This window comes from Cavia porcellus, unplaced genomic scaffold (genome assembly GCF_034190915.1).
Source record: "Cavia porcellus strain 051 isolate PalLab524CR breed Dunkin Hartley unplaced genomic scaffold, mCavPor4.1 scaffold_19, whole genome shotgun sequence".
NCBI lineage: Eukaryota > Metazoa > Chordata > Mammalia > Rodentia > Caviidae > Cavia > Cavia porcellus.
This window is the reverse complement of record NW_026947502.1, coordinates 9,887,097-9,959,185: the sequence shown is the minus strand read 5'-3', so window position 1 is coordinate 9,959,185 and position 72,089 is coordinate 9,887,097. Positions and strand designations below refer to the sequence as shown.

The following is a 72,089-nucleotide window of genomic DNA, read 5'->3' as shown; positions in this document are numbered from 1 at the left end:
CTGTAAACTGGCAGTTACTGGAACGTCATCTGTGGAAATGCCTGTTTCTTCACCACAGGGGCTGAGAGCCACAGATGCAGGGAAACTGACCAGGTCTGGGCTTCTGTTGAGAAAAGTGATTGCTACCCTCCCTAAACAGGAATCTGAGCAAGGCCTCCTAGTGATAGAATCTGTGTATGCACTCTTCGTGGACATAGAGAGACTCTGAGTCCAAAAGGAAAAGTGGTACAAAGCCCACAAATGGCTGGAGATGTCCAGCCCCCAGGGAGTTCAGCTTTATTGGGGAACACTTTGGTAAAAGTTAAAATGGATTATACATAATCTAGAAGGTGCCCTTTTAGGTTTCATGTGAAACTAACAAAGGGAAAGGCTCTGTAAGGCTTTTGTGACCTATTCATAAAGAATTCAGCCTTACCAGGTCATGATAGCTCCTCAAAGGCTCCGGAACTATCAGAAATGCCCTTGTCAGGGCCCCACTAATGGGACAGGAACTAACTCAGGAACAGGCCTCCTAGGATTCTACAAGCTTAAAAAAATTACTTTTGAGACAAGATCTTATTATGTAGTTCAGGGAACTCGACATCTAAGCCAGCCCCTGCTCTACCCCTTCAAGAACCGACAAGCACTGATCATACTGTCAGGGTGCAAGTCCCTTTTTCCTTTGTGGACAATCAGCAGGTCAAGGAAAAACTGAGTAGATTCACTGAGGCTGCTGAAAAGTCTGCCGATGGTTTCCATACCCTAACAATGGCTTTTGATCTGACCCAGCAAGGTGTTCAGTTCACCCAGGTCTCTTGTTCCCCAGCAGTACACAGGAAAAGGATAATAAGGGCTGCAAAGCAGCTAACAACGAAGCCGTCACATTTTCACCCTCTGATAAGCAGTCAACTGCTGTGTTATTTGGGTCCCAAGAGGGGCCTGAGTAGGATTATAACACAGCAGGTGGAGCAGTCAAATGTAAGTTGTATGTTATACACCAAGGCCACTTCTGCTGGTGTGTGGCAAGTGATGGGAATAAAACCCCAGATTCAATTTGTCAGTGAAGATAATAAAGCACTCAGACATCAACAAATCTCAGCAAGGCTTTTCCTTTTGCAAAAGAGTACAAGCATACCCAGCAATGAGATAGCAGTCATGCAGGACAAAGGAGGGTTGCCCCCTTTATCCCTCATGCAGGAAGCAGTTGACATTTTTCCCCATTACTTGCTTTGAAGGTTTACAATCTATCCCAACTGGCTAATTTAAGCAGCACGAAGGACTGCTGAGCAGAGTTATTAAAGGTAAGGAGTATGAGGCACTGAAAGTCCTTGGCTGTTGATAAGTTATCTTTAGCTGTTAGCCATGTTCCCAGGCAGCCATGAGTGGGCACTTTTCATAACTTGGTGGGGGTTGGAGGATGGGTAGGATGGGCTAGAATCCAAAATGGAGGCCCTCCTGCTTGATAGAAAAGGCAGAGCTATTGTTTCCCACACAACAGATGCCTAAACCTATACACTAAAATATGTTTTAGGTCTAACAGTCAAAGTCCTGATGAAAATCCAGTAGTTTAGCAGCTTCATCTTGAAGAGGCAATCTGAACGATCCTAAGGCAGTTTTTTTATTATCAGACAGCTCCAGATGATGGGGGAAAGTTTCAGAAACTCCAACTGGGCCCACAAACCAAAATAAGTCAACTGGTTGATGAAGTCTATTTGGTCTTTAATAACCATGATGAAGTTGAGAAGTAAATAAGGAAACAAGGCAGCCTACTTGCTAAGGTTCATGACAAAGCCCTTAGTCCTAGGGAAAAGTGAAGCAATCCAAAGAGTGACAGAGGCAAGTCAGAGGGCTTTAAGCACAAGCATTTGGGGCATTGGGCAAAGGAATGCCTTCAGAAACTGCCAAATCCTGGATGGACCTGTCAGGACATGGAAGAAGACCCTTGGCATTAGAAAAGGACTCCTCTCATTTCCAAAGAGAGATAAGATCATCCCTCACCATGCTGGCCAGGGAGGAAGGTCCTGGATAGTAACTAAGCTACAAGCTTCCCAGCCAAGAGTATCAGAATTAATTCACAAGCACTTCAAGTGACTCTAGATGTAGAGAGCAAACAAATTCTGATACTATCTTACTGAATTACAGCTTCTGATTGGGGTAAACTTTCATCCCACTCTATAAAGCTGCTGAGGTTCTTGAAGGACAGTATTCTTTTCCTTCCACTCTGGATTACTGCTTGGAAGCTTTATTTTTCCAACATGCCTTTATGGAGATACCAGATTCCCCCTACCAGGGATTGGATATACTCTTCCTACTCAGGAACACTCTGACATTCAAACCTCTGGCAACTTGTATCCTAGCTGCAAGGAATTCAGGCAGCCTGACCCCATCAGGCCTGTTTGCCAGAAGCTGATCCCCAAGAATGTTAGGATAGCACACTAGGGAAATCCAAGGCCATTACAGCAGTCATTTAACTAAAGGATCTTAACCTGTATCCTCACAGAAAATATTATTTCCTTAGAGAGAAAGCTAGACTAGGATTACAGGCTATTATTGATAAGTTTTTGGCCACAGAGTTACTGGTACCATGCCAGTCCTTGTGCAATACACCAATTTTCCCAATAATCAAACCATCTGGAGAAAATCAGAACCATCAGTGAGGCAGTGGTACCTATTCATGCATTAACAGCAGACTGATACACTCTTTTCAGCACAGACCTCAGAGACACTAAATGGTTCACTGTCTTGGATCTCAAGTACGCTTTCTTTTTTATCTCTGAATGTCCTAACTCCATGCATTATTGTTTGCTTTCAAATGGGAAGATTTGTTTACCACAAATAAGACAGTTTGGATTGTCTTGCCTTGGGTTTTAGAGAAAGCCTCTAATTATTGCACAGGCTTTAGCTAAAGACCTGAAAGATTTAAAGTTTGAAAAGGGAGACCTATTACAGTGTACAGATGACTTCCTCATATATAATGCCACTAAGGAGTTATCTGACAAAACACCATTAACATTCTCAATTTTCTAAAGAAAAGCAGTTACAAAGTATCCCAAATAAGGTGTCATTTTCTCAGTAAAAGGTGACATATCTTGTATATGTTTTAACTCCAGGACAAAGACAATTGTCCTCAAGGAATACAGAGGCAATTTGCTATCTGAGCATTCTACGACCAAAGAGTAACTCAGGGTTTTCTTGATTGCATGTGGAAACCCTATTTTGGAGTAATAGATAAAACTCTATATAAGGCAATCTAAGGGCCAGAAACTCAATCTTTAAAATGGACAGCAGTAAAGCTAGGCTTGGTGGTGCACACCTATAATACCAGCACTTAGGAGGCTAAGGCAGAAGAATTGCCGTGAGTTCAAGGCCAGCCTAGGCTACATAGCAAGGCCCTATCTCCAAAAAGAAAATAAAATAAAACAAAGTAAGACAGCACCTCGAATGAGCTGCCACTACTGTGAAGACACATGGACTCTTTGTAGGGTGGAGTCCATACCATTTCTACCCAGGTCTGAAGTCTCTCTTTTTCATCTTCTGGTGTCTCAGGGGGCTTGGGTTTAGACACGGTGTGTCTTACATAATCCAAACACTCATCCTTCCTAATTCCCCTCTGAGGCAGTGCAGAAGTATGGGGGCCTCCTTGGAAAAGGCTAGCAAACAGATTTTACCCATCTGCCTATGTACAAGGGATATACACACTCTTGGTATGTGCTAACACCTTTACTGAGTGGATAGAGCTTTTCCCACCAGATCAGAACAGGCCTTGGAGGTGGGAAAAGTCCTTCTTATCCATTTACCAGTCCAATTATTTAAATACAAGATGACGGAAAATTGCAATTTTTTCATTAATTTTTATAAGATAATATAACAGAATATTAAAAATTGTACCAAACTTAATATTTAACGTAAGAATAGAGTGATTGATATGACATTTCTCCAAGCAAGATGCAGGATAAATTTACCCAGTTTATTCTGGGTAAACTGGTAAGTGGTTAAGGTAGTCCCTAGGTTTGGTCTATCCAGAATGATAATTAACTCTGTTTCACATCCCAAATCACACAGGGAGTCACCAAAGCACTGGGAATTAACTACCATCTCCACACAGCATGGAAACCCCACTCATCAAGAAGGTCAAGAGGGCCAATCAAACTCCCAAGTGAACCTAAGCCAAGCTGTGGGGGGCAGGAGGGAACACCACCATAAGTAGCTAGATTTCCTTCTGAATGCCTTAGTGAGACTTTGGGTAGCCCCCAAGTTCAAACAATCTCAGCCCACTTGAGATGCTTTATAGGTGGCCCTTTATGACATCTGACTGACACTGAAACTTCCTAGCTCCTTCCACAGGTGATCTCTCTGGGAACTTCCCAACATGCCCTCCAGGAACATGGAAGTAAGCCCCTTCAACTTCAAGGGACTAACAATAAATGTCAGGTCAAAGTCCACGCTGGTGACCAGATCCTAATCAACAATCAGGAGGATGGGTCCCAGGACTAACACATACTCAAACAGAAAGGTCCTTACACCACCCTGTTAACTACTCATTCTTCCATCAAGATTCAGGAAATAGATAGCTATATTCACTTCTGAGGTAAAGACCAAATCCCCTGAGACATCAGAAGATGAAAAAGATACTCAAACCTCATGCATCTGTGAACCAGCAGACAATCTCAAACTTCTTTTCATTGAAAAAAAAATACACTCACCCCATTAAACCAGATAAGTAAAACGTTTTGCTCCCTCTAAGTAAATTGTGTGGCTAGTGTTGCTAGTCTCTTGTTTACTACTGTTAAGATCTCATCATCAGTTATAGCACAACTTCTTTTGCCTTTTTCTATTTCTTTCAGAAGCCTTGTGGATTATTCAAAAAATACCTCTAATAGAGATAATACACAGTGGTAGATTACGTGTGAATTTAAAGCTAATAACATCTTCCTATCAGCAACAACCACCTAAGAACTTGACAGGAACCCCAAAATGAACTCCCCCAGGTATTGCTGTCCTTCAAAGCCAACCAAATTCATGAGCAGCATCACAGGGGACTAGATCTCCTAACCACCGAAACAGGGTGGCCTGCCCGCGCCTGCAGCCAATGCAGCAGCGTAGTAGCCTCCATCCAGCCCCTAGATCGCCACATGCACAGCCTGAGCAACCCGAGAAGGCAAGATGGAGACCACCCTGCTGAGTGCTGAGAGCTGCTGAGCCACTGCCAGAAATATTATTGACTGATGCTGCTAAAGAAGTATATTGTTGGAGTTTAAGATCCTAGCTCCGGCCCCAACCAGGGAACTTCGAGGCTTCCTGCTGCACTAGACCAGCTTGGTGGGTCTTGAGCCTGCTTGCAACAACTGCCCCACTTCCTGCCACAATCATTGCTCCTACCAGCCAAGGAACTTCACAGCTTCCTGCCATACTCAGCCTGCCCCGCAGGGCTTGGGCCTGCCTGCCCCACCCCCAGTGACCCTCTCTCAATCCAGGCAACTGGGCTGCCAGAGTCCCAAGAGCTGAGGGGCACAGAAGAGGATTTCCAACAGGCCCTGAGGAAGCCTTAGAATAACACTTGAAACGTGGAAATATAGGAAAATGACAAAACAGAAGACCAAAATACAATCTCAAACCTCCAGCCCATCCCAAGAAACCTTAGGAGCTATATACACACAAGAAAATATATGCCATACACCTGAATTACCTGACATAATAGCAACTGAGATAAAGAAGCAACTCTGGGAAGGTTTAAAGGAATTCAAACTAGAAATAATCTCCCAAGTAAAAGAAGAAATGATAAAAGAAATGCAAGAGATGCTGAACATATCTAAAGAAGACACAGTTTAAAAATTGGAGGAACTAAACAAAAAGGTAGAATCCCTAGATGAACAATATAAGAAACAAACAATACATAAAGCAGATACAAAAGATATACAGGAAATCAAAAATTCCATTGAAAGCTGTAAAAACCGCTTCAATGAAAGTGAAGATAGAATTTCAGATCTCGAAGACAAGATTGCAGCTAGTGAACACGAAAGGAAAGATCTTTAAAAATAACAAGGAATCAGGAAATAACAATTCAAGAGCTGGATGATGATGCAAAGAAAAACAACCTAAGATTGATAGGGATAAATGAAAAAGAAGGAGACAACATAAAGGAGGTCAAGAGGATATTTAGAGAAGTAATAGCTGAAAATTTCCCAAACATGAGAATGGAAACTGACATCAGGTTCAGTGAAGCATACAGAACTCCAAATAGCCATAACCAAAATAAATCTATACCCAGATATATAATAATCACCATCCCAGAAATCCAACATTAGAATATTAAAAGCTGTCAGAGAGAAAAGACAGATCACCGATAAAGCAAAACTTATCAGAATCACAGCAGACTTCTCAGCACAAACAATAAAGTCAAGAAAAGCATGGAGTGAAGTATTTCAGATCCTAAAGGAAAATGATTTCCAACCTAGACTGATATATCCTGCAAAACTGTCCTTCAAAATCGATGGAGAAATAAGATACTTCCATGACAAAGAACAGCTGAAGAACTTCATGATCACCAAGCCAACCATGCAAAGAATACTGAAAGACAGATTAGATACACTTAGAAAAACAACTAAGCAAAGCAGATAATTAAACAAAACAGAAATATAAAGATGCAACAGCAGCAAGATAACATATCAACAATACACCAACATATAACAGTTATAACCATTAAAGTAAATGGTCTCAATGCACCAATTAAAAGAAACAGACTAGCAGAATGCATCAAGAAACAACATCCAACCATATGCTGTCTACAAGAAACTCATCTAATCCAAAAGTCACAAGTCTGTGACTTTTACTCACAGACTAAAAGTCAGAGGATAGAAAACAATACTTCATGCAACAGGAACCCAAAAAAGGAGTAGCTATTCTGTTTGCAGATAATGTGAACTTCAAACCAATAATGATCAGAAGAGACAAAGAAGGTCATTACACACCGGTTAGGGGAAAACTTCAAAAGGAAGAGATAACAATCTTAAATATATAGCACCAAATTCCAGAACACCCAGTTATATAAAGCAAGTATTAACAGAAATGAAAAACCAAATTAGCAGTAATACAATTATAACAGGAGATCTTAACACACCATTGACACCAAGGGACAGATCAACCAGACAGAAAATCAGCAAAGAAATAACAGAACTGAATTACAGCTGTGAACAAATGGACTTGATAGACATATACAGAGTGTTCCATCCAACATCATCAAAACACACATTCTTCTCAGCAGTACATGGGTCATTCTCTAAAATAGACCATATATTAGCACACAAAACATATTTAAATAAATGCAAAAGAGTTGAAATTATCCCTTGCATGTTATCGGATCATAAGCACCATGAAATTAGAAATTAGTGATAAAAGATACTACAAAAATCCCACAAACACATGGAAACTGAATAACACACTCTTGAGTAATCAGTGGGTCACAGTGGGTCTTAAAGAAGAAATTAAGCAATACCTACAAGTAAACAAAAATACAAATACAACTTACTGAAATCTGTGGGATGCAATGAAAGCTGTCCTCAGAGGAAAATTTATTGCACTGACTTCCCACATCAGGAAAACAGACGAATACAAATAAATAACTTGATGCTACACCTCAAACATCTAGAAAAAGAACAAGTCAGGCCCAAAGCCAAAAGAAGGCAGGAAATTATAAAAATCAGAGCAGAAATCAATGCGATAGAGACTAAGAAAACAATCCAATGAATCAAAGAGTTGGTTCTTTGAAAGAATAAATAAAACTGATTGTCGGTGTTGCTCCCGGCCGGCAGGAAGGACACACGACAAAGCCTGGCAGTGGACAACCTTTTCTTTTATTTTCCTTCTCCGTACAGCCTGCCCTGGGATCGCTCCCAGCCGAAGCCTCCTCTGGTCCGCTCCCCGCGGCTCCTTCCGTGCTTCTCCCTACAGTCTGTCCCGAAGCCTCTACCGGTCCGCTCTCCGCGGCTCCTTGCGTGCTTCTTCTGCTTCTTTTGCTTCTTCTGCTTCTTCTTTCGTGGCGGGAGAGGCACTCACTTTTATAGGGTTACAGTGGCCAATCAGTTCAAAGCGCGCGATGCGGGCTGATTGGCTAACATCAGTTGTTGCTAGGCAGACTATCTTACAGGGCGGGTTGTGAAGCAGGAGATCTTACAGGGCGGGTTGTTTACCAAGCAGGAGATAAGCGCCATCTTAGCACACTCGATGGGAGGGGTAATCTAGCTCAGGCTTTGCTCTTTACTACAGGCCTCACGTCCGCCAAGTGAGGCGACCGGGCTCGGGGCTGCGGCTCCCAACATCTCCCCCTTTTTTATTTTTTATGAATGTGCGCATCGTAGCCCTTTCTGGACTGGGTGCAGAGGCTTATGCCCTATGCGTAGGCCCACCGTAGGTCCTTGGCTTAGACCCTGGTCGGCCGTCCCATGGTCTGCCAAGGCCCTGAGGCCCTCGTCCTTTTTCTAGGGCCAGGCACAAACTGGACGGAACCTGGATGCACACAAGCTTGCACTCATTTCCTCTCCGTAAAGAAATCCCCTCGGAGAGAAATTTAGACCTGGGCAGCATCTAACAGTCCAGCGGCTTACGTGCAGGATGGGGTAGGGCCTGGCTTAGGTTGAGTCGCACCGGGGGAGTACGCTCTTACCCGTCATTGACTCTCCTACCCAGCTATGTCATAATTTTTTAGAGGAGGAGTGTGGGAAGCTCACCACCCCTAGACTCGGTCGTAGGCTAGGCGAGCGAGCCATGCATATGCCTGAGGATCTTCTTGTCCATTTTGGGCTACCGCTATTTCTATTCATCTTGTTGGTCGGTCTGTGATGGATCTCCGGTAGGGCAGGTCTGGTCTTCAGTCGAGGGCTTTGTCGCCCGTGTCAGTCTCTCCGGTACACACAGTGGTTCTCGTCCCGGTTCCTGTGGGAAAACACAAACCGCGCCTCGGCTCCAGCTGATTACCGGATCCGGGCCCATCCATTGTCCTGTTAGGATATCTTTCCATTTAACCCACCCTTTATGGTTGGGGGAAGGGTTGCAGTGCTCCATAGCTGGGGAGCAATTATCATTATTTAAATTTAAAAAATTGTGTGTGAATAGTGCCATGGATAATCGTGCCTTTGGGGCCAGGCCTTGGCCTACTCCCCCTTTTTGTTTTTGTAATGCCGCAGCCAGAAGAGCTGCAACTCCCGAATTAGAAAGCGGCCCCCCTATTTCTCTGCATATTCTGATCCAGGCGTTAAAATCCTTATTCTTATGTGGGGCTATTGCTGCCTTACATTCCTTTGTGCATTGTTCGAAAATCAACTGCCTAACCAGCGGTTGAGCCACTTCCCTATCGGAAAAGATCTTATCGGCGGCATCTTGCATCCGAGCCACAAGATCAACGAATGGCTCTGTTGTGCCCTGGACTATTTTAGAAAGGCACAAGGATGCCGTTCCGGCACCACTCACCTGCTTCCAGGCACGAAGCCCAATGGTATTGATCTGCTCATAAACTGCACCAGGGAACTGAGTCTGATTATCAGCATGTTGGCCTTCCCCCATAAGCATGTCTCTATTCCACCCCCGGTTCCCTCGGTTAGCGTTTCTTTCCGCCTGTTCGGCAGCGAACTCGGCGTACCAGGCTCGCCAATCCAGGTAACTACCCGAGGGCAGACACGCCTTTGCCAGCTGAGTCCAGTCCGCGGGGGTGAGGGGCCCAGAAGACAGGTTCTCCAGCATGGCAATGGTGTAAGGCGCAGTCGGCCCAAAGGTTGTAACTGCATTTTTAAGTTCTCTAATCTGCTTTATTTCAAAGGGTTCCCACACATTACGTCCCTGACCCATGGCCATCTGTATAGGATATATCCCATAGGGGCCGCTATCTATCCCTGGGAACGGGTGGTCTTTATTAGACACACGACCCCCATGCCACAGCTGTCTGTGGAAATAACGTCCCGCCGGCGGCGGAGCATCATAAGATGGCGGCCGCGGTTGGGTAGAAAATGGCGGCCTGTGCATTATTTCCTGTACTGACGGAAGAGGGGGGAGTTCCCATGCAGCGGCATCGCGGCGAGGGACCGCTTTCGGGAACGAGTTCCAGGGCGGAGCAGAAGGTTCTGTCTCCCTCCCCTGCCAGGGGGCGCTCAGAAGCTCTCTGCTTTTTCGTAAGCCTAGCTGAGCGGAGCGCAATTCGCGGCGCAACGCAGCGAAAGAGCCTTGCGTCTCCCCATCAAGCGACTTAGGCCCCTGACAGCTGGTCTCTTTGGCCTCCTCACCATTCAACCTTCCCTCGTCCTCGGAGTCAGACGACTCCGAGGCTTGAGCCCCGTCCTCCTCCTTAGCATCTTTGTTCCCCTTGACGGACCCCTCTCGGGAGCTCCCTGACTGGGCCTGCTCAAATACCCTGCGTACTTTTGTAAGCTCTTGAGAGCTTTCCCCGCAACCACCCTCACTCTTAGTGCCGCTACCTAGCATGTTTCCCATTTTTTAATATGTTACTCACCGCGTGAGGCCCAAGGAATCCGCCACTTACGCGTGAGCCTGAGAGGAGTCTAAAAGCCCTGTAGGTGCGCGCCACCCAGAGCCCAGGCTTATCCTCTACTCACCTGTCTTGCAGCTCTGCGTTGGAGCGTTGTCCACTACCACGTCTCGGGGGTGATCAGCTCCCCGTACGGGCCACCAGATGTCGGTGTCGCTCCCGGCCGGCAGGAAGGACACACGACAAAGCCTGGCAGTGGACAACCTTTTCTTTTATTTTCCTTCTCCGTACAGCCTGCCCTGGGATCGCTCCCAGCCGAAGCCTCCTCTGGTCCGCTCCCCGCGGCTCCTTCCGTGCTTCTCCCTACAGTCTGTCCCGAAGCCTCTACCGGTCCGCTCTCCGCGGCTCCTTGCGTGCTTCTTCTGCTTCTTTTGCTTCTTCTGCTTCTTCTTTCGTGGCGGGAGAGGCACTCACTTTTATAGGGTTACAGTGGCCAATCAGTTCAAAGCGCGCGATGCGGGCTGATTGGCTAACATCAGTTGTTGCTAGGCAGACTATCTTACAGGGCGGGTTGTGAAGCAGGAGATCTTACAGGGCGGGTTGTTTACCAAGCAGGAGATAAGCGCCATCTTAGCACACTCGATGGGAGGGGTAATCTAGCTCAGGCTTTGCTCTTTACTACAGGCCTCACGTCCGCCAAGTGAGGCGACCGGGCTCGGGGCTGCGGCTCCCAACAACTGATGAGCCCCTAGCCAATCTTATTTTAAAAAGGGAAGAAAAAGCTCAAATTCTTGCAATAAGGAATGAAAAAGGTGAAATCACTACAGACTCTACAGAAATACAGAAGATCATCAACATCTATTTCAAAAACCTCTACTCTCATAGTTTTGATAACACAGAAAAAATAGACAGATTCCTAGAAACATATGAAGTACCAAAGCTGAGTCAAGAAGATGTAAAACTGCTGAATAACCCAATTTCTATAAAAATACCATCAATTTCTATTAATGAAAATTGAAAATGTAAGTAAGTCTTTACCAAAAATAAGAGCCTAGGCCCAGATGGATTCACTGCAGAATTCTATAATAAGTACAAAGAAGATTTAATGCCAACACTCCTCAAACTTTTCAATGAAATTGAAAAGGAAACAATCCTTCCTAAGTCATTCCTGGAAGCAAATATTACTCTAGTACAAAAACCTGAGAAAGACCCAATTGAAAAAGAGAACTAAAGGCCAATCTCCCTAATAAACACAGATGCAAAAATTCTCAATAAAATATTGGCAAATAGGATGCAGCAAATCATCAAGAAGATTATACACCATGACCAAGTGCGATTCATCCCAGGTATGCAGGGATGGTTCAACATACGTAAATCAATAAATATAATCCACCATATCAATAAAGCCAAAAGTAAGAATCACATGAGCATTTCTGTAGATGCAGAAAAAGCTTTTGGTAAGGTCCAACATTCATTTATGATAAGAACCTTACAGAAAATTGGAATAGATGGTCTTTACCTCAATATGATAAAGGCCATCTATGACAAACCAACAGCCAGTATCATACTAAATGGCCAAAAACTAAAGGCCTTTACCTTAAAATCAAGCACAAGACAAGGATCTCCCTTATCACTGCTCCTATTTAATATAGTACTGGAAATACTAGCCAGGGCCATTAGACAAGAGAGAGAAATAAAAGGGGTAAAGATAGGAAAAGAAGTTAAATTATCATTATTTGTGGATGACACGATGCTCTATATAGAAGACCCCAAAATTCTATTGAAAGACTTCTATATATAATAAATAAATTCAGCAATGTAGCTGGACACAAAATCAATACTCAAAAATCAATAGCATTTCTATCACTAACAACAAAATCACAGAGAGAGAAGCCACACCCTTCACACTAGCAACCAAAAAAATTAAATACTTAGGAATTATTCTCACAAAACAAGTGAAAGATCTATATAGGAAAAATTATAATTTACTGAAAAAGAAATTGAAGAGGATCTCAGAAAATAGAAAGACATCCCTTGTTCATGGTTAGGAAAAATAAATATTGTGAAAATGGCCATTCTCCCAAAACTGTTATACAGATTCAATGCAATCCCAATAAAAATACCACCAACATACCTCATAGATCTACAGAAATCACTCCTAAAATTCATCTGGAACCAGAAGAGACCTAGAATAGCAAAGACAGTTCTAAGCAGCAAAGGCAAGGCAGGAGGCATCACAATCCCTGACTTGAAGTTATACTACAAAGCAACTGTAAAATCAACATGGTACTGGAATAAAAACAGAACCGAAGATCAAGGGAATAGATTAGAAGATACAACCACAACTACAAACACACTCAGCCCCTTATCTTTGATAAAGGAGCCAAGCAGGTTCACTGGAAGAATGACAGTCTCTTTAATAAATGGTGTTAGAAAAACTGGCTCTCCATATGCCAAAAACTAAAACTAGACCTATGTCTATCACCATGTACTAAATTAAAATCTAAATGGATCAAAGATCTGAATATTAAAACAGAAACACTGTATATATTGGAAGACAAATTGGGTAAAAACCTTGAAGACATAGGGGTAGGTAGAGAATTCATGAACAAGTCACAAACTGCACAGTAAATACTTCCCAGAATCAATATCTGGGACCACCTCTTATTAAAAAGTTTCTGCATGTCAAAAGAAATCTCCACCATAGTGAACAGAAAAACCCACAAACTGGGGAAAGATCTTAGTGAACTGTCCCTCAAACAAAGGACTTCTGTCTAAAACATATGAAGAATTTTAAAAAATCAGACCCCCAAAATTCAAACACCCAATCCAAAAATGGGCATCTGAGATGAATACACAATTCTCAGATGAAGAAATACAAATGGCAAATAAATACATGAAAAAATATTCATCATCATTACTCATTAGAGAAATGCAAATTAAAACCACACTGAGATTCCATCTCACTCCTGCAAGAATGGCCAGGAACAAGAAAACTACCAACAACAAATGCTGGAGAGGCTGTATTCCCTACAGGAACTCTCCTGCACTGTTGGTGGAAGTGTAGACTAGTGCAAGGAGGTTGGAGATTTCTCAAAAAGCTGGGATTGGAAGTCCCATTTGTTCCAGCTATTCTACTTCTAGGCATATTCCCAGAACTGAAAACATCATACCACAGTGATATATGTGCACCCATATTTATAGCAGGACAATTTGTAATAGCCAGATCTTGGAAACAGCGTTAAGTGTTCATCAACCGAGGAATGGATTTAAAAAGTTGTGGTATTTTTATACAATGGAGTACTACTACTCAGCTATTAAGAATGATCACATTGAGATATTTATAAATAAATGGACACAGCTTGAGACCATACTCATAAGCGAAATAAATCAAACTCACATGTACAAATACCGAATAGTTTCCCTAGTGTAAGAAATGGTAAGAATACATAAAAGTATGTGGTAATCATGATTCCCCATTATATTGCTTTGAACCCTTATAATGTTTTCATTCATTAATTGGAATGGTTTTATTCTGGGTTGTTTGATTTTATTGTCTGTGATGGTATGAAAAGTTATTTTGAAGAAAACAAGGCATTATAATAGCTAGTGATAATTTAATATCATCTTGTTGTGAAGTCCCATCAAGCTTTTGTTTTTCTGTCTGCATTGGTTTTATCATGTTGTATCTTACTGGATTTTATTATATGTGATAGTATAAACAAATTTTATAGACAAAGAGATAATATAGAAACCACTGTTCATTTTCTGTTAGTCGGTTCTAAATACCCTATAACACTTTTATTCTCTTGAATGGTTTTACACTGCCTTATTATGTTTGATGCTATAGTATACAAAGGTATACTCAAATATTTCAAGGAAAGAGACACTATGGTAACTACTGTTATGTCGGGTTATCTTCTGGTGAAACACTAAGTTGCTTAAATTGTTCTGTTCTGACCTGTTTTGTTATGTCCTCTTTTATCTTAATCTCCCTTTCTTTAAAATAAAAATAAAAAATAAACCACTGAAACAGAGGGTTAGGTCTGTCACTAAATGGAGAATATAGTTCCTATGTCAATAGATCTAAAATAGTGAAAGGTACAGCACAGAAACTGCCTGGTCATGCTTCTAAGATCTATGAAGAATGAGCTGAGTCATGGATATCCTGTGCAAATACCTAGAATTAAGGATTTTGGTAACCATCCTGGAGATGCCTTTATTAATCCTCAAAATCTTAGGACTTAGATTTTAGGCAAGCTTGTTTCTTCTTTGACAGCCATTAAACTACTGGTGATGGCCCTAACTCAAGATCAGAACCTGCCTCTACATTCATGGTTCAACAAAATATTCTCAGAAGAGACGAACTCAATCCTTTAGAACTCTAGGATCACCCAGAACAAGGGTTGCTGGTCTTAATGTAGGTAGGGCCAATGCCTGCATTCAGCCAGAAGTCACTACAGAAGATGAGACTTCCTCCTTCAACACCCCTTAAAGATTTTGGGGAACCAGCACTCTCAGAGGGAAATAGTATAATTACAAACAGTGGAGCTGAGGAAGGCACTTCCTTTCATCCATTTAAAATTAAAACAGCCAGGGGTATATCTCAGTGTCACAAGTGCCTGCCCGGGAAGCGCAATGTCCGGATTTGATTCCTGGTACAAAAATTAATTAATTAGTTAAATTAAATTAAAACAGACTCCATCTTCCATCGTCCGAAGAGGATAACAAATATTCAGGAGATGGTCGCTGATTTAAGAGAGAACACAGGTGCGTGGGCTTGGATCTTCTAGCATAAACTTTAGTCACCTTCACCCTACTTCAACCCCATTAAGGGTTTGTAAATATGCATTACACGCCACACATTAATTAAGGTCAGAGAATTCTGGAATAAGCATGCATGTTGAGAGCCTCTCACATAACACAGATCCTGTCAATCTTTCTTGTCAATCACACCTAAAGGTTCATGGGAAGACACCTAAGTGCAAGTCCCTGACCTTTAAGTTCGGAAAGCCTGACTTGATCCATATGCTGCTGCCACATGCTGCACCGTTTCTGTTGCCCTTTCACCTTTATCTGTCTATGCTATGTCTTTTGTTGGGACAGCCTTGTCTTGAATACAACTTCCTACTATCACCAATAAATATAACTTTTTCTACCTGCCATTTGGACTGTATGCCTGCGATATTTTGCTCATCATACAAAAGAGGCTGAATTATATGGGCCTGTTTCATTGGTACAGTACAATTCTTAACAGCTAAATCTTAGAAACAGCCTAGAGTAAGTCTCTGACTTACCATCATTCAAGTTGTGAATGTTCACAGATAAGAACTTGCACTGTGAACACTTGCACATGTGAACAAATCACACAGCAGCTCACATGTCTGTCACATAGGTGTATAGTATACTGTGTGCTCCATTAGAGTCCAAGATGTCCAGAAGCAAGACGAAAAGCAGTGGTGAAATGGAGGGGCCTGCTAGGAAGGACAAAACAATAACAGTTGAAGCAAAAGTTAAGTAACTGACAGATCTGACAAAGGCAAAAAGATCATGAATGCTGCTTCACTTATCTCCCATTTACCCTCTCTCCTTCAGTTATTAACTCCCTTGTCATTTCATCTGATGCAGTCCCCCTACATACCAGCTGGTATATTGTACTATACTATCTTTTAAGGTAACTATAAAAGTAAAAATAGAGCTTCCTGTGGGCAGCCAGCACGGGCCAGAAGAAATAGCAAAATACGCTTCCACATGCCTGTGGCCACGAGGGGTTCCTGGTGTAGCCCCACAGACTGAGAGAAGAAGCAGTTCTGCCACTGCATACCCATGGCCATCAGGGATGCTTCAGTATAGCTATGCAGGCCTGGAGAAGCTCACTGCATACCCCACTGCCTCCCCAGAAACCTGGGTCAGGAGAAACCCAGGCACCTGACCCATTCCCCTACACCACATATGGGCAGCCAGTGTGGGAAGCACCTGGACTCCACAACCAGCTCATTTGGAGGAACCCAGGAAAATGTCAAGGTGAAGGAGCAAAAGGTAATCTCGGGGCTCCACTCCACACAGAACAAGTCTGGAAGATATAGTCACGGAACAAAATGGAAGTCACACACCTGAAATTTCTGAAAAGATAGCAACTAAAGTAAAGAAACAGCTTTATGAGCCTGTCAAGGTAATCAGATCAGAAATAATATTCCAGGCAAGAGAAGAACTCACAAACTATGAAAGAATTGCTGAGCATATTTAAAGACACAGATTTTAAAAAAGAGCAGCATAGGAAAATAATGGAAACCTGGAATGAACAATATAGAAAAGAATCAGAATGCATGAAACAGATTCAAAGAAATACCCAGTAAATTAAAAACTCCACTGAAAGTCAGCAAAACAGCTTGAAAGAAACTGAAGACAGACTTTCAGACCTTGAAGACCAGACTGCAGCCAGTGATCATAAAAGGAAAAGTCTTTTTAAAGTAACAAGGAACCAGGAAATAATTCAATGGTTGCAAGACAACACATACACAAAAAAATAAGAGTGATAGGTGACAGAGAAAAAGCAGGGGTCAACACAAATGACATAAAAAGACTATTTACAGAATAAATAGCAGAAAACTTCCCACAAATGGGAAAAGGAGCTGACATACAGGTAAGTATAGAATATAAAACTCCAACCAGCCATAACCAAAATAAATCTACACCTAGACATATAATAACCAAGATCCCAGAAATTTAGCATAGAAATAGAATATTAAAAGGTGTTAGAACAAAGAAACAGATCACCTACAAAGGAAAATCCATCAGAATCACAGCAGATTTCTCAACATAAACCCTCAAAATCAGGAAAAGTTTAGCCAGGTGTGGTGGTGCATTCCTGTAATTCCAGCATTTGGGAAGCTGAGGCAGGAGGATCACTGCAAGTTGGGCTACAAAGTAAGCTCAGGGTCATCTGAACTGCATAGTGACACACTGTCTCAAAAAGACAAAAACAAAAAACAACAACAACAAAGAACTTAGAGCAGTGTTTCACTTCCTGAAAGTAAACAACTCTAACCCAGATTAATGTACCCCATGAAACTATATTTCAAAATTAATGGAGAAATAAGATATTTTCATGATAAAGAACAACTGAAGTGAAAGGGTTTTGGCCCAGACAGGACACTATAGCCAGGAAAACCTCAACCGGAAGCAGGAAGCCCTATCTCCCCTGCCCCTAGGAAGTTACCTGTGACGCCATCTTCCCGCCCCTGGAAATTTACATATGGCGCCAAACCTAGGACTAATGGGCTACCTGTGCATCCCTAATGCCCGCCTTAGGTTCCACCCCAAACCGAGGCTATTTAAAGGCCCCCATGCCACATGTCCACCGGAGAGATCGCTGGACGCCAGCGGTAGGGGTGCCGGTCATCTCTCTCCGTGTTCTCAGAATAAAGGCCATTTTTTTATTTTATACTTCTCATCTTTTAGAAATATTTTTCATCTTTTGGAAATAATCCTAGCATTTGGTGCCGTGACTCGATCGGCAGGCGATTGACTCTTGGGACACACCCAGTTGAGTCCCCTAGCCGATAACCAGATAACATCCTGGATTAATCCCGAGCTTTTTCCTCTCCCGACACGTCCCTGTTGCCAGCCACCTGCACTTAGCACCGGCCAGATTGATTTCAGGTGAGCACTCCCTGGGGAACTTTTGGCACTGGGCAGCCCCAGTCAACTGTTCTCCCCATCTGCGTGGGTCTGTGCATTTTCACGTCCTTAGGACCGCCCAGGGCAGAGTTCTTTCTGGGCAAACCTGTGTCCACAAAATCTCTCACATTCTTTGGGTTCGGATAGCCCAAAGCAGAGATTTTTGGGACCGCCCACACTGAAAGAATGCCTCACTTCCCTTAAAGCCTTGCGCTTTCACGGGCAAAACTGTTACTGACCCCACTCAGGCTCCACTCGTAAATCTCTGTGACAACTGGAATTTACGAGTTTTTGGAACAGTAGCCACCGTGTGGTGCCACAAACAAGTGACGGCTTGTTCTGGACCACCGGGTTTTTTTCTTGCCTGAATCAGTCATGGGGAACGTATTTTCTAACTCCCAAAAGACGCCTTTACAATGCCTAATTTTCAATTTATGTACTCTAAAAATTAAAGGTACCATAAAAACTAAACAACTAACTTTTTACTGCCAGGAGGTCTGGCCAACCTACCCGCTTATCGGCAAGCCTTGGCCCAAACAAGGAACATTTGACCCCTGCATTCTTAGGAACTTGTATGATTTTTGTCAAGCTGGCAACAAGTTATTAGAACTCCCTTATATTCAAGCCTTTCTTATTCTGAGAACACGCCCATCTCTCATTAAGTCTTGTGCTCCCGCCCAGATACTTTTAGCTAAGTCTACTGCGCCGCAAACTTTTCTGTCCTGCCCTCCGGTGTTTTCCCGGCCGCCGACTGCCTACCACCAAACTCATTCCCTGCTGTTACCTCCCGCTGGACCACTCTCCCCTCCCCCTATGCCTGATTCTCTCAGCAGCTCTAATCCCTCTCCGTCGCAGATACCTTCCACTGTGCAATCATCTCCCTCTCTGCCTTCCAGGACCCATAACCCTCCCAGCAGCTCTAATCCCTCTGTTAGTGCTTCCTCGCAGTCTCCGACTTCTCCTGAGAATTCTCTATCCCCTACAGCATTCTCACTGCCCACCCACCATACTAGGTCTCGGTAGCTATGTCCTTCCAGGAGGCCGCGTGATTGTTCCAGCTTGCGCCGGGAACAGTCACCATGTTGCAGCCCTCTGCCACGTGGCATGGCGCCGCCATGTTCAGGAGGGTCACATGGCGACAGGGCGCTGCCATGTTTTGGGTCACGTGACAAGGTGCCGCCAGGTTCCCAGGACCCTCACTGCCAACTGGCGCCCCCTTGTGGCTCCTCTTGTGAACTGCAACAGCTGCCCTGTTGCAGTGCACATGATGCTTCATTGTGCTGCCAACAGCAATCCTCTCACTGCAAGGCACACAGTGAGACGCCATCTGCCTATGTTTCCCAGGGTGACCAGCAGCAGCTCTGTAGGCCCTCTACAGATGATTGCTCACACATGGCTATTGGACAGATGGCTGCCCAATGGCCCTCTGCTCCAGAATCTTCTCCTCAGGCTCTGCTACTGCTTCGGGAGCATGCTGGCCCCAAGGAACTTGTTAACATCCATGTGCCTTTTTCCCTTTCTGATCTATCTCAGATTACCCTTAAATTAGGTAGCCTCTCTGTTGACCCACAGAATTATATCCGAGTCACAGCACCAAATGCTAGACCCAACCCCCAAAGAGTGCTGAAGGATATTCTAGACAGAGACAAAAATGACCACAGTTCCAAGAACAGCAGCAGAGGGGGATCACCAATGGTGCAGGCAACTGAATGGAAGGAAAAAATGGGGGGCCAATGGCAGAAGGATAGCAAAGCTGAGACAAGTCAATGCATGCCAGTAGTAACCATTAATGTTGATGACCTCAATTCACCAATAAAAAGAAACACAGGGAGACCAAGAAACAAGATCCATCAATATGCTGTACATGAGAGACACATTTAACTTGAAAGGAAACAGACAAAGTCAAAGGAGAGAAAACAATGCTTCATGCAATAGGAAACCAGAAAAAAAGCAGGAACAGGTTGCCCATCAACTGCAGAATGAATAAGAAAGATGTGTTATTTTTATACAATGGAAAGCTACTCAGCTACAAGGAAAGACAATCGCAAGGCTTTTGTAATGGATGAAACTTGAGATCCTGCTTGAAAGTTTTGGCCCAGACAGGACACTGTAGCCAGGTAAAGCCTCAGGGGGAACCAAGGAGCTCCATCTTCCCCACCCCTAGGAATTTACCTGTGACTGTATCTTCCCCACCCCTAGGAATTTACCTCTGGCACCAAATGAGTGCCAATGGGCTACCTGTGCATCACTATTGCCCCTTAGGTTCCACCCCAAACCTAGGCTACTTATATGCCTCCACTCCACGTGTTCCACGGAGAGATTGCCGACCCCTGGTGGAGATGCCGCACCCCAGGGGATCGGGGGTGTCTCTCCCCGCATTCTCAAAATAAAGGTCATTTATATTTCATACTTCTTTTCAGCCGCTGCCGGTCCCCCACAGTTCTATCACTGCTGATGGGTGAAATGGTTCAGACTCACATAGGTGAACATCGTGTTATCTCCCTAGCATAAAAAAAAACTGAAGGACTTAATGGGATCCAAAACGTACAAAAGATATTATAAAAAGTGATAGGGGAAGAAATGTCTAAGAAGGGAAGGTGGTAGCCACTGTTAATTTCCTATTATCTTGTTTTGAATTCGTGTCATTTTTATTGTTTTGGTTTTATTCTGTCGTATTTTGTTTGGTTTTATTGTGTCTTAGGGTATTGGCAGCTATTTTAAAGATAACAAGATATATTATAGTAGCCATTACTGATTTTTTGAAGTTCTGTAATGCTTTCATTGTCTTCTTTTTATTGGTTTTATTTTGTTTTGCTTTGATTTTATTATGTCTGATAGTATGGACAGCAATTTGGAGGAAACAAGAGGCATTATGGTAGCCACTGTTGATTTCCTATTATGTTGTGTTGAAGTCCTGTATTGCTTTAATTGTTCTTGTTATACACTAACAAAAAGAGCTTTGTTATGTTTGTGTTATGTTTGCCAATGCTCAAGTTATATGACCAAATTATGTGTAGCACCCTCATACTGTTCTGTATGCGTCATCTTCCTGGGTGACCTAATTGATATGTTAATCAATGCTCCCCTCTGCAAAGGACAGATGTTATCTAAAATTAAGTGCTAAAATTAGTTGACAAAGGATTGTAAATTCCTGCGAGACACTTTGTCCTCTGCAAAGGGAAACAAAGGTCTTCCTCATTTCTTAGCAGATAAAGGATTTTCTCATTACCTGATCCACACCCATAACCCCTTACTTTGTAAATTGTGCTTTCTACAAAAAAGTCTGGGAAAGTTTTGAGTGAGACACACAGCTTTGCGAACTCCAACTACACTGTGTTGCTGGGCCCAGGATACATAAATCAGCGCTGTTTTAAAACATGTCCTGCCCCATTTTTGGACACCAAGTTGGGGGGCTCATTTTTGGCCTAGAAGAGTTCTGATTGGCTGTATTCTGTTTTATTTTGTTCAGTTTTATCTTTAAAATAAAAAATATTAAAAAGTAAAAAGTTTATAGTTGTGCCATACCATGTTAAGATAACTATAAAAGTTTACTTACAGCATTTTTTGTGTATTTGATTTTGTGTGTGTGCTTTACATTGTATATTTCTGTCAAAGGTGTATATGATTCAATGGTTGAACTTACAAATAAATCCAACTTACAAACATTGTCCTGGAATGGAACTGGTTCATAAGTTGGGGACTTACTGTATGCCCATAAACAGATCAATAGATAAAATGTGGTATATATGCACAATGGAAGGCTACCTAGCCATAAGGAAGAATGAATGAGTCATTTGTAGGAAAATAGACACACCTTGAGACCATAAATCTAAGTTAAATAAACCAAACACAAAAGGTTAAATACGGCAAGGTTTCTCCTCTATGAGAGACCCAAAGTATAAATAATGAAAGATAACAACAGAAAACAGGGAGGTAGTAGTTTTTCAGACAGGAAGGGGATCTAGAGATGCAGGTAGAAGGGGAAAGGGAAGTAAAAAGGATTAGGATGAATCATGTACATATACCAGCTCCCCACAATCATCATTATGTATCACAAATATGTGGGCACTAACTAAAAACGAGATATAGAAAATAGTCAAAGGTTGGAAACAGCCTAAAGAACATCTACTCAGAGAAGTGATTGGATACCAATAAGAAAAATAAGCTTCATGGTACTTTAACTTACTCTCTTCCACAGCTGAGGAGTTCCTGAAAACCTACAGCCTGAAGTCATGGTGAAAAAGCAGCACCCTAGCAACCACTGAAGGGAACAGAGTTAGAGCTCCTCCAAAGCTCCTCTCGGGCATTATCATTATTTAACCTGCTGTTTGTTCCCTGGAACACTGCACTTCAAAGGCCTCCTTTCTCTGTGCTAGCTGGGGCATGCTCAGTTTGAACAGACGTTTCCCCAGGGCGTTTGTTGAAAGTGATTGTTTAACATGCTGGCTGCCTGTGTTAGAGGATAACAGCTGAGACAAATAATAGGTCCGTCTAAAAGCTCAAAAGGAAAAAACAGGAAATAAGATGTCTGTAGACGGTTTTGAAAAGCTCCCACATGCTGCTGTTAAAAAGACCCAGAAGCTCCTAAGTTTGAGCAGCCAGGGACCACTACAGACAAAAAGGACAAACAAACTCCTGGCCCCTTAACCTGTAACTCATTAAAAACACAATTTGTATTTTGTTCTGAGACAGTCAGGGACTTAAGAAGCAGTTTTTGCTAAAACCGTAACTCTTTGTTTGGGCTTACAGATGCCCAATAGGTAACTAAAAACAGAACAAAGCTGGCCTTTATTTTGTAAAACTCTGGGTCAAATCCTTCCTAGCTCTGCAGATAGGCCTCTTAGTCATTTAGAGAGTGTTTAAAAGTTGGAAGTTTATTAGCCCCAAATGTATCCAAGCTATAACATCTCCCTTCAAAACAGAGGACACCAAGATTAAGAGCAACTAAGCAATTTTCAGGTTTACAGGAGGATCTGATGACCAGATTTTGTAACATTCAGTTCCTGACGCTTTCTTTTCCTTTGGAGAGACGCCTAGGACTGACAGTCCTGAAGGGCTCCAAAAAAACCCCCCAAAAACTTCACAAGTAGAGGCAATGATTCCCTGGGGATGGAACTATTTCCCCAAGCTATGAGGATTCCTCCAGAGCTACAAAACTAAGACAGAGATAATGACTGCCCGGACCTCACCTGCTGCAATAGGCTAGAAAATTTTTCTCTGTTCTTTTGTGGGTGGGCTAATTTGATCCTCTTCATCAGAGTGTGCCCCTGCAGCTACGACTCAAGCTAGAATCCTTTCCTTTTGTCTCTTACTTTCCAATTAAATCTTTGCCTGTAAATTCATACTGTCGCTTTAGTTTTAATTTCCATTATCGCTAAAGGAAGGACCCACGCTAACCAGGAACAAGTTGTTATCTCTGGCTAACACTGCAGTCTATTCAAGATGGAAATTAAGACTAACACCAAGCTAATAAACTGTCTGATGGGGCACTGCAGGTGTGTCCCCAAACACAAACAGAGCTTCAGCAAACACTGGGAGACTGGCTTGCTCCAGATGCTAAATGCTTTTGGATTTTATATTTGTTCTAGAATTAAAATGATTTACCCACAGTAATCCAGTATCCTGTGTTTTTTCTATGTGTCTGTCTACATATTTATATTTGCCAATGAGTTTTATATTCTATTATGCCATCAGGTTGCTGTTTAGCATCTTTTGATTTCAACTTGAAAAACACACTGTTTCTTCTACAGCATATTTTAGTGACAATGAGTCCTCTCTAAGTCTTTATTGTCCCCCTTCCCTCCCTAACTTTTTCATGGTCCTACGGATTCAAGTCAGTCTTTATGGGTTTTTTCTACTACTGAGCCACAAACCCAGCTCTCCCCTTCATTTTCGAAGGAGTTTTTCCAGGCACAGCATTCTCAGATGGCAGTCATTTCTTACTCTTTTAGCACTGAATACATCCCCTGGCTCTCTTCTGGCCTCACAGTTGCTGTTGAGAAATCTGCTGATAATTTTATGGAAATTCACCTGTGTATGTCAAGTTACTTTTTTCTTGATGCTTTCAAAATTCTGTTTTCATGGCTGGAAATATAGCTCAGCGGCACAAGCACCTGCCTGGCAGATGCAAGGTTCTGAGTCTGATTCCTGATACCCCCCCCCCCCAAAATCTGTTTTCAGTGTTTAACTACTTGATTATAATGCGTCCAAGAGTTCCAGTAATGCAAATGGTTAGCATACACATATTTACATAAGATCCCTTAGTGTAGATTTCTTTGGGTGTATCTTTCTTGGGGCTTTTTGGAATTTCTGGATCTGAATGTTCATTTCTATCCCAAGACTTGGGGACTTTTAGTCAGTAATTCTTTGCATACTTTTTCTGTTCCTTTCTCTGTTTATCTCATTGTCTATCTCCCTGTCTCTGTCTTCTTTGTCTTTGTCTTCTCCCCAGCCCCCAGTATCACATAGGCACAGATCTGTCTATTTGATGATGTCCATATTCTGTCTCTCTCTTCTTTTCGAGACAAGGCCTCGTTATGTAGCCCAGGCTGGCCTCAAACTCCCAGCAATCCTCCTGCCTTAGCCTCCCAAGTGCTGGGATTACAGGCTTGTGTCACCAAGCCCATCAGAGGCCCATAGTCTCTTAAATTTTCTTCACTCTTTTTTGTTGTTGTTGTTCCTCTGACAGAATTATTTCCCATCTTCAAGTTTTCTGATTCTTAATTTGAGTTTATTAGTGCATGTGTACAGTATATAATGTTCCTTGTGGGATGCTGGCACATGCACATAACACACTTTAATTTCTTTCTTTTAGTTGTCTAGTCTTTTGTTCAATTTCTTTAATGAAATTTTCAGTGCAGTTCTTGAGTTCTCCAACAGCCAGCTACTGGCTATATATATGTATCTAACTTCTTGTTAAAATTCTCATTTGTTCATACATTATTCCCCTAAACTGGGTGAACAACATTATGCCTATTATGTTTAAATTTCTTTCAGGTAAATTATGAATGTACATTTCACTAGTCTGTTTCTGCAGATCTATATTGTTCTCTTTTAGGGGGGAAGATACTTTTTCTTTCATTTTCCTTTATTTTCTTCATTAGTGGCTGGTCATTTGGCAAAACAGTTACCCTGCCCAGTCTTCCCCAAATAGTCTCATACATAAGAAACCTTCACCAATTAGCACAACGATAAGTTCTGTGGGTCTCTCCAACCCTTATACTCATTCAATCCATTTTCTTTGTTATTAATAGCCCTGAGCATCTAAATGCTGGATCTTATCAATGCTTAGAAATAAGTGTGATTGAATCCAGTTCTCTCCCCAAAACTTGGACTATTAGACGTTCTGTCCAACTCTTCCTCTCCCTGAGGAGAAGCTTAGATCTCAGGGACTTTTTCTCCTATTCACTATACATAAGATAGGAGGAGGGGCTAGGGTGACTAGCTGTGTGCTGGATTAAACCACCATCTTTGTTCTCACTGGCCTTCAGGTGGCTTAGAATCTGTCATGTGCCCCTGGGGCTCTGAGGTAGGCAAGATGATGAGTTCTTTGGGTATCCCACCGAAATGCTGGGATACTGGAGGTGTGGTTCCAGTCTTTCCCTCCCCAGGGAGAAGCTAGGGCTGGGGTTTTCATCTACATACTTGCGCTGACTCAGGGGAAATGGTTACAGCAGTTGCTATAATTACTATTCTTCCCTAGGTATCTAGAGTGTGCTAGGCCCAGTCAGTAGCCTAGGACTGGCAAGACAAAAACCACTTCTCTGGGGGAACCCCTGGAAATTTTAGAGCACTGGGGACATAGTTCAACTCTTTTCTTCTTCTTCTGCAGGGAGAAACTAGGAATAGCAAGATTCCTTTCAATCATGTGGTGTGATGGCAGAAGCAAAACCCCAGGTAAGAGAACACCTCAAATTTACCTACCAGCATGTGTCTGGTTTTGCATTCACCCAGGAGCTAGAAGCTTCTCAGCTAGTTTCTAGACTTTTCTCCAAGGCCTACCATAATGGAGAATGACCCTATATTAATAAATTATATCTGCAAAGACCTTATTTCCAAATAAGCTCACATTCTAAGTTTCCAAGGAAATACGCAAACAGGGGTGGGGTGTGGCAGGTACAAACTCAGGGCAGGGATTCTCTGTCAAAGCAGTTACAATCAAGAAATGTCTTGAAAATGCCTGTCTGTTGTGGTTGGCTTTGAATAGAAAAAACTTCTAAAGTAGCTATCTATAAAAGTAGAGAATGTCAATCTGCAGGAAACAAAAGAATGAAGCAGCTGGTTAGAGGGAAGCAGATGGACCAAAGAAACTGTGCAAAGCATACTATCACAGAGGGAGAGACAGAGACATAGAGATGGCCTGCCTTAATGTCTGTGAGTTTTCAGAGCTGTAGCTCAACCCTTCAAGGGGCCACTGTGCATTTCTTACCTTTGAACACCAACCAACAACTTCTTATGCTCACAGTAAATTTCCCATGTTGGAGTAAGTTCACATGAATGGATTCTGTTTATTGCAATATAAATATTTTCATAATGCCCCAGATGACTTTATTCACCTGCCAAGATGCTTCTTGCAATCAGAACAGCTGGAACTCAATCAGGAAAGTGTCAGTGACAAAGTGCAAGGTTTTGTCCTCAATGTTGCTGCTCTCTCTCCACTGTGCTGTGTTACAGTGGCCATTAGGTTCCCAGGCTCACCAAAACAGCCTCTTGAATCCCACCATGCTATAACCATTAGTCTGATAGCTCACTTACAGAACAGGAAACAAATAGAGATGCACAAAACCTCATGGGAAGAAATCAGAAAATGTGTAGTCTTTTATATGATCTGCCAAAATTAAAGATGTCTCTCCCCTTCTTGCTTTTAATTTTCCAAGACACAAAAAGAAGTAATAAAAGTGTTCTTACATCTCACTGCAGTGCTTAGTGATAGCATAAATGTAATGGTCTTATTTAAAATAGCAGACATATTACAGACAACCTGGAATCCTATGAACATGTTAAAAGTCCAGAATTCACTTTTCCAGTTTTCTTTGCACCTCAGGATTATATATGTGTTACCGCTCTACCAATCAGACATAAGACAAACTTCAATTCAGAAATAAACCATATAAAGAAGTACATGCTAAACTAATGCCACATTTTAACTAATGGAGTAATGAAAATATGTCAGCATAGCAGACAGAGCCTCTCTGGTCCAGTCTCTAACACTGTGGGTAAGGGTGCCAGTATTCATGCAGAGTGATAGTGTGGTTCTCACTGTAGTGACCCCACAGTGTGATTCAGTTATGTCTAAATGAATACTCGCAAACTTTATCTCTGGCCTTCCCTGAGTGTCTGTCTCCTCAATCCTCTAATGGATCATTTCCTTGCATAAACCAACAAAAGTAAATTCTGTTGTTGGCACCCAAGAACTCTCACTAACATAAGATACCGCTGGCATTGCCCCGACCTTCTGCTTGAAGGTGGGATTCTGCAACCACCAACAATAGTGATGGCAAACCTCGTAGAGAGAGAACCCAAACTGCAACCAAAATCCTACTACTTCTTTTTTTTTTTTTTTTTTTTTGAGATAGGTCTCACTGTGTACTCTAGGCTGGCCTTGAACTCACTATGTAGCACAAGCAGACCTCAAGCTCACCATAATCCTCTTGTCTCAGCCTCCCAAGCTCTGATACACCACCAAGCCTGGCCTACCTCATTATCACAAAGTGCCAATGCTGCAATTGAACCTAAATACTGAGGTTTTAGTTCAGAAAAAACAGCTCATACATCAACATCATTTATGTTAAAAGAAAAACAACACTCATGCCACTGTTGATCTAGAATGTCTTGGGCACCTGAACTGACCGGTCTGGCATTGCAGCAGATGCAGTGAACAGTGTCCAGACTTCTTGCACTGTTTTTCTCATGAACGCAATTTGGAACAATCTGGTTTTATTGTTTTTTTTTAAAGAGGGTAAAATTAAACACAACAAAACCGAACATAAGAAACCAGTGTAAGAGACTTAAATTTCAAAGCAAGACAATCAGAGAGCTTCACTATCATATTGTCTCTTGTTTTCTTCTGAATAGGTGCCCATATCTTCACAGACAGAGAATTCACATGAAACAACATAGTATAAAAATGATCTGAAGAGAATGAGGAAGGCATTTTAGGTTTTCAAGACCAGAAAATAAGAAAGTCAACAATGACTGTCTTGTTTCTCTCATTCTCTGTCCATATCTTCATGTAAATTGAAATTATACAAAACAAAACAGGCTAAAATCACTCTGAACAAAGAATAATAGTATTTCTGGATTTCACATCATGATGCTATGGAATCAGCACTGGGTACTATACTGTCTCTTTTTCTTCAAAGTAGTTGTTCATTTCATCATGTGTTCTATAATCAGTTCTCATAAACTGTTTATAGGTTCTACACATGCATGAGTCTCTACATGTATTTCTATCCTTTCTATATTAGAGGGAAAAACAAAGCATAGCAAGCAAAACAAAAATTCCTATAAAAACATAAAATGAAAAAGTCATATAAAACCACAGTACAAGGTGATCTACAATGGTTATTGTATTGTCTCTTGTTATCTTCAATAGAATTGGCCATATCATCAGGCATAGTATAATTGAACATGGCAGTACATAACAATATTAATAAAAACAAAACATTGTAGACAGTGTAAAACTTCAAAAGCAGGTAATAATCAAACCAGAATGGGTATCCTAGTGAATCCTGTCATCTTCAGTGTGATTGCCTATACTCTCAGACTTGAGACTATCAATCATAACATATTTGAATAAAATCTGTCAATACAAAGCAGCAATCTAACAAACAAGATTCAACTAAGATAAGTCATGATAAAACAGTGTAAGTTATACAGGGCCTCAGATTAAGTTAATAGGAAATTAAGGATGATTACCATACTACATCCTGCTATTTTCAGGATAGCTGTCTATCCCCTCAATCTAGTACAAGTAGACCAACTGGAACAGAATATAATCCATCTAAACAGAGCGGTGTAAGTAATGTGGGTTTTAAATCCTGATACACTATTAACAATATCCTCTGCCTTCTTTTTTAGGACTATTCCTCCCCTTTCACTCCCACAAGGTGCTGCACAGTTTGGGTCCTACCAACTCCCTCAGTTTTTAGATTGAGAGGGCAACCTGCTATTTACCTAAGTGGTTCTGAACCGTCTCACTCTTGGACTTGATCTCAAGTTGTATTCCTTTACCTACAAAAGCCTCAAGGTTTTCCTTCGTTATAGCTGAGTAGTTCTCTACTGCACATTAGTATCCTGTCTTTCCAACCTATCTGCAGGTGCTGGTCGAGTTGCCCCTTCTCTCTGGTTTCTTGTCACATAGAGCACTGTTTTCTCATATTTGATTTTCGGTCTGTAATCCTTTTTCAAGTTAATTATATTTTCTACACAAAGCATCTCGGTGGACCCTATATTGGTACATTTTAGATACACACAATGATCCCAGTCATCACAGAGAATCTCAACCTGAACATGATATAATTTGATTTTGCCCCTTCTCCACTTCCTCCAACCTCTCCTCCCCTCTTCACTTACAAAAGCTTTGTTTCCATTTTTCCTTCTTTTCTTACTTTTTTTACTTCCCCCTTCTTTCACTTCCCCCTACCCCTACCATTGTTCCCCTTTCCCATTTGAACATTTTCTTCTGATTTCTCAATACCTAATATATATTTTGGTCCTTATTACACTAGCAATTTGGAACAGATATTAGCATCCCATGTTAAAACTGAAAAACTTGTTTATATGTTATAAAGACACAGTATCAGATAAGAATAACTGCTAAACCCTGAAACTTTGGGGAAGAGGCAACGTCTCACTATGCAGTTCAGGCTGGCCTTAAACTCACTACATAGTCTAGGCTGGCCTCAAACTCACAGTGATCCTCCTGCCTTAGCTTCCAGAGTGCTGGGATTACAGGTATATGCTACCACATATACCTATCTCAGGCAAACCCTGAGATTGCAAACAAAAAAATTTAAAAATTATGCAATCTCTCTCTTATTGCAAGAATGCAGCCTATGTTTGGTGAGGAATGTCAAGACCTTAGAATGTCTCACTTGGCAAGACAGGTTATAGTTTGTTTTAAACTAAGTCCTCAACGGAAGGAAAAATTATCACAGGCTAGTAACAAGTGTCTCAGGCTCCACAACGGCTATCATTCCAGGGGTCTTCCATGACTCAGTCCATTAGTAAAGGAGGTGCATTCTTTTCTATGACTTGTTAGCATATTTATACTCACGCCAATCACTGACTGAAACCCTAATGATTCCATACCAACTTTGAAACAACTTCAAATTCCCTAGCACTGCACATAAAAATATCAACAGGCAGTTCAGTGTCTCTCTCTGCTTTCAAACTGTGCCTCATCTCCCCAGCTATCATGCACTACCTATTTACTGTTCACTCACTTGATGAAACGCACTTCTACAGTGTTACGCACAAAGTTCCCTCTACCTGGAGTCAATTCTGGGTTTTGTTAAAATGCTAAGCACCCTCTAACCAATACTCCACACTAGTGCCCATTACTCAAGAGGATCAGCATATGCATTCATGGGTTTTGTCTAGAACAATGTGGGGGATGAGGTGTCACTTTGTATGCCCAACCCCCTCTAACCTGCAATTTACAATAGCCGCCCTGGTATGCGAGAAGGAGGTAGAATAGGAATGCCTGTTCTTAGTGAGCCCTCACCCTCTGGAATCCATACTGTGAGCTGGCTTTGTTTTGCAGAAGTCTTGAGGAAGTGGCTGGCCACCCTTTGTGACACTAACAGCAGACAAATTAACAACATTCTTGAGCTAATGAATTTCTTCCTGGGCTAGAGAGGTTATGAGAACTGGTTGTGATTATTTACCTCACTTAGATAGCTTTAGAATAAACATTGTAGTCTGTCACGTTGTAGCTTGCCACAAAGAATGCCTTTTCACTACTTAATTATCTGGGCTCTGTGAACTGATCGGGTTTACTATATATGAATCCTAAAATAAAGATTGTGCGTACAGTGCAGTGCAGTGTAACGCGGTGCAGACAGCAAAGGTGTCTCTCCTGTCTTTCTTTTCCAAGCGCTGTACCCCCCGTGTCCCGACAAGGCGTGCGTGTGTGTTTACCTTGCCCGGAGTTCAGAGTGCCCTAGACACTCACGACAAGTGGCGCCCGAATTCAGGGACTCCGAAGGTCGCTTAGGAAGGTAGGTATAATTTTATTACGGGGAAATGGGACAATCTGCTTCTTCTCCTTTCTTAAAAATTCTTAAACATTTATTATCTATATATGGCATATCGCTCAGGTCAGCTGACTTGGATATGTGTATTGATACAATTAAAGAATATAATCCTTGGTTTCCAGATGAAGGAACTTTGGATGTAGAAGTATGGAGGAAGGCAAGGGTTAGTATAGAAAGGGCTATGCAACAGGAGGAAAAGATTCCTTTACGTTTTTGGGCTATTTGGTCGGTTGTGTACTCTTTATTAAAAGCTATGGAAGATGAACATATTGTAGAAAATCTTCAACTAGAAATTAAGCCAGTTATTCAGGAATTGCCCCTCACAGAGGAGGAGCAGAATGTAGTTCAAAATGACGCTATCGCTTTAAGTAGTGAAAAGGCGTCCAAACTAAAAGTAAAATCCACTACAGCCGACTCAGCTTTAGCTGCCGCAGCAATATCAAATTATGACAATCGCCCAATTTTACAGGCTATACAACATTTAACACAAGAGGTGAAACAACTCTCCGTTAAGCAGAACCCGCCTATAGTTCCCTCTGCACCTCCTCCATCTAACCCTAATTGGAGTAAAGCCAAGCTAGCTTTGGCTGATCTACCAAAATTAGGGGATTCTGATGAGGAAAAGCCTGCCTTTGCTTTCCCTGTAATCAGGCCACAGCCAATAGATGGAGAGGCAGTTCCCCCTAGATGGGAAGCATTTAATATGGATGATTTAGCAAAATTAAAAAAGGCTGTAACCCTTTATGGCCCTCAGGCTCATTACACTAGAGAATTAATAACATCGGTAGCAGATCACTATGGTAATCTTGCTCCTTATGATTGGAAAGCCTTGGCCAAAATTCTTTTAAAGGAGCCAGAATATTTACAGTGGCACATGTGGTTTATGGAAGGTTGTGCGGAAAAGGCAAGACAAAATGCTGACGATCGAGATCCGAATATTAGACTCCTTTCTTATCCCATGCTCTCTGGTACAGGTTTCTTTGATACTGTTGAGCATCAGGCAGGAGCTCCAAGAGAGATTCATGCTCAATTAAAAGATATTGCTTTAAAAGCTTGGGATAAAATACGGCCTAAAGGATCAGAATATGGATCTTGGACTAAAGTTCTGCAAGGAGCCAATGAACCGTACGTTGAGTTCGTTACAAGACTTCAAAATGTTATAGAAAAAACAGTAGTTGGACAAGACTTACAAGAGCATCTCTTAAAAATGTTAGCTTTTAAAAATGCTAATGATAAATGCAAAAGGGCTTTAATTCCAATAAAAGATACTGGAACGATTGACAATTTTATAAAACAATGTAAAGATTTAAATTCAGAATCTAGGAAAATGCAACTGTTTGCTGAGACCATGGCAACCACGTGGACTAATTGGCAATCTAAAAAGGAACAGTCTTTAAAATGTTTTAATTGTGGTCAGATAGGACATGTAAAGAGGGCCTGTCCAAAACTTGTAGGCAATGATAAAAAAAAGAGATCTAGAGCTCCTGGCTTATGTCCAAAATGCAAGAAGGGAAATCATTGGGCTCGTGAATGCAGGAATAAACAAGTTAATTCAGCTGAACAAAAGGGAAACGGGAGAACGGGCCCTACCCCGGGCCCCGGACAAATCAATGGGGTAAATCTACCGTATTCTCCCTACAGCCAGCCACCCAACACAGTGCCGCAGTGGACATACCAGCCTTAAAAGATGTAGAATTAAGAGGAGGACAATCTCCCGTGAGAATTCCTACAGGAATTTTTGGTCCTCTGCCTGCGGGAACTTTTGGCTTGCTCACGGGTAGATCTAGTTTAAATCAAAAAGGCATTACTGTTCACTTAGGAATTATAGATGCAGACTATACTGGAGAAATTCAAATTCTGATGTCCTCACTTACAGATTATAAATTATTAAAGGGAGAACGTATAGCTCAACTCATTTTACTGCCTTATATCCCAATAGGATCCTCTGTTGTTCAGCGAACAGGAGGGTTCGGCAGTACTAACCCTATTAATGTAATGTGGACAGCTAAATTATCTCAACAACAACCTCTTATTAATATTTTTATTGAGCATAAGAAAATTCAGGCTCTTATAGATACAGGCTCGGATATTACCATTGTTAAACCTACTGATTGGCCTTCTCATATTACTTATACTATTATTCCATGCAATATAAAAGGAGTAAGTAAAACTCCAGTAAATACAATTGGACAAGCCACAATGCATATACATATAAAAAATGAAGAGGGTCAAGTTGCTGTTATTAAACCTTATATCTTAGAGGTACCAGTTTCTATTTTAGGAAGAGATGTATTAGAACAATGGGGAGCTTATATACATTTTTAATATTTTGCATGTTTCTACAGCCTAGGGAAATGAATCCTTTAAAGCTTAATTGGAAAAATGATGACCCAATTTGGATAGATCAGTGGCCTTTGACTACTCAAAAGTTACAGGCAGCACAGGAATTGATTGATCAACAGCTTTTTCTACATCACATAGAACCATCCACATCTCCTTGGAATTCTCCAATATTTGTGATAAAAAAGAAATCAGGCAAGTGGAGACTTTTAACGGACTTACGTGCTGTAAATTCATCCTTAATTCAAATGGGAGCCCTTCAGCCCGGCATTCCTTTACCCTCAGCGCTCCCTGCTGGTTGGTTTGTATATGTTATAGATTTACAAGATTGTTTTTTTAACATCCCATTACATCCAGAAGATAGAAAACGGTTTGCTTTTTCAATTCCTCAAACAAACTATCAAAGACCTTATCAAAGATATCAATGGAGGACTTTACCCCAAGGAATGAAAAATTCCCCAACTATATGTCAAATTTATGTTGATGCAGCATTAAAACCAGTGCGTGCACGATGGCCTCAGGTTTATACGGCTCATTTCATGGATGATATTTTATTCTCATATAGTGATAGAAATGTTTTAGAAGATATTTTAAAAACTTTACCTCAATATTTTTCTCCGTTTGGACTTGTAATAGCACAGGATAAAATTCAAAAGGAAGAAGTTAGTCATTATTTGGGATATATTCTTACTAGACAAAAGGTGATTCCACAAAAAATGTCTATTAGGAGAGATAAGTTATCCACTTTAAATGATTTTCAAAAATTATTAGGGGATATTAATTGGCTTCGTCCCACACTAGGTATCCCTACCCATGCATTACAACATTTGTTTGCTACTCTACAGGGCTCTTCAGATCCATCCAGCCCTCGTTCTTTAACAGCAAAAGCAGAGCAAGAATTACAGTTTGTAGAACAACGAATTAAGGATGCATTTTTAATTAGGATTGATCCTAAATTGCCTCTAACTTTATATATTATTAATACTTTTCAATATCCCTCTGCAGTTTTAGGTCAAAATGCTATGCCAGTAGAATGGGTATTCACTAAAACTAAGCAATCTAAAAATGTTATGCCTTATATTGACATGGTTGCAGCTTTAATTATGAATGGTAGAGCTCGTTCTATAACTTTGATAGGAGAAGATATAAACAATATAGTTATCCCTTTAACTAAGGAACAATGGGAATATTTGTTGTCAATTACTGAAACCTTACAAATTGCTTTAGCAGATTTCATGGGAACTTTTTCATATCATTTTCCTAAAAGTAAATTATGGGATTTTTTTAGACGTCAACAATTTGTGGTTAATACCTTATTAGCTGTACAGCCAATTCCACAAGCTTTGACTATATTTACAGATGGATCTAAAAATAAAGCTGCATATTGGACTCAAAAATCTTACTGGGTACGTCAGACAAATTTTAACTCTGTACAACAAAATGAACTTTTTGCTATATTACAAGTGTTTTTAGATTTTCATAACCAACCTATTAACATTATAGCCGATTCAGCCTATTCTGTTGGAGTAGTGACAAATATCTATTCAGCTGTGTTATATTCTAATAAGCCTGCTTTATTGTCTTTATTTCAAAATTTACAAATACATGTTCAAAAAAGAAATCATTCTTATTTTATTACTCATTTACGTTCTCATTCTCAGTTACCCGGACCATTAGTATCAGGTAACAATGCAGTGGATTCCTTAGTTATGTTCACCACACCCGTTGAAGAACATCAATTTAATCATGCAAATGCAGGACATTTGCATCTTAAATATAAGATACCTTTTACAAAAGCTAAACAGATTGTAAAAGCTTGCCCTATTTGTAGACCATTACATTTAAGAATTATTTCCGCAGGTGTCAACCCTCGAGGAATTCAACCTAATGAGTTATGGCAAATAGATATTACACATGTACCTTCTTTTGGTCGGCTTTCTTATGTACATGTAGTTATTGATACATATTCTTCATTTCTATGGGCTACTGCTCAACAGGGAGAATCCACTAAAAATGTTATTGTACATTTATTGGAGACTTTTGCAGTTATGGGAATTCCTTCTAAAATCAAAACAGATAATGGACCTGCTTATACTAGCAAAACATTTAAACAATTTTGCGATCTCCATAATATTATTCATATTACAGGGATTGAATATAACCCCCAGGGTCAAGCTATTGTTGAAAGAGCACATGGCACTCTTAAGTTACAAATTAAAAAATTAAAAAGGAGGAGTCAGGAGGATATTCAGATACCAATACTGTTTAAATTGCAAAACAGTCCAAAAACATTACTGCATCAAGCATTGTTTATTTTAAATTTTCTCAATTTACCACAAGGTGAAATATTAACTAGAGCTGAAAAACATTTTGAACAGCAACAACAGCCCTTTGTGATTAATGAACCTATTTGGACTAAAACAGCTCCAGAGGCTGAATGGGAGAGGGGCACATTGCTCTATAAGGGGAAAGGTTTTGGTTATATCTCCACAGAAAATGGAATTCAGCAGAGGGTCCCTGGACGATGGATCAGGATCCGCGCCTCCAGACCCTGTTCGCCAGCCCCGGAGACAACTCCCCAAGGAACCGGAACCGTGCCTTCAGAAGCGAGCGCGAAACCAGCTAGAGGCTGAGGATGCTGAGCTTGTTCCTATCGCAGCCATGGCCAGATTAAAGCTAAGAAAATCCCGCCGCTCACAGCGACCAAATTTAAATCCCCTCCCTACATGGGGACAATTAAAGAAATTGACCATAGAAGGGCAACGGCTTGTCCTTCAAGCAGGAAAGCCTTTAAACCCTGAAAACTTGTTTTTAGCTTTATGTGCCTTGCTCACCGTTGCATCGGGGACTGAGGTACCTCCACATTCGTACTGGGCATATATTCCAAACCCCCCTTTATTAGAACCTGTAAAATGGGGAACTAGTGATATTTTACTTTATACCACACCTAGAGAAATTTTGTCAGCACCGTGGGCTGATTTAACCCCCCACAATCAAGATGATGGGACATTATTCAATTTTACTTATTATGGTAATCAAAGGCCTATTTGCATTGGGGAACCGCCTTGCATCCCTCTGGGATGGCAGTATTGGATTCAACATGGAATAAAAGCAGGCAACAAAAGAACAAGGCTTCAAGCCTTGGCTGCTCAAACCTTTAATGTTACCTGGAGAAATTTAACAGCACCTGATACAAATACATTTCCTGTATGCCCTGAATTCACTTATAAAAATATTTCTTATTATCCCATAATTTGGCAACTATGTATGGGAAAATTTGCTAAAAATATTGATGGGTATATTATTTGGGGACCATTTGGAAAATTCGTTAATGGATGTGCTGAATGGAATGAGACAAGATGTAATCTCTCTGTTGTGTATAGTCTTCCAGATCCAAAGAAAATAACTGACGGAGCTCCTATATTTCATCAGAAGACGGCTCTTTTGTGGTGGGGAGATGGTGGAATCGCTAACCCTGCTGTTGCAGCCGAAGAATACCCTCATCACCTTCAAAATCATATTTGGAAGATTCCAGCCGCTATGCAACCTGTAACCTTGTACAATGTTTCCTATTCAGGGACTAGTCGATCTGTATCTACTACTTATAATTTTACTAGATTTAAAATGTATAATATTACTGTTTGTGCACCTCTGCCTTATGTCTTTTTAGTGGGAACTTTTAATTTTACACATTTTTCTTGTACTTGTTTAAATTGTCAATTGTTTACATGCTTAAATAGCACACTAAATTTCACTAAGCCTTATACAGTTATGCTGTTACAACAAAAAACTCATATTTGGTTGCCTGTAAATTTAACTCGACCATGGTCTCAAGACCCGGTAATTTCTGTTACTACTGAATTTTTTAAACATCTGTTAAAACGTACAAAAAGATTTATTGGAATAGTGGTTGCTGTACTGTTAAGTCTGATAACTGTAGCCTTCCTAGCAGCAGTCTCAGGAATAGCTTTACAAACCTCTTTGCAAGAAAAACATGTTGTAGAATTATGGCATGAAAATTCTCATGAACTTTGGTTAACTCAGTGGCAAATAAACGCCAGACTACAACAACAAATAGACCTCCTTAAACAAACAGTTGAATGGATGGGTAGAAAAATATTGGCTCTTCAGCATCAAGTGTTTTTAAAATGTGATTGGAATTCAACTACTTTCTGTATAACCCAACGACCTTATAATCAAACAGAACATGAATGGAAAATGATTAGAATGTATCTAAATGGAAACACCTCTGCCCAGGAGGAAATAGAATCTTTGCATAATCAAATTGACAAGGATTTTGCAAAGCAAAATGATGATGAATCCCTAGCACAATTCGCGCAATTGCTTGCTCAATCTTTGAAAGGATTAGATTCCAAAGGAATCTGGCAGAGCATAACCCACACTTTTAGTGGCATGGGACTTAGTTTAATTATAGTTCTCATTGCCATAGTTCTTGTGTATTTTTACTGCATAAGACGGAATACTATTAATAACCTGATCTTATGGAAATTGTTGTTAAAAAATAAAAAGGAAGGAAGTGTGGGGGATGAGGTGTCACTTTGTATGCCCAACCCCCTCTAACCTGCAATTTACAATAGCCGCCCTGGTATGCGAGAAGGAGGTAGAATAGGAATGCCTGTTCTTAGTGAGCCCTCACCCTCTGGAATCCATACTGTGAGCTGGCTTTGTTTTGCAGAAGTCTTGAGGAAGTGGCTGGCCACCCTTTGTGACACTAACAGCAGACAAATTAACAACATTCTTGAGCTAATGAATTTCTTCCTGGGCTAGAGAGGTTATGAGAACTGGTTGTGATTATTTACCTCACTTAGATAGCTTTAGAATAAACATTGTAGTCTGTCACGTTGTAGCTTGCCACAAAGAATGCCTTTTCACTACTTAATTATCTGGGCTCTGTGAACTGATCGGGTTTACTATATATGAATCCTAAAATAAAGATTGTGCGTACAGTGCAGTGCAGTGTAACGCGGTGCAGACAGCAAAGGTGTCTCTCCTGTCTTTCTTTTCCAAGCGCTGTACCCCCCGTGTCCCGACAAGGCGTGCGTGTGTGTTTACCTTGCCCGGAGTTCAGAGTGCCCTAGACACTCACGACAGAACAAAACTCACTCATTCGCAAGTTACAAATCATTTAAATTTCCTTTAAATTGACGAAAAACAAAAGTTGAATTGCTGCTTTATAAAGGAACATTTATAAACAGTTTATAAGCACAAGAAAATATGCTCACAATTTTTAGCCATAAGAGAATTAAAAATTAAAACCACAATAGGATACTACTGTGTATCCATTAGAATTCTTGAAGTTATACAAACTGACACCACCTCATGCTGGATAAGAGAGAACAGTTGAATACATTGCTGGCAGGAGTGTATATGAAATATTGTTTTCTGGCTTCTTCTAAAGCATATATCTATCAACACAGGACCCGAAAATTCTATCCCTGAATATTAATCTATGACAAATAAAAATAGATCCATAAAAAGAATCATATGAAAATATTCATGGGATTTAGCTCAGTGGCATGGCACCTGCCTGGCAAGATCAAGGTCCTAAGTTCGATTCCCAGTATCAACAACAACAAAAAAAGAATGTTCATAGAAGATTTATTCATGATACTGCAAAATGGAAATAATCCAAATATATATGAATAAGAAAATAATAATACTGATATATACATAAATGAGAGAGAGAAGAAGAGCCAGGCATAGTGGTACACACTGTAATACTACTCAACCATACAAGGAAAACAAATACTGTAACACAGCAGCATGGACAGATATCAAAACATTATGCAATCCTAATACCAAAGCCAGACAAAGACATTATAGGAAAAGAAAGTTGGAGCTGGGGGTTTAGCTCAGCAGCATAAGCGCCTGCCTTGCAAGCAGGCAGTCGTGACTTCGATCCCCGGTACTCCCCTTTGGAAAAAACTCCAAAGGGGAGTACCAAAGGAAAAACTCCAAAAAAGAAAAGAAAATTATTGGCCCATATCTCTACTCAGCATAAATGCAAAAACCTTCAACAAAATATCAATAAATAAAATGCAACAACATATAGAAAATTTAACATTACCCAGTAGATTTATCCCAGATATCCAAGGCTGATTCATAATTTAAAAATCAATTAATACAGTCTTACACAGAACAGGTAAAAATTTTAAGCCACATGAGTACCACATCGACAGATAAAGAAAATGCATTTGATAAAATTCAATATCCATTCATAATAATACCTCTCAAAAAACTAAATAGAAGTGAACTTTCTCAACTTGAGTTTAAAAATCTATAAAAAAAATCTTACCACTAACATCACACTTAATAAGAAAGTATTTCCACTAAGATGTAAAACGAAGTTATACTCCTCACCACTCCTTTTCAATATTACTAGAACTCCAAGCTTATGTAATGAGACACACAACAAAGCTGTAAAAGGTACACTGAGAAGGAAGAAATAAAAGTCTTTGTTAACAAATGATATAATCATCCAAAGAAAATCCTAAAATTCAACCAAAAAGTCCTAAACTCAGTAAGTTATTATAATAAAGTGGCATGACATAAGATTAATATTCAAAAGTAAATCAATTTCCCACATACCAGCAATGAACAAGTGGAATTTGAAACTAAAAGTAGAGGCATTATACTACTATTCAAAAATATAAAATAAAGGCTGGGGGCATAGCTCAGCGGCATAAGCACCTGCCTGGCCAGTGCAAGGTCCTGAGTTCAATTCCCAGTATGAAAAACAAAAAAAGTAACAAAAATATAAAATACTGAAGTATAAATCTAACAAATATGTGTAAAATTCACATGAGGAAAACTACAAAACTCTAATTTCTAAAAATCAAAGATTAAATAATTTTGGTAATGGTCCATGTTTTTACATAAAAACACTGAATATTGTCAAATGTCAGTTTTTCACAAATTGGTGTTTTTGTGTGTGTGTGTGTGTGTGTGTGTGTGTGTGTGTGTGTGTGTGTCAGGGATCAAACTCACGACCTCATGTTTGCCAAACAGGCACTTACACTGCTGAGCTAAACCCCCGGCAGTGTTCCCCAAATTGATCTTTATAGATTCAGTGCAATCCCGATCAAAATTACAGAAAGTTATATTGTGAATATTAACAAATTCACTTTAAATTTTTTTATTTTAAAGAGAAAAAAGAAAAAACAAAAGTCAAGAAGCAAACAAATCTAAAAAATAACAACAACAAGCAGGGCGTGGTGGCACTCGGGAGGCTGAGGTGGGAGGATTATTGCAAGTTCGAGACCAGCCTGGGCTACAAAGTGAGCTCAAGGCCAGCCTGAACTGCACAGAGACCCCGTCTCAAAAAAGACAAAAAAAAAAGCAAAAAAACAACAATAACTATATAGGTTTTCAAAACAAGATGACAGGAATTCAACAATGATTGTTATACTGCATAGTGTTATATCCAAAATAACTGTACCAGATACAGAAATAAAACAAAACATTGAAATGGCCCAAAACATTGGATTTCAAAAGTCGGACAGGAGGAAATCCCAACAGTTGCTACAGAGCACCCTGCCATCCTCCAAGTAGATGCGTTCGTTCACCCACCCCCCACCCCCCACCCCCCCTTACCCCCGAGTTCCTCTGAATCAGCCAATTTCTTGCTGGGGAGGGGGGTGCCCCTCTGGTTTCCCAGCCCACACACCAGCTGGCTCATGGGAAGGTGTGGTTTGTCCTCTTGCTGAGTCTCCTCCCCATCCCCAGGGCTGAGCATGGCTCCTGGGGAAGGCATGGTCTGTCTGAATTTTTTTTTTTGGAGACAGGGTCTCACAATGCAGTTTAGGCTGGCTTTGAACTCACTCTGTAGTCCAGACTGGCCTTGAACTTGTAGTAATATTCCTGCCTCAACCTCTCAGTGCTACGATTATAGGCATGTGCCACCATGCCCAGCTTGACTTTAGATTTTTATGGAGAGATAAAAGGCCTGGACTAATCGACATAATATTAAAGAAGACCAAGCTGGAGAAATAACTCTACCCAACTTCAAGACTTAATACAAAGCTATAGTAATTGAAACCATAATGTACTAGTAAAAGAATAGGCAAATTGAAACAACAGAATAGAAAGCCCACATAAATAGACTGTCATAAATGCAGTCAACTGATCTTTTTTAATACAACAAAGATAGTCTTTTCAACAAATAGCATTGGAGCCACTAGATTTCTACATTTTAAAAAAAAGCATAGATTCAGGTTTTACACTCTTTACAAAATGAATCATGAACCTAAATGTAAAATTCAAAACTATAAAACTCTTAAAATGTAACATAAAAAGAAATCTAGATCAACTTGAGTATGGTAATCCCAAAGGCACAATCCACAAAAGAAATACTTGCTAAACTAGACTTAATTAAAGTAAAAACTTCTACTCTACCAAACAGTGTCAGACAAGCTATAGCTTGGGGAAAATATTTGCAAAAATCATAGCTGAGAAACACAAAATCTTTGTAGCTTCCTTTTAATTTTGTTGTAAACCTAAATGCGCTCTTCTAAAAAAATTAGTCTTTAGAAAAAAAACAATAAGCAGAGTTTTAAAACAAGACAAACAGTATTATTTCATATGAAATTCTAAAACAATAAACAATAAGCTATGGTGATAGGAATCATGAAGTGGTTGACAGGGTAATGAGGGGCATGGGGAAGGCTAGTTAGAAATGTCACAAGGGGCAATCTCCTGGGGTAACATGTTTCATGCTCTATTTTCGATAATGATTGATCAGGTCATCAAGTTATCTAACCAAATATGTAATCTACATTTTTTCATGTAAGTTACATCTCAACTAAAAGTAAACTGGCTTTTTAAATGAATCTTCTATGTGTATCTATTAATATACATGCAAATGCCTGCAATATGCTTCTATCAATTCCTCCCATACTTCAGAATTTCACAAAATCCAAGTTAAGATCCCTGAACTAAATGACTTTTTAAGGGTTGCCAATAGTTCACACTCAAAGGGAAAAAAAAACAAAAACAGAACTTATCTGAACTCATAAGGCAATCATAGAGCCAAAGGGAAAAATCATTACCCCAACTTCTATTAACTCACATTTCACCTAAGACATAAAGCCAGAAACACCCACATCTTTCTGAAGTTATCTGCAAAGGTCAGTGTCTTCATTCTAGACTGGGGGTGCAAAGAAGGCAGCAGGGAACTCACTGACACATGGACTAGAAAGGGCTGCTAGCCAGAGGAGATGCACCAGGATTCAGAGACACTCTTGCTGAAGCCTCGGACCAACTGCTAACAACCCAAAGTGCACACAGGGAGATCTTGGGCTCCATTGGGGAAAATGTCTACTTCAGTGATAAGCTCACTGAGTCCTGGAGAAGAAAATGAGGTGGTTCAAGTTCTCTCAGCACTGACTGGCATAGCTTGCCTTCAAAGGCTCTCTTAACAAACTAAGATCCTGTAGTTTTGTTTGCCTGGTCTCCCTTTTCCAGGAATTTCTTCTTCCCATTATGCCCAGAGTTGTACTCAAAGTTCCTGTATTTCTTTGATATAAGCCACCTGCCCTGGCCCACAGCTTATCAGTGTAGCTGTAAGCATGAGACTTGAGACCAATCTGTCTTTGCCCATCAGAAAAAAGGAAGGGGACAGTAGGGAGAAGGAGGAAGAGGAGGAGGAGGAGGAGGAAGAGGAAAGGAAGATTGCATCTCCCAACAGATGCTTACACCATACATAAAAATTTAGGGACTGATTACTGTGCCCCACTGTCTGAAAATCCATCCCTCAGAAGTACCTGGAGATTAGAGCTGCTAACTATTCTGTGGATTCTTTCTATAGAGTTTCGGAGTCTGAAGATAACTTAAGGAGATGTTTAGTACAGAGACCACAAAAAGGCTGTGGGGGACATTAAACCTCCTGCTGACACTGAAGATGATAAGTTGCCATGTGAACAATAACAACAACAAAAATACCCTGGAAGCTGACATTACTTATACTAAGGGAAGAATGTGTGAAAACGTGTATTAGTTTTATTAATGTGTTACTTATGTTAGTGAAAACTTGGGAATCACCTAAATGTCGAAAATAGGAAGAAGATTAAATAAACTTTGATGTAAACCTGTAATAAAATATTACATATTAAATATCTTGCCCCAAAAAGATTAGTGACTTAGCCACTGGCTTCACTATAACATTAAATATAAGCAATAATATAGAAAACTATATAAAACAAAATAATTCCAATCTTAGCACAACCACCTACATGCATGCATGGGAAAAAGACTGGGAAGGAAAAAAATGCTAACAAATGTTATTTCTGGTGAGTCCAATTATGATTTTGCTCCAGTTAGTCCCTGGTTACCTAAGAGAATGAAGGACACAGTTAAATTAATTTTGCTAAGTTCCAGATTTCATAAAATGAAAAGTAGACTTATCTGTTGTAGCTGTAGACAAGAAAGAGTTGGCATTATCTCCCGGGATGGGCTTTTCCAAGCTCCCAAGCCTCCCCCTCAAGGTAATGTTGCCGGCAGGGATGGCTACACAGTCGTCACCTCTCTTGATGCCAGTTTGCCTCATTGCTAGTGCCCTGGAGAGATACTTGTCCCAGAAAACCAGAGTGGCCACCCAATGAAATGGATGCAAGCTGTAGCACCCCAGCCTTTCACCTGGGCTTTGTTTTGTCATAGTCACTTCACTTGCTCTTGTCACCACCAGTCTCTCTGTCACAAAACTGTCTCTGCAATAGGCTTCACTCATTATGTACCCATAGGCAGGGCAGCATTTGAATTATTTAACGACCCGATGGACTCACCTGCCTCCCATTCTATCCCAATCAGAACAGGACAAGCAGTAGCTCTGAGCAGTGCTCAGGAGGCTCTTGCCATGCTCAGCACTAACCTTTGGGTGGCTGGGTAAGGGGTGGTCCTTGGGAGGACCAAGATGGGGAGTCACAGGACTGACCACTGGGGACTCAGAACAGCAGCTACTGCCAACTGAATGGAGGTGACTGCAACTTTAATAACCAGTACAGTGCCACCCATAGGCCTGGGCAGGAGGACCCAACAATTTAGAAGACTCCTCAAGCCAGAAAAAACAGACATTCTATTTAAGGGTCACATGGGCACCTGTGCCATCAGTGTGCAACACCGGCAAGCCTGACTGAGCACTAGTCACCTGCCCCAAGACCAGCCCCAGCCAGGTCTCAGGGAAGCAGTTCTGCTGTTGCCTCAGGTCCCCAAACACGAAGTGGCTAAGTCCACACACCTTCCAGGTTTGTAGCACTGCTGTCATCAAAGAGACTAACTCAGTGTGCGAGGAGGATTTGTGCAGTGGAGGGCTTAGGTCAGAGAAGAGACAAATTCATTAATTTGTCACATCCTTCCACGGTGACAACATAAATGTGATAGAGTCATCAATCGTGAATTATCATTTCCCAGTTGTGCCAAGTGTCTTTTTCCCCACACTTCTCTTTGTGCTTTTACATTCGAGAGACAGTCAGAAATTATCATGATATTCATAACTGCACCACGGAATGTTTGCCATAGTAAACGATCCTTCTGTGTGTACTGTCATGGAAAGGGGTCTGAAGTGTATCAATTTAAAAAATAAGGCAGCTCTTTCTCCACCATCACGGCACATGCCCTCAACTCTGTTCCTCGCCACATCTTTTCACAAGACTCTCAGGGTTAAGCAATTCCTGCCAAAACACAAAAGCAAAGTCCTGTTCTTCAGAGGATGCAAACAAACACTGGTTAACAAAGCCAGATCCAACTCCAAAAGGAGACACTAGAGAAGAATGCGGGGGGGGGGGGTATGACAAATCACCCACAAGGTGAAACAGATATTTCCACTGCATCAAGGTCACTGCCATTGTATGACATCAAGCTGAAAATGTTACCGTGTCTAGACAGCTGGGCATCTTTAATGGAGAAAAAATTTTTTCTCTTTGTTTTCATGCTCTGCGCTATTAAGTTGGTTCAATAACAAATTATGTGAAATCTTGCGGTTAAAATACTGAGATGCAGACATTATGTACATTACTGCTCCTGCTTGAGTTTTCTGAGCTCATATCCATGCACATATGCATTTGAACAGTCATAAGAAATTTCTGGGATTTTTTGCCTTAAGAAAGAAAGATTAGAAGTCCAATGACAGATTTCATGTGCCCTCTGCAATGTTTGTTTCTCCTAATCATAGATTATCTTTTCAGTTTAAAGAAAAGAGTTAGTATTTGATAAAGAAATTCCTTATATATTGGGTGGATTTCTTTTTTTATCAAATGCAATTAATTTTTCTGTGTGAAACACATTTTATTGCATAACTTCTTAAACTTCTGCAGGTTACAGTCAGTGGTCGCTTTCCCTCTTTTATTGGCCAAACACATCTCCAAACAGTTTCCTCTGGGAATGGTTTCTTCCAGGTCCCGAGATCTTCGAATTCACAGCTGAGGCTCTGTGGCCCCCAGTTACCCTGAGAAGCCACAGTACATACACCAGCGCTCACTCTAGTGTTATGCAGGAGGAGGATGTTGGCATGAAGGAGAATAATCATCCTGCATGAGCGAATCCAGGAAGACAGCAGAGGACACGAGGACAATGAATGTTCTAGACTCCTCCTGGCACTGACCCTGAACATCTCAAATTCCAGGCCACTTGGATAGCACGGAGACGGCTAACAGACACTGAGGCAGAGACAGCCAGCAGCTGCTGCAACGTCAGCATCAACCCTCTGGACCGCAATCCCACCCCCGCAGCCACCAGCTTGCTGACATCTGGACATTCAGAACGTACTGCCAGCCACACAAGCTGTCAGAGATTCTGAAACCAAAGCAAGATATCCCCTCAACTCAGAGGGAACATCTTGCTTTTTTTTTTTTAAATTTTATTCATTAACTTGTTCACTTGCTCATTCATCCATTGATACTGGTCATTGAACCTAGGGTCTCTGCAGTGAGCTACATGCGCAGCCCCTTTTTCATTCTGAGACAGGCCCTTGCTAAGTTACCAGGCTGGGGTCAAACATGTGATCCTCCCTGCCTTAGTCTCTCAGAGTGCTGGAATTACAGCTGTGTGCCACGACACTCTGCTTGCTAGGACTTTTTAGTCTCTGCCTGCCCATTCAAAACTGATCATCTGTCCTTGGAAAACAGTCACCATAGGCTGTTGCCTTTGATGTTCCCAGAACTTCCATCCTGGAGGCCCCACAAGTTAAAGAGAACCTTATTCAAATCTAGTGAATGAAGAAGGAAAGAGCAGGTAGGAGTGAACAAGAGAAAATGAACTGCAAGAGAGAACTGGAGTCTGACCAAGAGACACAGAACAGGAAGAGGGCTAGTGAGGCAATGAGTTCTCCTTCGGACCTCCGGCAGCAGGAGGTAGTTCTCAGTGTGGTTCCAGTGACCTTGTAAACCCAGACTTTGTAAAACTCCCCTGGCACTGCTTTTTTCCCCCCAACAAAAGGGACAGCCATGCTCCTCTTGACAGTCACATGGCTCTGTCTGTAGCGGTGACCTTTTCCACACACACACAGTTGTTGCCTCCTCTTCTTGCAAGCCTGCAGAGTAAGCTACAGTCAGTGGACTCACTAGGCACTTGTGGACTGCCATTTATGAGCTGAAGTGTTGAGCAGGTGAGACTGGGGGGTGGGGGCAAGAAACATAGGGAAGTACTTTGTAGGGTGCAGAGGGAACTGGAGACGGAGTTGAAAGGAAGTACACTTTACTACCAAGAACCTGGAGGTAATCATCTCCTCTTGAAACAGCGCTGTTAAGAGTCCTCTATGTGTATCTGGGCGCAGTTTTACCATTGATGAAATAAGTGGGTCCACTGAAGGAATGTTCAAGGTGTGTGAACAGAAGGCTCTTTGTGCAATGCCACATACACACACCATATGCACAGCCCCAAGGTGGTTTCACAGGTTCTCAAAAGGTCCCTCACAGTGATCACCCATACCAAATATGTGCACAGACTCACTAGAAAAGCTGGACCCAAAAAAAGAAAGTTTCCAATCACTGATGCACAGCTACTTAATTCTCAATTTGCTTTGAAAAACCCTGGCACTTCTGAGCTGGGGTGACCGTAGGGCTGCTCAAAAAATCTGATCAAAAAGCTGGTTGCTGCATTCAAAGTCCAAATTCCTTCATCGTGGGCAACATGTTTTCAAATAATGAAGCCACCAGGAAACAAACCCCATAGCACTTCCTATTTCCCAAGTGCCTTCAGCCTCATGATCTCGCCTGATACTCTCTGCCAACACTGGCAGTGAGCCACAGCATACCTCGCTACAGTGGGAAATGAGATGCTGTGATACCTGGGCTGCTCTGCTGTTACCTGAACCTCCCATTGAAAAGGTCCACTCCGCCAGCTCACAGGAGCAGCCAGTGTCTGCTCCTCTCTCTGCCTGAGGTGCTCATCCCTTCCACACAATAGGAACACAGACACTGCTTCCTCACTCTTCAGATCTGGGCTGCCACTTCCTCAGAGAGGGCACCAACCACCCTTTTGAAGGGGTCAGCCTCCTCTACAGTTTCTCCTCCTACACAGTCCACAAGGAACTTGGTGCTTTCTGGAATCACTTCCTGTACTGGTGGCTTTGTTAGTCACCTGTCCCCCAACAAAACTTGCAAGGACAAGAACCTTGCCAAGCCATTCACCATGTTACCCCCCCCCCACAGGTGCCTAGAAGAGTGCCCAGGATATAGTAAGTATCCCCAAATATTTTTTGATTACTAAACTATTTCACTTATAAACAATCCTGTGAAACAAACAGGAAAGCATTATTGTCCCCATTTACTGACAGAGGCTCAGAAAACTTAAGTGATTTGCTTCAGGTCACACAGATAGAAAGTAGAAAGGCTGAAGAGAAAAATAACCTGGGATTTTCACATCAAGCCTCATATAACTTCTTCTTTTTTTTTTTTTTTTTTTTGTATGCAGGACTGAACTCAAGACGTCATGCTTGCCAGGCAGGCGCTTATGTCACTGAACTAAATTCCAAGCCCCTCATGTAAATTTTTAAATCCAAAATTTGGAAAATGGCGTTGACCAAGAACTGTTTTATACCACTCATTCATTACAGGGGGAAAAAAAGCATTTACTAAATCCAAGAAAGCATGATGGAGACAAAAGTACTTAGATAAGGTGTTTGAGGAGCTTGTCATCTCCTAATGCAGGTAAAGTAAGGCACGCATTCATAAAATGAAAGTCTGAAATGCTGCTATGCACTGAGCTGCACTCCCCTAAAAAATTCACGTATAGAAGGCGTAATCCACAGTAACTCAAATATAATCTATTTTTTTGTAAGCAGGGCCTTCAAAGAGGTGATCAACAACACCACATGGATGGGCCAGCCTAAGGAACTATATTTGGAGCTGGGTCTTTCAAAGAAGTGATTACAATCAATGAGCCCATCAAGAGACCCCTAAACCAATGTGCGTTAGTGTCATTGTAAGAAAGGGAGAAGCTGGAATGTGAACATAGAGAAAAGGCCACGTGAGGACATAGGGAGAAGTCAGCAGGAAGACAGGCCGCAGAGGAAACTAAACCTGTCAACACTTTAGTGTGGAACTCTCAATCTCCGTAACTGTGAGAAGCCAGGAATGGTGGGGCATGCCTATAACTGCAGCACTCAGGAGGTTGGGGCAGGAGGATCTCTGTGAGTTCAAGGCCAGCCTGGGCTACAAAGTGAGCTCAAAGCCAGCCTGGACAGTCTCGAAAAGAAAAAAAAAGAAAAGAAAAAAGAACTGTGAGAAAATAAATTCCTGCTGCTTAATCCACCAAGTCACAGCAGCCCTAGCAAATGAATATACACAGGGGCATTTGTGGTCATGGAGGAAAGGGTTCCCAGGCTGCTGAAAACTCCAGCTAGGAGATATCCAGAAAGGTTCTTAGAGAAAGCAAGGTTAATTTAGACTTCAGATGGAAGCCAAATCTGGGCTCAATCCCCAGAACTGGCAAGTAAAATAGAACTGCATTTCCATCTAGGGAGAATAACAGGGGTGACAGAAGCTTGAAATTGCCCCTTAAGGACATATGAGAGAAAAGGATATTTCTCCATGCATTTGAAGAGTTCTAGAAGGACTGGAGTGGCAAGATTAAAACAATAAATGAGGAATGTCAGTCAAACATCTTGAATATAACCGCTGGAAGGAAAAAAGGGAGGAACACATGAAGGCAATTCCGGAGGTTATACCAACGATTCAGGCTAGAAGTGCTGCGGCTAAAACAGGGCATTAACGTTACAGTGTGCACTTTAGCTCTCACCTGCCCAACTCCCACTTCCCCTTTGCTGGTAAACACTCCCCAGTGTTTCTTTAGGGTGCCAGGTGTGTGCTGGCTATGCACCCCAAGTCTGGCCAGTCACCTTATTCCATTCCCCAACAATGGGCCCAGTTGTTTCCTAGGGCCACTGTGACAAAGACGCACAAACTAACTGGCTTCAAACAACGCACTCATGTCTTCTCATGCTTCTGTACCACAGAGGCGTGTCAACTGGGCCTAGGCCACCAAGGGCCCTACGGTTTCCAGCCCCTTTCGGGTTTCCAGCTGCTGGCAGCCCCGGACATCCCTGGCCTTTTGGCAGCATCTCCCCCATCTTGGCCTTCGTTGTCACATGGCCATCTTTCCTCAATCTCTGTCTTGGGGCTTCTCTGTCCTTTGCTTTGATCGACACCAGTCCTAATAGATTCGGCATCTGCTCAACTCACAAAAGATCTTACCACTTCTTAATTACGTCTGCCAGTAAGGTCAATCCTGAAGTAGTAGGGTTAGAACTTTAACATGTCTTTGGGCGGGGGCACAGTTTAACCCCAAACAAGTGGTCAGCCCAATTTTACCCTTCAAAAGACTATTTGTAGAAATTTTTCTGAAAATATTGGGGAAGATCTACCTTACCCTATGAGGCCTGAGGTGAAGACAATGCCAGCCTGGCGTGTCAGGCTCACCATTGCTTCTGGGAGAGCCTGGCAGAAAGGGCAGCCGGGAGGAGGAGACCAAGTAAGCCTGGATCCAACCGTGCCTGCTGTTGAATTCTGTTCATTAATCCAGTGGAAACAGAAATCTTAGTCATTTTCTCATCTCTGGGACACAGTGATGGACACCCGCAACTTAACAGAGAAAAGGTGTATTTTGGCTCACAGTTCAGAAGGTTCAGTCCCAGTTTGTCAGGCTCCGACAGAGGAACAGCATCATGGGAGGGCCCGGAAACGGAAGTGCTTACCTCACGCCAGCCCGGAAGTAGAGTGAAGTGGGACCCGGAAAGGAGATAAATTCTTCCGGGTCACACTAGTATCCCGCCTCTTCCAACCAGAGCCAGCCTCCCAACAGCTCAATAGTCAGCTCAAACGCTCCCGAATCTGGCCACTGCAAACACCTGAGGTTTGACAGCCACTTCACTATTTTTTTGAGACGGGGCTTGCTATGTAGTTCAGCCTGTTCTCGAATTCTCTTTGTAGACCGGGCTGGGCTCCAACTAATGACAGTCCTCTTGCCGCTGCCTTCTAAGTGCTGGCACTGCAGCAGTGCACCACCACGCCCAACTAGTAGCTCTTGGAGATGGATTAAAAACATTTTGCACAGAGAGATGTGTATAAGACTTTTTTGGGGGGCCAGGAACAGACTGTTGTGGTTTAGGTCTAAAATAGTTCCCAGTACTTAGGAGGTTGAGGCAGGAAGATCGCTGTGAGTTCGAGGCCAGCCTGGGCTACAAAGTGAGCTCAAGGCCAGCCTGAACTGCATAGTGAAACCTGCCTGCCCTCCCCCCCCCCGCAAAAAAACCACCAAGTTTTAACAATTCCAGTGTTGCTAAAAAGTCCAAGCCCAAAATCTCTGAAACTTCAGGCAAACTCTTGTGACACCCTGGTATTTTTTTTTTTTATTTTTAAAGAGGGTAAAATTAAACATAATAAAAGAGAACAGAACATATCATAAGATAACAATGTAAGAGACACTGATTTCAAAGCAAGACAACCAGAGATCTTCACTGTCTATCATATTGTCTCTTGTTTTCTTCCAAATAGTTGTCCATATCTTCACATACAATTAATTCATACACAACAAAATAGTATAAAACTGATTAGAACAGGATGATGAAGGCATTTTGGGCCTTCAAGACCTACGGAAGTCAACAATGGCTGCCATAATGTCTCTCATTCTCTTCAAAACAGCTGTCCATATCTTCATGTATGTTGAAATTAAACAAAACAGACTAAAATCACTCTGAACAAAGAATAATAGTATTGCTGAATTTCACATCCTGACACATCAGCACTGGGTATTTTAGTGTCTCTTTTTCTTCAAAGTAACTGTTCATTTCATCGTGCATTATATAATCAATTTTCATAAACTTTTTAGAAGTTCTACACATGCATGAGTCTCTACATGTATATCTACCCTTTCTGTATTAGAGGGAAAGACAAAACGAGACAAAACAAATTCCTAGAAAAGCACGAGACAAAAAAGACATATAAACAACAATAGCAAAGAGCCCAGAACACTGACAATATAGGCTTTCAAAACAAAGTGGTATGAGCATAACTAGGGTTGTTATTTTACATAATGATCTTCAAAAGTTCCTCAGATCACTATACAATAATATGTACAATTGTTCCAACCCTATGAATGTTAACTATTTTGTTCCAAACACTTATAGAGTTTGTAGCACAATCATCTTAGCTATCCAAAGTGTGTCTATATAATTTTAGACATTTTTTTCTTTTCCCTTCCTTTTTCTTTTTCCTCATTTTCCCTGAGATATTATTTTTCCCCTTTAAGCAGATTCTTATCCTTTCACTGTAATTATTTTTTTTGTATCTTATGTAGTCTCACCATTTCTTACACTAGGGAGACTATTCGGTATTTACATGTGTGAGTTTGATTTATTTCACTTATGAGTATGGTCTCAAGTTGCATCCATTTATTTATAAATATCTCAATGTGATCGTTCTTTATGGCAGAGTAATACTCCATTGTATAAAAATACCACAACTTTTTTTTATCCATTCCTCAGTTGATGGGCATTTTGGTTGTTTCCAAAATCTGACTATTACAAATTGTGCTGCTATAAACATGGGTGAGCATATATCACTGTGGTATGACATTTTCACTTCTTCTTCCCAGAAGTGAAATAGCTGGGTCAAATGGGACCTCCAATTCCAGCTTTTTGAGGAATCTCCAGACTGACCTCCACAATGGTTGTACCAGTCTACACTTCCACCAACAGTGCAGGAGAGTTCCTTTTTCCCCACAGCCTCTCCAGCATTTGTTGTTGGTAGTTTTCTTGATCCTGGCCATTCTTTTTGAAGTGAGATGGAACCTCAGTGTTGTTTTAATTTGTATTTCTCTAATGACCAATGATGCTGAACATTTTTTTTTCATGTATTTATTTGCCATTTGTATTTCTTCATCTGAGAACTATGTGTTCATCTTGGATGCCCATTTTTGGATTGGATCTTTGAATTTTGGGGGTCTGATTTTTTTTAGTTCTTATATGTTCTGGACAAAAGTCCTTTGTCTGAGGAACCATTCACTAAAATTTTTTCCCAATTTGTGGGTTTTCTTTTCACTATGCTGGAAATTTCTTTCAACATGCAAAACTCTAATAGGACATGATTCCAGTTACTGTGATCATGCAGATTCTGTGATCATGCAAAATATCACATGTGGTTTGATTCTTGTTCATGAATTCTCTACCTACCCTATGTCTTCAAGATTTCTACCTACTTTGGCTTCCAACAATATTCTGTTTTAATATTTAGATATTTGATCCGTTCAGACTTTAGTTTAGTACATGGTGATAGGCATGGGTCTACTTTTAGTTTTTGGCATATGGAGAGCCAATTTTTTCAGCATCATTTATTGAAGAAACTATCTTTTTTCCAGTGGATATGTTTGGCCCCTTTATCAAAGATAAGTTGGCTGAGTGTGTTTGTAGTTGTAGTTATATCTTCTAATCTATTCCATTGATCTTCAGGTCAGTTTTTATTCCAGTACCATGCTGATTTTATTATAGCAGCTTTGTAGTATAAATTCAAGTCAGGGATTGTGATGCCTCCTATCTTGCCTTTGTTGCTTAGAATTGCCTTTGTTATTCTAGGTCTCTTCTGGTTCCACATGAATTTTAGGAGTGATTTCTCTAGATCTATGAAGTTTGTTAGTGGTATTTTCATTGGGATTGCATTGAATCTGTATAACAGTTTTGGGAGAATGGCCATTTTCACAATGTTTTTTCTTCCTATCCATGAACAAGGGATGGCTTTCCATTTTCTGAGGTCCTCTTTGATTTCTTTTTCAGGGTATTATAATTTTCCCTGTATAGATCTTTTACTTCTTTTGTTAGATTAATTCCTAACTATTTTGTTTTGTTGGATGATATTGTAAAGGATGTGGCTTCCCTTATTTCTCTCTCAGTGGTTTTGTTGTTAGTGTATCAGAATGCTATTGATTTTTGAGTGTTGACTTTTTATTCAGCTATATTACTGAATTTATCTCTTATACCTAGGAGTCTTTCAATGGAGTTTGGGGGGTCTTCTACATATAGTATGATGTCATCTGCAAATAATGATAACTTAAGTTCTTCTTTTCCTATCCTTACTCGTTTTATTTCTCTTGCTTGTCTAATTGCTCTGGCTAGTATTTCCAGCACTATATTGAATATGAGTGATGATAATGGACATGCTTGCCTTGGTCCTGATTTTAGGGTAAAGGCTTTCAGCTTTTGGCCATTTAATATGATGCTGGCTGTTGGTTTGTCATAGATGGCTTTTATCACATTGAGGTAATTTCCAATTTCCTGTAGGCATTTTATCATGAATAAGTGTTGGACCTTATCAGAAGCTTTTTCTGCATCTATAGAAATGATCATGTGATTCTTATTTTTGGTTGTATTGATATGGTGGATTACATTTATTGACTTATGTATATTGAACCATCCTGCATTCCTGGGATGAATCCCACTTGGTCATAGTGTATAATCTTCTTCATAATTTGCTGCATTTTGTTTGCCAACGTTTTATTTAGAATTTTTGCATCTGTGTTCATTAGGGAGATTGGCCTGTAGTTCTCTTTTTTGGTTGGGTCTTTCTCAGGTTATGGGATCAGAGTAATGTTTGCTTCCAGGAATGAGTTAAGGAGAATTTTTTCCCTTCCAGTTTCATTGAAGAGTTTGAGATGTGACTCCCTGTTTAAAAAAAAAAAAAAGGAAGGGAGGAAGGAACAAAGTTAAACATTGCTAGTTACAATGATGTAAGGTAAACATTCTCATTCCAAAAGGCAGAAATAGGACCAAAGTAAGTTTGAAACCCAGCAGGCCAAACATTAAATCCTGTAATTCCATGTCCAGCACTGAGGGCAAAGTGTGACCACAAGAGATGGGAAGAGAAGCAGTCATTTGTCAGTGTGATCACTTTCATCCTTTAAAAGGTCCCTTTGCACTGCAGGTCTCAGTTTCCTTGTCTGTAAAAAGAGGCAGCCAGACCATGTGATTTAGCAGGGCCTCTGCAACACAGCTACTTCAGAAATCTGTGAAAGTCACCCTGGTTCTGACTCGAGCGAAGCAATTTTCTTCCTGGGAGTATTACCTTTCCAGCAGACGGGCCAGCCACACACACTGGAATACAACCGTTAAACACCTGCCAAGAAGTGCCACCCCCACCCCATGCAGTTTAATAATTTACATCCCAATCCAATTACTGTGAGTTTCATAAACAAGTACTTATTAGAGTACAGTCATTTCCTCTGAACAAATAGGGTTTTTAGAAGGAAAATTACAATGATTATCTTCAAGATACAGGCGTGAATAACAGAATCATTCCTCCCTCTCTCTTTGTTTTCCTTGCATGATGTTTTACTTGGGCGGCTTCTAAGCAATCTCAAGGCTGCTGCTTCACTTTGGATCCGTCTTTCTTTTTAATATAAATGTCCTCTTTGTCTCATCATCAAAGCGCATCTGCACCAAATCTTCAGGGAGCTTGGAGATCTGCTTAGTGCCCTGCTTTTTAATTCAGTTCATTTTTTACTCACTACATGTGACACTGGAATTGAGTTTGGTAGCAAGAAAAGCAGCAGGCAGGCAGTGGAATGTGTCGCTTTGGACATTTGTGACCTCGTTCTTGGTCCCTGACTCCTCATGGGAGACTGGATCTGGTTAGGAATTATTAACCTGCAGAGCTGTGTTACAGGGATATTTGTGTCCTCTGCTTCCATTTGGGAAATAACATGGTCCTGGGACACTAATTTCACACCAGCTTCAAGGCAGGGCAAGCAGTCTCAGCAAGGCAATTGGTCCTCTGGTTGCCAGCTGGAGGATTGGTTCAGGGATCTGTGTGTCTCAACTTTACAATCAGGTCAGATCTTACAGCCTGTCCTGGGAACATGGGATGGAGAAATTCTTTCCTTCTGAGCATGAACACACAAGAAGAGGTCCACCAGTCACCTTGGAACCCACAAGCAAACCAGCTTGGGAATGAAGCTGATATTGTAGGAATCAGAGCAGAGAAACAGATGAAATTAGAGTTGCTGTCAAATTGTTCAAGGGCTGAATCAAGCTTCACCTGAAACCCCTAAAGTTTTTAGCTGTATGAGTCAATACATTTTCTCCATTGTTTAAGATACCAGTAAGTAGGGCTTTATGTAACTTGAAAGTAAAAGCCATTTAACTAGCAAAAGTGTATATGTGGTGTATTTTGAGGAAAGAAACCATCATTTCTAAAATATCCTCAAAGGAATCTGTGACACACACACACTCCCAAAAAATTTAAAATTCTTAAATTAAGGACATATTTAAGGTTTCTTGCAGCATTAACATTGAATAATATCATAAATCTACAGAATTCTAAGTTGTTGGTTTGGCTACTAGTATCTAATCCTTGCCATTATAAAAAGTTTTTTTGAAATGAAATTGGATTTTTCCATTACAAAAGAAATACACACTCATTATAGAAGCCTGTATAAGCTACAAAGGGGGAAAAAATGAAAAAAAAAAAAAAACCACTGTGACTATTTTGGAAATTTCTTCCCTAGATTTTCAGCCAGGGCAGGCCCAGTCAAGTCAGCTCTGCAGGCACTCAGCTTTGTCCAAGATGGGTAAGAAGTTTTCTATGGTGGTACAGCAGTAAGAAATCACTTTAATCCCTGAGTCAGCTTGATCAGTATAAAGGTGACATGGAGGAAGTCCAGCTTCTTAGGCGTCTGCCTTATCTTTCAGCTGGCTCAAGACTCTTGCGTAGCAAAAAAAGAATGCTATTTACTGGTCTCTTTCAGAAACAAGAACGAAGATGTCAATAACCTGGGTCATTGCCAGGTTTCTTCTCTCCTCCAATTCCACAACTGTTTGGGAATGCATCTAGAATTCCACTGAAAGGACATGGCTGAAGAAACAACTCTTTCTGCCCAGAATCCACACCACACTCACACAGATACAGCAAGTAACAAAATGATTATTTATAAAGCCACTTCCAGTTAGCAAGTGGTAGTACTGAGTCCTGCACTGTGGTAACTGCTTTACATTGTTCAGGGTAGATACTACCAAGCCCCTTTGACAGTGAGGAAACCGAGGCTCGGAAAGAGAAGGCAGTTTGCAGAAGTGGAACAAATTACCACCTCGGTTGTTGTGCAGTGGCCCCTCCCGTCTTTTCCAAGATTGCTCCTGCCATATTGTGACCTCTAATATCTATCTACCCATAGCCCTGGAAAATCAGGACTCTCCTCAACTGCAGCATTTGTGTTCCCCACGACTAGCATACATGTGTGCACACAAGACATGCATGCCTACATGTCTGTATACTCATGTGCATGCAGGCACATTTTATTTCAAAGCATTATGGAAAAGTGTAATAGTTCCATTAGCAGATGCAAAAGGCAAGAAGCAGCTTGTAAGTGAGGTTTAGACCCTTGTGTAGCTGTCCCTGAAGCCTCTTTTCTCTACAGTCCAGGGCCTTGATGATCCCAAAGGATAAAACAGTCGCCTCCTTCTTTCCAGAGCTGACATTTCCATTCCTGTCACAGATGCCAGCTTCTAAGACTATATACCTTTTTTTTTTTTTTTTTTTTTTTTTTTTTTTTTTTTGGTACCAGAAATCAAACACAAGACCTTGCACTTTCCAGGCAGGCGCTGCATCACTGAATCATATCCCCAGCTACCTTTTTTTAAAAAAATAATGATGGGAGACTTTAACTAATGAACCCAGTCATAATAAAAACCTTAAAGAGTGGAACCAACATCTTTATCTCAATCTGATAAAAGCCACCTATGGCCAGTGGCTACTGGCCAACATCATACTAAAAGAAGACACACCAAAAAGGTTTCTTCTAAAATCAGGAACAAGACAAAGATGTCCATTCTCACCACTCCTGTTCAATATTGATTATGTCAAGAAATCAACCAGTAACAAATATCAGTGAGGCTATGGGGGACAAGGAACCCTTTTTTGTTAGTGGCGGGAGTGTAAACTAATACAGTCCCTATGGAAATCAATATGGAAATTTGTCAAAAAACTAAAAATAGAAATTCCATTTGACCCCAGCTATTCCCTTTCTAGGTATCTTTCCAAAAGAGTTAAAGACATTACACAATGATGTGCATATACCCGTGTTTGCAGCACCACAGAACATTATAGCTAAATCTTGGAAAAAACCCTGTAGGTCATCAATAGCTGAATGGATAAAGAAAATTCATGCCAACTATAAGCAATGTTCACTCTTCTCCACATCCTCAAAAGCAATCATTATCTTTAGTGCTTTTGAAAACAGACATTCTTCTTAGAATGAAGCAATATGTTATTGAGGTTTTGATTTGCATTTCCTTCATGATTAATGATGCTGACCATTTTTCCATACAGCTGTTAGCCATTTGTACACCTTCCTTTGAAAGCTATTTAGGGTGGCCGTGGATTTAGTTCAGTCACATTAGCACCTGCCTGGCAAGTACAAAGTTGGGAGTTCAATCCCTGATAACAAAAAGAAAGAAAACTATTTAGGTCTCTTGCTAATTTTCTGGGTTGGGTATATGGGATTTTAGATACTGAGCATAGGGAACTCAGAAAACTCAATATCTAAAAACCCCATATAACCCAACTAAGGCCCGTCAGTCAATTGATGTGCTGTTCATGTGTATTGGTTTGCACATCTGGAACCATCCTTGCATTCCTAGGAGGAATCCTGCTCAATCATGATGAATCATCTTTTAAATATACTGTTATATTTAGTTTGCATCTTTTCTTTAATTTCCAGCTGCCATTCAGGTATCCCCTGAAATTGGAGAGCCCTCCTGACCTCTCCATTGAAAAAGCAGCCACTGTCACTCTCCATCTCTTTACCCTGAACTGTTTTTCTTTATATTATCTCTTCCTATTTAATAGTTTATATCTTCCTACTTGTTCTCTGTCTTTTCCATAGAAAAATAAAATCCACAAGAGCAGGAAATTTGTTTTGTTTTCGCTGCTGTATTCCTAGCACCTCAACTATCCCTTGGCAATTAAAAGGTATATATATATATTGGTACCAAGAATCAAATTCACAACCTTGCACTTGCCAGGCAGGCACTATGCTGCTGAGCTATATCCCCAGCTCCTGATAAATTTTTTAATAAATGAATAAACAGATATGGATATGATTATAGGTAGATATAGATGATCTATAGACAGGTGACCCAGAGATAAATGACAGAGAGAGATAACGATAAAAGGTGTATCAGGATCATCCTTGAGCCAGGCAGGCTTTACCTGTGGCTTCCCCCATGGGGTGATGACAAATGTGATGAAATGGGGTGCTTATGTTCTGCTAGCGTAAACACAGCCTTTTTGCGTGAGGCTTGCCTCATGACTCAGTTACCTGACACCTTAAGTTTTAGGAGGAAAGGGTTTCTTTGGTCACAGTTTGTAGAGGTTTCAGTTCATAATCTACTGGCTCCAAGGCTGGGTGGTACATGGCAGAGGGACAACAGAAGACAGCAAAAGCAATGAGAGAGAGAGAGAGAGAGAGAGAGAGAGAGAGAGGTGGAGGGGAGAGGGGGAGAGAGAGAATAAGCCTCTTTCTGTCCCTTATATTGTCATATTGTATGCAGGCTACCCCGACCCTAGGACAAGTATAACACTCACACCTTGAATTGCAATCACGTGCTCTAGATTCAGCTACCTCCAAAAAAGCCCATCTAAAACTGCAATCAGATTTTGGGGAAACACAAATCATAACACATATGAGATGGAAACCTCTGCTAGGTAAGAAAAAACATTTCCACAAAACTTTTTCTCATTTAACTCTCACGATGGTTCTCTAGGCAAATGGTGGTAAACCGGTACATTACATTTAGCTATACTGAACTTGTGCCCTTAGAAATGTCTGAGTGACGAATCTGGACTGAGTGTGCACCTCAGTGGTAGAGTAGTTTCCTAGAATGTATAATGGTTTTGGGTTTAATTCCCAGCACCACACACACATACACACAGAGAGATAAAAGATAAATTCTGGGTTATGCATATTCTATCACAATTAAAAAATACTTATTATTAGCCAAAACTCCAGTTTGCAATGAACAAAGTAAAGCTCAGAGAGGCTGGGACTTATAAAGATCACGCGGCTGGGGAAACACTGGAAGTTGGAACTTCAGAACTGGACATTGGAACTTGCGAGCCCAGCTCTGCACCTCCTGCACGAGGGACAGAGAAGCCTGAGTGCAAGAAGCATTTTCACTGCACAACATGCAAAGCACCAGCCAGAAGCTAGAAGCTCGGTGCTCTGAGTTTCCCAGGGAGGCTTTCACGTGCTAACACTGCAGTTGCTCTTGAAGTTTGGCTGCAGATGCCTGTTGTCATGCTCAGGGGCAGCTGATCTAACACACAGTAGTTCAACACTGACTACGTGCCATGGGTTCTCATTTTGTTCCTTTGAGACAATCATTTTGCTTGGAGACCTGGTGTGTCAATGGTTACATTAACATGGAATGTCAAATTCAACACTGATGCATCTTTTATCTGCTGATTTCTGCAGGGATGAGTCCTGTCAGGGTCTGCAAAAGATATTTCCCTTGACATTGTTTATATGCTTCACCTGACTTGAGAAACAAGAAAAAACACAAAACAGTATAGTGATACAGGAACAGTGCCTAACAGGGAGCAGATATTAAAGGAAAGCTGTCTACGGCCATACCCCTCTGAACACACCCAATCCTGTCTGATCTGGGAAGAAAAGTGTGCACGTCTAGCCTGGGATTGTGGTGTCACACAAGCTGAGGGTAATAAGAAGTGATGAGTCCTGAATGTGCAGGTGCTCAACAAAGCCTTCTTAGAAGAACCCATCTGAGTGTCCCTGTATCTGTCTATAATACACAGCACAGCGCTAGGGAGGCGAATGTCCCAGTCGCTGCGTGGAGGCAGAACCTGAGACTTATTAAGCATCTGAGTTGCAGTCACAAGGGCAGCAAATTTACATCACAGTTCTCCATTTCATAGGGGCCCCCGGTCTTACTTGGGTTCTAGCCCTACGGGTACACGAAGGTAAGCTTTGTTATCAAAGTGCCCTGGCTTTGAATCTTAGAGACATCACTAATCTCCTCACCTGTGTGACCTCAAGGAAGTTACTTCATTTTACTATCTGTCTGCATGTCTCAAAATGACAAAGGACAGAAATACCAGCTACCTTACACGACTATTGTGTGAATCAAATGAAGTTGATGGGCCGTAGGTGCAAGGCATGAGCACAGTATGAAAAACTCAATAAATGGGAAATTGCAATCTATATCTATATAGACAGATAGACAGATCAGTGCCTAGTGTGATTTCAACCACACAACACACTCTATAAACATTTAGTAGTGATTATCTCTCAGGACCACAAAAGTAACCAATCCCTTTGTTGTGCTTTGCTGCATTTTGTTCCATTGTAGTTTCCTTTTATTCTTTCTTTTTTTCTTTCTTTTTTTCTTTCTTTTTTTCTTTCTTTTTTTCTTTCTTTCTTTTTTTTTTTTTTTTTTTTTTTGGTGCACCAGGGATCGAACTCACAACATAGTGCTTGCCAAGCAGAGGCTTACACCACTGAGCTAAATCCCGACTCTATTGTAGTTTCTATTTATTGAGCACGTACTATGTGCCAGGCCTGTCCCAAGTGGTGTGTGTGGGGGCTAACTCATGTAATCTTCATATGGTCAGCCTCTCCAGCCGCTGTGGGGAGCAGGAGTGGGCACTAGGTTGTCTGGCTCTCACACACCTGCCCTTTGGCCGCCACCCTTCCCAAGACCAGCTATTATTTCTGTTTAAAGGCAACTGAAGATTTCAAATTGCTGTTTGCTGAATGATTATCAATTCCCACCTGAACTGGCAGGAACCTAAATGTTGAGGCACCGAGACTCCTTCACCCCTGACAATAACTTGTATGGACAGGAGAAGTGTAAGACTCTGGTCAAGCAATTCTATTAAAAATAACAAGAGACAGCATAGGAACTACTGCAGATCACCTAAGATTGTGGTTTTATATGTCTTTTTCGTTTCATGTTTTTCTAGGAATTTGTTTTGTTGTCTTGTTTTGATCTGTTTTTCCTTATAATACAGAAAGCATATGTATACATGTAGAGATTCACGCATGTGTAGAATTTCTAAACAGTTTACGAGAATAGATAATATAATGCAGGATGTAATGAACAGATACTCTGAAGAAAAAGAGACACTAAGATACCCACTGCTAATTCTGTAGCATCATGATATAAAATCTAACAATACTATTATTCTCTGTCCAGAGTGATATTAGTCTGTTTTATTTTGTTTAATTTCAACACACGTAAAGATATGGACAGCTATTTTGAAGAGAACCAGAGACATTGTGGCAGCCACTGTTGACTCCCCTATTGTCTGGTCTTGAAGACCTAAAATGCCTTTATCATCCTGTTCTGATCAATTTAGAACTATTTTGTTTGGTATGAATCGACTGTGTATGAAGATATGGACAAGTATTTGGAAGAAAACAAGAGACAATGTGATAGACAGTGAAATCTCCAGTGGTCTTGCTTTGAAATCTGTGTTTCTTAAATTGTTTTCTTATGATCTGTTTTGTTCTGTTTAATTTTACCCTCTTTAAAATTTTTTTTTAAAAAAGACTCTGGTCAAGATGCTACAGGAAACAGAATGAATGGGAGAAATGAGGTTTCCTCTCAGGGACCTGTAGATGTGGGAGGTGAATTACTATTCATTTCGGGCTTACCTTGTGTCCGGTCATTATGCTAACATCTTCATCTGCATTGCCTCATTCAATCCTCTTTAACAAACCAATGAAATGGGTACAATTCACATCCCCACTATACAATTAAGCAGACCAAGGACTTCAGAGGTTAACAGTTTTCTCAGGACTTCAAATAGGAGAACCCAGTGAGACTATGTGACATGTGGCCGCTGCAGGCAATGATTCTATTTTCCTCTTCTTCCCCATGACATGAAAAGCAGTGCACTCGAAACACTGCAGGCAGGATGAATATCAACTTTTTAATATACTCCCATGGCTAAGTATCAGTGCATTTGGCTGACACTAAACTTTAAATGCAGATACCTACAGAGCTGGTGAGTTCTGGAGAATTCCACTCTCTGAATTTATGAGCCTCTTCTCACATCTTCCAGGAGCACGTCTTTCCCCGCGTTTAGCACTTGGAGATGGAGAGAAAATGATCTCGCGGCTCTTGCTTGCTAATTCTCAAATCCAGCATGTTCTATTACACCTGATTTACAGCCTGACAGGGCTCATTCCTGTCCACAACCTTGAGCTGGTAAAATGCACAGGGGGGAATTTATTAACGATGTGCTCGTCATCTTAATGCACTGTAGGGAATTTTTTAAGTGAAAAAAAGGCTCAAGAAGCAGGCTTTTTCAAAGAGGCAATTATGAATAACAATTGTTTGATGACCAAACACAGTAGATCTTCCAGCTCATTCGGTTTGCATCTAATTAAATCTTTCATTTCCACAGGCAGCTTGCGTGCGAGCTTGTGTTTGCCTTTGTCGGCAGGAAATAATCAATAGGCGAAATGTGGGTGCATTTCAGCATTTATTAGCAGCTCAATTGGAAGTTGTTTTACTTTAATAACTTCTTTGCCTGCGTTCCGTTCTGGGTAAATCGACAGCTTTGGAGAATAATAAACGACAGACACTAGTTTATATTATTCCATTAGGAGCAAAGAAATCGGGGGATGAAAGTGAGCTGGGAGAGAAATTGAAAAACACTTTAAAACTCCAATTTTTATTACAAAAAAGGAAAAACAAACCAAAAGCCTTCCAAAGATCATCAAAACTATTTGACTTCTGTTTGAGGTACCTCCCCAAAAGATGGTAACAAAAGCTGCCCCTTTCTGAAGCTTCCCACCCCTTTACTTTGCAGTTCACATTTAACTCTGCTTTTTACTTTCTACAGCGGCCACCACATGGGTTAGAAAAGGCCAGGCAAAGGCAAAGCAGCATTTGTTCACCAAAAATGGACCTGAAGCCCAGGCACTCCCACCCTCACACGGTGGGCACCAGCCAGGATTCCACGTCCCAGGAAGCCTCTGAAGCAGCTGAAGAATAGAACGGAGAACCGCGGCTGCCAGAGGCCGAGGGTGAGGGGATGGGAAGTTAGCGTGTCCAGGGGGCGCAGAGTCTGGGGGGCGGGGGTAGGCATGAAGATGCGCTCTGCCGGTGATAACTGTAATCATGATGCACTGCGGCTGTGCGCTAATAAAAAGTACATTCATAAGACAGAAAAACAAATAAAATAACCAGAAAAAAAAGATCACGTTCTAAGAGATGGATAGTGATCCTGACTGTATAACAAATGCAGCTGAGAAATACACTTTAAAAAGGTTAAAATGGTAAACTGAACGATATTTTACAGATTTTAAAATCTGAGTATCTAGTTATCTGCTGCTTCCCCCTAAACCATTGCATAACTATTCACTCAGTGGCTCAAAGCAGAAATCCTGGCCCCTGTCCTGATCACTCCTGACCTCAGTCACCCCCAGCTCATTCTACTCCCCGAGTGACTGTCCAGTCAGCCCACGTCCTGTCACTGCTGACCATCGCCTTAGTCTAAGTGACTGTGTCTTTTGCCTGAATTTGTGGTTTGGTTGGGTTGGGTTTGGCTTTGTGGTACTAGGCTGGAGCCCTGTCACTGAGCCATGTCCCAAACCCTTTTTTTTTTTTTTCTTTTTCAATCTTGAGACCAAGTTTCATGAAGTTACCAATGTGAGACTCAAATTTGTGATCCTCTCGCCTCAGTCTCCCTCTATGCTGGGATTACAGGGCTGTACATTGTGCCCAGCTCTTACCTGAATTCCTATCTGCTCTTTCTGCGTCTCCCCAGGGCCTGCCCCCCACCCCCACCCCAGGCTGGTTTCCATCAGCAACCAGAAGCCTCTAGATGGTGTACACTTGGAATCCTAGCACTCTGGAGGCTGAGGCAGGAGGATTGCCACAAGTCTGGGGCCAACTTAGGCTTCACAGTGAGTTCAAGGCCTGGACTAACAGCCAGACCCTGTCTCAAAAAAACAAAACAAAACAAAAACCATCAGCAACCAGATAGCACTTTTATGGATAGAACCTGGGCACTGCCACTTCCTGGCTTCAAAGCTTCTCATACTTACAGCAAAACCTGGACTTCTCTCCCCGCCCCCCTGACCTTGAACTCAGCTGTGCCACACTGTCCCTCACCTCCATCTTCCTCTGCATTCTGCACTTCCTTCAGCTTCGCAAGTGACCGCCTTTCATGCTCGCCAGAGCCCTGGCCCGTAGTGACATCTTTGCCTAGAATAGTCTCCCCTCATCAGCTGCCCAGCCCAACCCTCCTTAGCCGTCAGTCCTCAGCAGCAGTGGCACCTTCTCCTAGTGTCCCTCAGGGATGCCACACTGTGGACACAGTCCCTCTGCTGTCCTCCCGGCACTGGCTTACCTGCCTCAGTGACACAGTTTTACTTCCGTGTTAGTAGACTCCTCCCTCCCCGGTCTGGTCCTTGGGATTGACGACCATGTCTGCCTTGATTTTTATCCCCAGCACCGAATTCGATACCTGGGGCATAGTAGGTGCTCAGTGTTTATCTTTTGGATGAATGAACAAACAAGGAACTGCACACTTACTTGGGTCACCCAAACGGAAGACCTGCCTTTACCTGAGACAGCCGCCTCCTGTGGCTCCTTCGATACCTGGATGGGCCTCCGCCCAGCCATCTGGAGCTGCTCAGTGACCACTTGGCACTACTACTCCATTTGCCCACTCACGGCCACTTGACATCCACGGCACAGGGACACTCAGTGGCCCTTGTGCAACAGGGCCCCACCCGTCCTAAGAGGGGATTCAGAGGGCTACTCATCAAACATGCCATGAGACAAACGGGCAGAGCAACCAGTGAGCAGATTCTCTGAGACAACACAAGATGGGCCGCAGGGATGGAGGGTGCATGGGGTGATGCAGTGGGCTCGGGGTGCAGCCCTCCACCTTGTCCAGCAGCGACCCCAAGCCATGGGTATCCAAGGCAGCACACACGGTCTTTCACAAACCATCTCCCCACAGGTAATGAGCGCTCACAAGGGAGCTTAGCTACTGACCTGTGCCACAAGGATCATTACTATTATTGTAGATTCTATTTTTGTTTAATTAGTAACTATTTAAAAATCCATGGCCGAAGAGCTCCTACAATGCTTATTGAGAGCTGCTACAATGAAATGCCAGGTATTTCCTGGCAGTCGATAGTTAATTCCCCATCAGTGCAGAAATCTGGGTTATTCTGAGCTCGGCCACTAGCAGTTATGGTGCTGAACACCATTTAGTGAAATCTGGCGTGTTTTCACAGTGGTTCTAGTTCCGTTACCATTAAAGGTAAATACGCAAGAGCTCTTCTCCCGGGACAAAGTGTCCAGGCTGGCTTCCCCTGAGCATCCAAGAGGAGCAAAGAAGCCCAGCACCCCCGCAGTATAGACGCTGTTGCCCCCTTTCCTGTCCCCTCTCAGGGTCACTCATGCTCACAGCTAGTATTGAATCAGCTGTACAGTGCACACCTCCTCTGTTTGGATCGGTGCTTACCAAATCTGGTTAAAACCAGGGTGAAATCTCACATGCACCTGTTAAAGCAATAGGATAGGCACACGAGGAAAACCAGGTGACTTCTTCTGTTTGCACATTTGAAACATTTAGAAGTAGCTGTGTTTTATAAATCAACATGGAGGTCAGGGATGTAGCTCATTGGCACAAGCTCCTGCCTGGCAAGTGTGAGGTCGTGAGTTCAATCCCTGGTACAAAAAAAAAAAAAAAAAAAAAAAACTTTAATCCGCATGGATTGGACTGTTAATCTATATATCAACAATCCATCAAACTGGATGGCCAAATTCAGGGAAAGAATAAGACGAGCCTGGAGCATCTGTCTGTGTCATCAAGGCAGGAGGTGATCAAGCGATGCTAATGACAAGCCAGAGGGACACAGGAAACAGTTTGAACTGGCTCTGACTGGCCACACTGGGAAGTTTTGAGCATTAAACAAAGGAGTGGTGTGTCACAGTCATTCAAATAAGACCCATGGATGCTTGCTGTTAGATATAGTTAATCAATAAAAAAGGACCCGAATAGACACAAAAGGAATGATCACATAGGGAACTCACCTCTTGGCAATGATTATGGTGCTAATTACGTCAGGAAATATCACTAGGTGCCAGAACTCTAGTGAGGGGAAGGTAGATGAGGAAAGACTTTTACATGGTCTGAAGGTATCTCCCTCATGAGATAGCTGTTAATGACAAAAAGGATTAGGGGCACACTGCAGCAGAGACACCTGCCAGACTCAGCCCAGAAGAGAGGAAAGTTAAAAATGCCAGGCACCACACGATCACCAGGGCTCCCACTGGTACACACTGAGACAAACAAATTGACTAGTATGATGTCTTTGAGGCTCGCCCATGTAGTAGCATGTCAGAATTTCTTCCTTTCAGAGCTGTATTATATTCCATCGCATATTTCTACCACATTGTATTTATTCATTTATCCATTGATAGGCTCAGGCCATTTTTTTTTACTGTAAAGAGAATAAAACCAATGATATAAAACAGAATAAAGCCAATCAAAACAAAGCAGTGCAAGTGGTACAGAACTTTAAAATAGGACAGTAGGTTATCAATGACTACCATAACGTGTCTTGTTATCTTCACAATAGCTATCCATTCCTTCAGACATAGTGAAATCAAATAAAACCAATCAACACAGAGCATTGAATAAAACACAACAATAAATTGGGACAAAACAAAACAGTGAGAATGATGGATTTCAAAAACAAGACAGGAGGAAATCCCCACAGTTGCCACAATGCACACTGCCATCCTCCAAGTACATGTCCAGACCAGCAGCCCAGGCCTGCAGTCAGTCAAACAATACAAGCATTGAGTTGTTTCTGTACCTCAGTTGCTATCATCTCAGCCTGTCCTCCGACCCAGCCAGTTGCTTAGGAGAGGGGGTTCCTTCTCTCTTCCTGGGCCCGCCTGGTTTATGCAGCTTATGGGAATCTCAAACTAGCTCATCCCAGACCCAGCATGGCCTCTGCTGACTCACGGGAAAACTGAACCGGCTTCTCTCCTCTCGGGTCCGGCATGGTCTGCCTCAGGTCATTTTTGGAGAGTGTGGCTGTGAATGTGGTTGTGCAGATATTAAGTCGGAGTTCTGCTTTCATTTCCTTTGGACATGTGCTCAGAAATGGGATTTCTGAGCTATGTGACATTCTGTGTTTAATTATTTTTTTAGGGACTTCGATACTGTTTTACATGGTAGCTGAACCATTTTACAGTCCCATCAGCAGGGCATAAAGGCTTCATTCACCCTCTCTACAACCTCCAGGACCGTTGTTGTACTTTGTCTTTGCCCTGAGCGACATCCCCAGCCCTCTTACACCTTTTATTTTGAGGCAGGGCCTCTCTAAGATGCCCAGGATGGGGTCCGACCTGTGGGCCTCCTGTCTTGTCCTCCCAGAGTGCTAGGATTACAGTGTATTTGAAAAATGAGTGGATTTTTATTTTTACCAGAGTAATAAACGTTAGTTTTAAAAGTCAGGTGATATCTACGGGTTTATAGAGAACCAAAAGCACCCACTCCCCGTTCCCCGCTTTCCTGGTGTCCCCCGCACTGAGGCAAGGGTCAGATCCAGTCTTCCTTGTACTTCTGTATATTTTTTAGAACAATGGAAGCAGAAGGCTATTTTCTATAACCATGCTATCAAACGCAAAATGAAAAGAGCTGAGGACATAGCTCCGTGGCATAAGCGCCTGCCTGGCAAATCAAGGTGGTGAGTTTGATTGCTGGTGCTCCACCTAAAACATAAATAAACAAAAAGAGGCTGCCTGTCTCAAGAACGATGAAGGCAGCATTTGCAGAACAGTATTTTCTGCGTCTGTCTGAAACATCTGAGTTGAGGAACAGAGTGTGAAACTTAGCACCTTCTCCTCCAAGAGACGGGCGGTCCACAGCCTTTCCTTCAGTGAGGTGGGAAGGATCCCAAAGCTCCGGAGATGAATGCTGGTCAGAGCTTAGAACAATGTAAGCGCACTCAACACCACAGATTACCCACTTCACAAGGGCTAATGCGATGGAATTTATCTTATCTATATTTTGACACATTTTAATAAAAATAAAAGTAAGGTAGGCTTTGGTATTAAACCTGCATTCAAATTCTGACTCTGTCACTTACTGGCTGTGTGACCCTCCGTGAGCTAGTTCACTTCTCTGAGCCACAGGCTTGGCCTTGAGCTCACAGGACAGGCTTGTTATGAGACAGAATTAACTCATTTACCTCAGAGGCTGGTTCATGGTAGTGATTTGTGACATCAACAAGACCCTAAGTGTCCAAAGACACAAACCAGCCTGCCATGTGTTCAGAGAACCAGGCTGGTTTGGTGTGGCTGGTGTGCATGGCAAGGGCTGGGATGCAGGGTGAACAGCAGGTCTTTCTACACCAAGATGAGAGCATGAACTCTGTCCAAAAGCAGCCAGCGACAGTCCACTGATTGGTGTAAGTAGAAACTTAGAGAAGAGGGCGGAGAGGGGCATCAGCATGAAGCTAAGGGTTTAGAGAGAGACTTCTGTGCTTTTCATGTAGCCCAAGCCTTCCAATTTCCAAACACAGACCATTAGCACGGTGGGCTTAAAGGAAAACAAATCATTAAGAGAAACGCTGTGTTTCACACCCCCACCTTGCACTAGCCAGCACCTCTCAGAGCAGGGAAATCAGAAGGAAGCACCCAAGCCAGAGGTGCAGTGAAGTGAGCCTAAGTGTAGACCCCGAGACGTCCGCTCTCATTGCCCTGTCCGAGTCACTGCATGAGGAAGACAGCGGCTCCTTGCTCTTGGGACTTGGCTCCAGATTCCCCCCGTGCTGTCCATCTGTCCTCTGCCCTGGGTCAAGCTGTCTGGGGGCCTGACATCTGTGATGAGCAAGACCAGGTAAGGAAGCAGGTGACAACCTGCACATCTGGGAACGGCTACGACCCAGCCTCACCCACTGCAGCGTCCTAGTTAGTGCCATCACATCTCTGCACACTCCACCCGACAGCCTTCACCCCACTGCTTTCCTGGGATCTTTCTCTCTGCCTTTAAGGTTTAAGTTTTGATGTGAAAACTCAAACGCATTTTTCCTGGCTAGCTGCTGTCTTCCATTTTGGGTTCTACTTCTGTCTATTTTAAAATGTTAGTGTTCTTTCTAATTACCTGGGTAATATGTATTCCACCTAGAAAATATCAAGAAGTTAGCAAAACATGCAAAGTAAAATTAGAGTCACCCACAGTCCTGCAACCCAGGTACATCTCTTTTTTTTTTTTTTTTTTTTTTTTGGTCTTTTTCGTTTTTTATCGGTACCAGGGATCAAACTCACGACTGTCTGCTTGCAAGGCAGGTGCTTATGCCGCTGAGCTAAATCCCCAGCACTTTCTCTTCCTCAAGTCAGAGAGATTTAACCTGTAGTTTATTTATTTTTATTAAACATCTTATATCTACTGTCCAGGATGTTTTAATCTGGCCTTGATTGTAAAAGTTCAGAGTGTATTAATTTGTGCTAGATCACATGGCTGCTTTGACTGGCTGAGCATTGGACAAAGAACAGAAAATTGGCATGGGGTATGGGAGAGATGGACTTAGCTTCTTAGTGTGTAAAATGCGGCAAACTATACTTGGACCCCAAATGTGGCCTTTTTCTGTGATAAAATATGAGACATACACAAAGGCTGCAATGTCAGGATGCCTCTAAGACACATGCCCCTGTATCTGTCATCTGAATCACATAATGGGAGGGTACAAAGGAGGGTACTGCAGAAGTGGCCCCTGCTAGTGGACAGGCCCATCCCCTCTCTCCCTCCCTCTCCCCTCCCCTCCCCTACTCCACATCTTGGTCCTTCGGCTTTTTGCTTTCATCCACCATGTACTCATCACCTACACTTTCTGTTTACATTTAAATTTTTACAGGTTTTTTTTTTCATTCACATCTATAGTCCATTTGGAATTTACCTTCTATGATGGGAGAAACCAAGCTATTTTTTTTTTAGATGGTTTACCAATGATTTGGGCATTGTTAACAGCACAATCTTTATTATTTTTAGGTACACATCTTTAGGACATACTACCTTCATCCACTGAAGAGAGCTGACATGTGCAGGTAAGGAATCTTAACTGAAGAGAGCTGCCATGTGCAGGTAAGGAATCTTAACTGTTTTTATTCTCTCTCTTACCACCCACCTACTGCCATCTCGCTGTCCCTTTTGCAAAAGATCTATCTCCCTTTTTGCTATTATCCATCTTACATTTTGCCTTTAATTTATTTATACTTTTGGTTTCTCATTTGGAGAGATTTATGTCAATTTTTAAGCATACGAGTCTGATTTATTTCACTTAAAATCATGATATCAAGATGCATCTATTTTCCTAAAAATGACTTGCATGCAGCCTTCTGCATGGCAAGGTAGTACTCCATTGTATATAAATACCATAATTTCTTTATCTATCTGTTGATGGATATATACAGCCTGCTTCTAAGATTTAGCTACTGTGCCTTGTACAGCACATTATTTCTTTCTAAACCATTTTAAAAGTCAAGTTTAAGATATAATTCACATACAAAAATACTCATTCTTTGTAAGAGCACTGAAATGTAACAAATGTACACAATCGTCACCAAGACACAAAGCAGAGTATATCTATCATTCTCAAAAATTCCATGGGTCTTTTTTACAGTGCATTCCCAATTCCCAGAGCTGGACTGGATCCCTGGCAAACCACACCTCTATCCTCGGCCCTGGAGTTTTGTCTTTCCCCAAATATCAACATAACCTGAGCCCCCAATGCAGAACCTTTGAAATCCAGTTTGTTCCTTGGGTGTAAGGCCTGAGACCCATTGCACTGGACCGATGAACCACACT

At 41.6% G+C, this 72,089-nt stretch overlaps 1 protein-coding gene and 1 long non-coding RNA gene across 2 annotated transcripts; one reads left to right on the top strand and one right to left on the bottom strand.

Moving 5' to 3' along the window:
- Nucleotides 1–30,765: 30,765 nt before the first annotated feature.
- On the top strand, nucleotides 30,766–38,773 carry LOC134471594 (endogenous retrovirus group K member 13-1 Env polyprotein-like). Its single transcript, XM_063230697.1, has 2 exons — nucleotides 30,766–31,353; nucleotides 36,223–38,773. The coding sequence occupies exon 2, from the start codon at nucleotides 36,226–36,228 to the stop codon at nucleotides 38,308–38,310; it is 2,085 nt and encodes a 694-aa protein (XP_063086767.1). The 5' UTR covers nucleotides 30,766–31,353; nucleotides 36,223–36,225; the 3' UTR covers nucleotides 38,311–38,773.
- A 25,126-nt stretch (nucleotides 38,774–63,899) lies between these two features.
- LOC134471593 (uncharacterized) lies at nucleotides 63,900–71,008 on the bottom strand. Its single transcript, XR_010041067.1, has 2 exons — nucleotides 65,604–71,008; nucleotides 63,900–64,390 (listed from the first exon to the last, which is right to left on the bottom strand). It is a non-coding gene; the product is annotated as an uncharacterized LOC134471593 (long non-coding RNA).
- Between the last annotated feature and the right edge of the window lie 1,081 nt (nucleotides 71,009–72,089).

Coding starts and splice junctions, on each gene's coding strand:
- LOC134471594 (XM_063230697.1), top strand. CDS start 36,226: ATGGAATTCAGCAGAGGGTCCCTGGACGATGGATCAGGATCCGCGCCT.